Raw genomic sequence first — 72,089 nt, 5'->3', positions numbered from 1 at the left:
GTTTCATGCGCTTTCACATTAGATATCGCAGTTTCCGACTTGTAATGAATAAAACACTGCGTCTGAATAGCTGACATTTTTCAATGCGGTTTTATGACGCTTTATAACTTAACCTAACCTAGCATTCGCACTTGCTTCTAAAAACGCTCTGTTACACTGTTTCCTTCACAATTACGACATTTGCATGACCTCACAGTTTTTCACCAACTTAGTACAGTACTAAACACTGTATCTCGCTAAACGAAATCGTTATTTAAGGTTTCACGATGCTTGCATGCGCTTTCACGAGAATATCACAATATAGCAGTTTCGCACATGTAACTGTACAAGGCGCAGTATCTGGCTAGTTCACGCCGTTTTGTTTGCTTTCACAATATTACACATATCGCAGTTTTGTACTCGCAATAAAACAACACTATCTGGTTATATGACGTTGTTTTTGGTGGTTTCACTACGCTACCTAGCTTAAACTAATATAACTCAACCTAACCTTACCTTCGCACTTCTATCCTTAGAAAACGTTTTACTCGCTACTTCACAATGCTTTCTACAACATTACGACGGTTCCATGCGCTTTCACATTAGATATCGCAGTTTCCGACTTGTAATGAATAAAACACTGCGTCTGAATAGCTGACATTTTTCAATGCGGTTTTATGACGCTTTATAACTTAACCTAACCTAACACTCGCACTTGTTTCTAAAAACGCTCTGTTACACTGTTTTGTTCACAATTACGATATTTTCATGACCTCACAGTTTTTCACCAACTTAGTACAGTACAGAGCGCTGTGTCTCGCTAAATTACATCGTTCTTTAAGGTTTCACGATGCTTGCATGCGCTTTCACGTGAATATGACAATATAGCAGCTTCGCACTTGTAACGGTACAAGACGCAGTATCTGGCTAGCTCATGCCGTTTTGTGGGCTTTCGCAATATTTCACCTATCGCAGTTTCGTACTCGCAACAAAACAACACTATCTCGTTAGATGACGTCGTTTTTGGTGGTTTCACGACGCTACCTAGCTTAAACCTCAACCTAACCTAACTTTCGCACTTCTATCGTTAGAAAACGTTTTACTCGCTACTTTACAGAGCTTTCTGCAACATTAGGACGGTTTCATGCGCTTTAACATTAGATATCGCAGTTCCCGACTTGTAAATGTGAAAAACACTGCATCTCATTAGCTGACATTCTTTAAGGCGGTTTTATGACGCTTCATAACTTAACCTAACCTGACCTTCGAACTTGTATCTAAAAACGCTCTGTTACACCGTTTCGTTCACAATTATGATATTTGCATGACCTCACAGCTTTTCACCAACTTTGTACAGTACAGAACGCGTTATCTCGCTAAATGACATCGTTCTTTAAGGTTTCACGGTGCATGTATGCGCTTTCACGAGAATATCACAATATAGCAGCTTCGCACTTGTAACGGTACAAGACGCAGTATCTGGCTAGTTCATGACGTTTTGTGTGCTTTCACAATATTTCACCTAACCCAGTTTCGTACTCGCAACAAAACAACACTATCTCGCTAGATGACGTCGTTTTTGGTGGTTTCACGACGCTACCTAGCTTAAACCTCAACCTAACCTAACCTTCGCGCTTCTATCGTTAGCAAACGTTTTACTCGCTACTTTGCAATGCTCTCTGCAACATTACGATGGTTTCATGCGCTTTCACATTAGATATAGCAGTTTCCGACTTGTAATGGTGAAAAACACTGCATCTCAGTAGCTGACATTGTTTAAAGCGGTTTTAAGACGCTTCATACCTTAACCTAACTCAACCTTCGCACTTGTATCTAAAAACGTTCTGTTACACTGTCTCGTTCACAATTACGGTATTTGCATGACTTCACAGTTTTTCACCAACTTAGTACTGTACTAAACACTGTATCTCGCTAAACGACATCGTTATTTAAGGTTTCACGATGCTTGCATGCGCTTTCACGAGAATATCACAATATAGCAGTTTCGCACATGTAACTGTACAAGGCGCAGTATCTGGCTAGTTCACGCCGTTTTGTTTGCTTTCACAATATTTCACATATCGCAGTTTTGTACTCGCAACAAAACAACACTATCTAGTTATATGACGTTGTTTTTGGTGGTTTCATGACGCTACCTAGCTTAAACTAACATAACTCAACCTAACCTAACCTTCGCACTTCTATCGCTAGAAAACATTACACTCGCTACTTCACAATGCTTTCTGCAACATTACAACGGTTTGATGCGCTTTCACATTAGATATCGCAGTACCCCACTTGTAATGTTGAAAAACACGGCATCTCAATAGCTGACTTTGTTTAATGCGGTTTTATGACGCTTTATAACTTAACCTAACCTAACATTCGCACTTGCTTCTAAAAACGCTCTGTTACACTGTTTCGTTCACAATTACGACATTTGCATGACCTCACAGTTTTTCACCAACTTAGTACAGTACTAAACACTGTATCTCGCTAAACGACATCGTTATTTAAGGTTTCACCATGCTTGCATGCGCTTTCACGAGAATATCACAATGTAGCAGTTTCGCACATGTAACTGTACAAGGCGCAGTATCTGGCTAGTTCACGCCGTTTTGTTTGCTTTCACAATATTTCACATATCGCAGTTTTGTACTCGCAACAAAACAACACCATCTCGTTAGATGACGTCGTTTTTGGTGGTTTCACTACGCTACCTAGCTTAAACTAATATAACTCAACCTAACCTTACCTTCGCACTTCTATCCTTAGAAAACGTTTTACTCGCTACTTCACAATGCTTTCTACAACATTACGACGGTTTCATGCGCTTTCACATTAGATATCGCAGTTTCCGACTTGTAATGAATAAAACACTGCGTCTGAATAGCTGACATTTTTCAATGCGGTTTTATGACGCTTTATAACTTAACCTAACCTAGCATTCGCACTTGCTTCTAAAAACGCTCTGTTACACTGTTTCCTTCACAATTACGACATTTGCATGACCTCACAGTTTTTCACCAACTTAGTACAGTACTAAACACTGTATCTCGCTAAACGAAATCGTTATTTAAGGTTTCACGATGCTTGCATGCGCTTTCACGAGAATATCACAATATAGCAGTTTCGCACATGTAACTGTACAAGGCGCAGTATCTGGCTAGTTCACGCCGTTTTGTTTGCTTTCACAATATTACACATATCGCAGTTTTGTACTCGCAATAAAACAACACTATCTGGTTATATGACGTTGTTTTTGGTGGTTTCACTACGCTACCTAGCTTAAACTAATATAACTCAACCTAACCTTACCTTCGCACTTCTATCCTTAGAAAACGTTTTACTCGCTACTTCACAATGCTTTCTACAACATTACGACGGTTTCATGCGCTTTCACATTAGATATCGCAGTTTCCGACTTGTAATGAATAAAACACTGCGTCTGAATAGCTGACATTTTTCAATGCGGTTTTATGACGCTTTATAACTTAACCTAACCTAACACTCGCACTTGTTTCTAAAAACGCTCTGTTACACTGTTTTGTTCACAATTACGATATTTTCATGACCTCACAGTTTTTCACCAACTTAGTACAGTACAGAGCGCTGTGTCTCGCTAAATTACATCGTTCTTTAAGGTTTCACGATGCTTGCATGCGCTTTCACGTGAATATGACAATATAGCAGCTTCGCACTTGTAACGGTACAAGACGCAGTATCTGGCTAGTTCATGCCGTTTTGTGGGCTTTCGCAATATTTCACCTATCGCAGTTTCGTACTCGCAACAAAACAACACTATCTCGTTAGATGACATCGTTTTTGGTGGTTTCACGACGCTACCTAGCTTAAACCTCAACCTAACCTAACTTTCGCACTTCTATCGTTAAAAACGTTTTACTCGCTGCTTTACAGAGCTTTCTGCAACATTAGGACGGTTTCATGCGCTTTAACATTAGATATCGCAGTTCCCGACTTGTAAATGTGAAAAACACTGCATCTCATTAGCTGACATTCTTTAAAGCGGTTTTATGACGCTTCATAACTTACCCTAACCTGACCTTCGAACTTGTATCTAAAAACGCTCTGTTACACTGTTTCGTTCACAATTACGATATTTGCATAACCTCACAGTTTTTCACCAACTTTGTACAGTACAGAATGCTGTATCTCACTAAATGACATCTTTCTTTAAGGTTTCAGGATGATTGCATGCGCTTTCACGAGAATATCACAATATGGAAGTTTCGCTCTTGTAACGGTACAACACGCAGTATCTGGCTAGTTCTAGCCGTTTTGTGTGCTTTCACAATATTTCACATATCGCACTTTTGCGCTCGCAACAAAACAACACTATCTAGATATATGGCGTCGTTTTTGGTGGTTTCATGACGCTACCTAGCTTAAACTAACATAACTCAACCTAACTTAACCTTCGCACTTCTATCGTTAGAAAACGTTTTACTCGCTACTTTACAATGCTTTCTGCAACATTACGACGGTTCCATGCGCTTTCACATTATATATCGCAGTTTCCGACTTGTAATGAACAAAACACTGCATGTCAATAGCTGACATTTTTTAAATCGGTTTTATGACGCTTTATAACTTAACCTAACCTAGCATTCGCACTTGCTTCTAAAAACGCTCTGTTACACTGTTTCCTTCACAATTACGACATTTGCATGACCTCACAGTTTTTCACCAACTTAGTACAGTACAGAGCGCTGTATCTCGCTAAACGACATCGTTCTTTAGGGTTTCACGATGCTTGCATGCGCTTTCACGAGAATATCACAATATAGCAGTTTCGCACATGTAACGGTACAAGACGCAGTATCTGGCTAGTTTATGCCGTTTTGTGTGCTTTCACAATATTACACATATCGCAGTTTTGTACTCGCAATAAAACAACACTATCTGGTTATATGACGTTGTTTTTGTGGTTTCACTACGCTACCTAGCTTAAACTAATATAACTCAACCTAACCTTACCTTCGCACTTCTATCCTTAGAAAACGTTTTACTCGCTACTTCACAATGCTTTCTACAACATTACGACGGTTTCATGCGCTTTCACATTAGATATCGCAGTTTCCGACTTGTAATGAATAAAACACTGCGTCTGAATAGCTGACATTTTTCAATGCGGTTTTATGACGCTTTATAACTTAACCTAACCTAACACTCGCACTTGTTTCTAAAAACGCTCTGTTACACTGTTTTGTTCACAATTACGATATTTTCATGACCTCACAGTTTTTCACCAACTTAGTACAGTACAGAGCGCTGTGTCTCGCTAAATTACATCGTTCTTTAAGGTTTCACGATGCTTGCATGCGCTTTCACGAGAATATGACAATATAGCAGCTTCGCACTTGTAACGGTACAAGACGCAGTATCTGGCTAGTTCATGCCGTTTTGTGGGCTTTCGCAATATTTCACCTATCGCAGTTTCGTACTCGCAACAAAACAACACTATCTCGTTAGATGACGTCGTTTTTGGTGGTTTCACGACGCTACCTAGCTTAAACCTCAACCTAACCTAACTTTCGCACTTCTATCGTTAGAAAACGTTTTACTCGCTACTTTACAGAGCTTTCTGCAACATTAGGACGGTTTCATGCGCTTTAACATTAGATATCGCAGTTCCCGACTTGTAAATGTGAAAAACACTGCATCTCATTAGCTGACATTCTTTAAGGCGGTTTTATGACGCTTCATAACTTAACCTAACCTGACCTTCGAACTTGTATCTAAAAACGCTCTGTTACACCGTTTCGTTCACAATTATGATATTTGCATGACCTCACAGCTTTTCACCAACTTTGTACAGTACAGAACGCGTTATCTCGCTAAATGACATCGTTCTTTAAGGTTTCACGGTGCATGTATGCGCTTTCACGAGAATATCACAATATAGCAGCTTCGCACTTGTAACGGTACAAGACGCAGTATCTGGCTAGTTCATGACGTTTTGTGTGCTTTCACAATATTTCACCTAACCCAGTTTCGTACTCGCAACAAAACAACACTATCTCGCTAGATGACGTCGTTTTTGGTGGTTTCACGACGCTACCTAGCTTAAACCTCAACCTAACCTAACCTTCGCGCTTCTATCGTTAGCAAACGTTTTACTCGCTACTTTGCAATGCTCTCTGCAACATTACGATGGTTTCATGCGCTTTCACATTAGATATAGCAGTTTCCGACTTGTAATGGTGAAAAACACTGCATCTCAGTAGCTGACATTGTTTAAAGCGGTTTTAAGACGCTTCATACCTTAACCTAACTCAACCTTCGCACTTGTATCTAAAAACGTTCTGTTACACTGTCTCGTTCACAATTACGGTATTTGCATGACTTCACAGTTTTTCACCAACTTAGTACTGTACTAAACACTGTATCTCGCTAAACGACATCGTTATTTAAGGTTTCACGATGCTTGCATGCGCTTTCACGAGAATATCACAATATAGCAGTTTCGCACATGTAACTGTACAAGGCGCAGTATCTGGCTAGTTCACGCCGTTTTGTTTGCTTTCACAATATTTCACATATCGCAGTTTTGTACTCGCAACAAAACAACACTATCTAGTTATATGACGTTGTTTTTGGTGGTTTCATGACGCTACCTAGCTTAAACTAACATAACTCAACCTAACCTAACCTTCGCACTTCTATCGCTAGAAAACATTACACTCGCTACTTCACAATGCTTTCTGCAACATTACAACGGTTTGATGCGCTTTCACATTAGATATCGCAGTACCCCACTTGTAATGTTGAAAAACACGGCATCTCAATAGCTGACTTTGTTTAATGCGGTTTTATGACGCTTTATAACTTAACCTAACCTAACATTCGCACTTGCTTCTAAAAACGCTCTGTTACACTGTTTCGTTCACAATTACGACATTTGCATGACCTCACAGTTTTTCACCAACTTAGTACAGTACTAAACACTGTATCTCGCTAAACGACATCGTTATTTAAGGTTTCACCATGCTTGCATGCGCTTTCACGAGAATATCACAATGTAGCAGTTTCGCACATGTAACTGTACAAGGCGCAGTATCTGGCTAGTTCACGCCGTTTTGTTTGCTTTCACAATATTTCACATATCGCAGTTTTGTACTCGCAACAAAACAACACCATCTCGTTAGATGACGTCGTTTTTGGTGGTTTCACTACGCTACCTAGCTTAAACTAATATAACTCAACCTAACCTTACCTTCGCACTTCTATCCTTAGAAAACGTTTTACTCGCTACTTCACAATGCTTTCTACAACATTACGACGGTTTCATGCGCTTTCACATTAGATATCGCAGTTTCCGACTTGTAATGAATAAAACACTGCGTCTGAATAGCTGACATTTTTCAATGCGGTTTTATGACGCTTTATAACTTAACCTAACCTAGCATTCGCACTTGCTTCTAAAAACGCTCTGTTACACTGTTTCCTTCACAATTACGACATTTGCATGACCTCACAGTTTTTCACCAACTTAGTACAGTACTAAACACTGTATCTCGCTAAACGAAATCGTTATTTAAGGTTTCACGATGCTTGCATGCGCTTTCACGAGAATATCACAATATAGCAGTTTCGCACATGTAACTGTACAAGGCGCAGTATCTGGCTAGTTCACGCCGTTTTGTTTGCTTTCACAATATTACACATATCGCAGTTTTGTACTCGCAATAAAACAACACTATCTGGTTATATGACGTTGTTTTTGGTGGTTTCACTACGCTACCTAGCTTAAACTAATATAACTCAACCTAACCTTACCTTCGCACTTCTATCCTTAGAAAACGTTTTACTCGCTACTTCACAATGCTTTCTACAACATTACGACGGTTTCATGCGCTTTCACATTAGATATCGCAGTTTCCGACTTGTAATGAATAAAACACTGCGTCTGAATAGCTGACATTTTTCAATGCGGTTTTATGACGCTTTATAACTTAACCTAACCTAACACTCGCACTTGTTTCTAAAAACGCTCTGTTACACTGTTTTGTTCACAATTACGATATTTTCATGACCTCACAGTTTTTCACCAACTTAGTACAGTACAGAGCGCTGTGTCTCGCTAAATTACATCGTTCTTTAAGGTTTCACGATGCTTGCATGCGCTTTCACGTGAATATGACAATATAGCAGCTTCGCACTTGTAACGGTACAAGACGCAGTATCTGGCTAGTTCATGCCGTTTTGTGGGCTTTCGCAATATTTCACCTATCGCAGTTTCGTACTCGCAACAAAACAACACTATCTCGTTAGATGACGTCGTTTTTGGTGGTTTCACGACGCTACCTAGCTTAAACCTCAACCTAACCTAACTTTCGCACTTCTATCGTTAAAAACGTTTTACTCGCTGCTTTACAGAGCTTTCTGCAACATTAGGACGGTTTCATGCGCTTTAACATTAGATATCGCAGTTCCCGACTTGTAAATGTGAAAAACACTGCATCTCATTAGCTGACATTCTTTAAAGCGGTTTTATGACGCTTCATAACTTACCCTAACCTGACCTTCGAACTTGTATCTAAAAACGCTCTGTTACACTGTTTCGTTCACAATTACGATATTTGCATAACCTCACAGTTTTTCACCAACTTTGTACAGTACAGAATGCTGTATCTCACTAAATGACATCTTTCTTTAAGGTTTCAGGATGATTGCATGCGCTTTCACGAGAATATCACAATATGGAAGTTTCGCTCTTGTAACGGTACAACACGCAGTATCTGGCTAGTTCTAGCCGTTTTGTGTGCTTTCACAATATTTCACATATCGCACTTTTGCGCTCGCAACAAAACAACACTATCTAGATATATGGCGTCGTTTTTGGTGGTTTCATGACGCTACCTAGCTTAAACTAACATAACTCAACCTAACTTAACCTTCGCACTTCTATCGTTAGAAAACGTTTTACTCGCTACTTTACAATGCTTTCTGCAACATTACGACGGTTCCATGCGCTTTCACATTATATATCGCAGTTTCCGACTTGTAATGAACAAAACACTGCATGTCAATAGCTGACATTTTTTAAATCGGTTTTATGACGCTTTATAACTTAACCTAACCTAGCATTCGCACTTGCTTCTAAAAACGCTCTGTTACACTGTTTCCTTCACAATTACGACATTTGCATGACCTCACAGTTTTTCACCAACTTAGTACAGTACAGAGCGCTGTATCTCGCTAAACGACATCGTTCTTTAGGGTTTCACGATGCTTGCATGCGCTTTCACAAGAATATCACAATATAGCAGTTTCGCACATGTAACGGTACAAGACGCAGTATCTGGCTAGTTTATGCCGTTTTGTGTGCTTTCACAATATTACACATATCGCAGTTTTGTACTCGCAATAAAACAACACTATCTGGTTATATGACGTTGTTTTTGTGGTTTCACTACGCTACCTAGCTTAAACTAATATAACTCAACCTAACCTTACCTTCGCACTTCTATCCTTAGAAAACGTTTTACTCGCTACTTCACAATGCTTTCTACAACATTACGACGGTTTCATGCGCTTTCACATTAGATATCGCAGTTTCCGACTTGTAATGAATAAAACACTGCGTCTGAATAGCTGACATTTTTCAATGCGGTTTTATGACGCTTTATAACTTAACCTAACCTAACACTCGCACTTGTTTCTAAAAACACTCTGTTACACTGTTTTGTTCACAATTACGATATTTTCATGACCTCACAGTTTTTCAACAACTTAGTACAGTACAGAGCGCTGTGTCTCGCTAAATTACATCGTTCTTTAAGGTTTCACGATGCTTGCATGCGCTTTCACGAGAATATGACAATATAGCAGCTTCGCACTTGTAACGGTACAAGACGCAGTATCTGGCTAGTTCATGCCGTTTTGTGGGCTTTCGCAATATTTCACCTATCGCAGTTTCGTACTCGCAACAAAACAACACCATCTCGTTAGATGACGTCGTTTTTGGTGGTTTCACGACGCTACCTAGCTTAAACCTCAACCTAACCTAACCTTCGCGCTTCTATCGTTAGCAAACGTTTTACTCGCTACTTTGCAATGCTCTCGGCAACATTACGATGGTTTCATGCGCTTTCACATTAGATATAGCAGTTTCCGACTTGTAATGGTGAAAAACACTGCATCTCAGTAGCTGACATTGTTTAAAGCGGTTTTATGACGCTTCATACCTTAACCTAACTCAACCTTCGCACTTGTATCTAAAAACGTTCTGTTACACTGTCTCGTTCACAATTACGGTATTTGCATGACTTCACAGTTTTTCACCAACTTAGTACTGTACTAAACACTGTATCTCGCTAAACGACATCGTTATTTAAGGTTTCACGATGCTTGCATGCGCTTTCACGAGAATATCACAATATAGCAGTTTCGCACATGTAACTGTACAAGGCGCAGTATCTGGCTAGTTCACGCCGTTTTGTTTGCTTTCACAATATTTCACATATCGCAGTTTTGTACTCGCAACAAAACAACACTATCTAGTTATATGACGTTGTTTTTGGTGGTTTCACTACGCTACCTAGCTTAAACTAAAATAACTCAACCTAACCTAACCTTCGCACTTCTATCCTTAGAAAACGTTTTACTCGCTACTTCACAATGCTTTCTGCAACATTACGACGGTTTCATGCGCTTTCACATTAGATATCGCAGTTTCCGACTTGTAATGGTGAAAAACACTGCATCTCAGTAGCTGACATTGTTTAAAGCGGTTTTATGACGCTTCATACCTTAACCTAACTCAACCTTCGCACTTGTATCTAAAAACGTTCTGTTACACTGTCTCGTTCACAATTACGGTATTTGCATGACTTCACAGTTTTTCACCAACTTAGTACTGTACTAAACACTGTATCTCGCTAAACGACATCGTTATTTAAGGTTTCACGATGCTTGCATGCGCTTTCACGAGAATATCACAATATAGCAGTTTCGCACATGTAACTGTACAAGGCGCAGTATCTGGCTAGTTCACGCCGTTTTGTTTGCTTTCACAATATTTCACATATCGCAGTTTTGTACTCGCAACAAAACAACACTATCTAGTTATATGACGTTGTTTTTGGTGGTTTCATGACGCTACCTAGCTTAAACTAACATAACTCAACCTAACCTAACCTTCGCACTTCTATCGTTAGAAAACATTACACTCGCTACTTCACAATGCTTTCTGCAACATTACAACGGTTTGATGCGCTTTCACATTAGATATCGCAGTACCCCACTTGTAATGTTGAAAAACACGGCATCTCAATAGCTGACTTTGTTTAATGCGGTTTTATGACGCTTTATAACTTAACCTAACCTAACATTCGCACTTGCTTCTAAAAACGCTCTGTTACACTGTTTCGTTCACAATTACGACATTTGCATGACCTCACAGTTTTTCACCAACTTAGTACAGTACTAAACACTGTATCTCGCTAAACGACATCGTTATTTAAGGTTTCACGATGCTTGCATGCGCTTTCACGAGAATATCACAATATAGCAGTTTCGCACATGTAACTGTACAAGGCGCAGTATCTGGCTAGTTCACGCCGTTTTGTTTGCTTTCACAATATTTCACATATCGCAGTTTTGTACTCGCAACAAAACAACACCATCTCGTTAGATGACGTCGTTTTTGGTGGTTTCACGACGCTACCTAGCTTAAACCTCAACCTAACCTAACCTTCGCGCTTCTATCGTTAGAAAACGTTTTACTCGCTACTTTGCAATGCTCTCTGCAACATTACGATGGTTTCATGCGCTTTCACATTAGATATAGCAGTTTCCGACTTGTAATGGTGAAAAACACTGCATCTCAGTAGCTGACATTGTTTAAAGCGGTTTTATGACGCTTCATACCTTAACCTAACTCAACCTTCGCACTTGTATCTAAAAACGTTCTGTTACACTGTCTCGTTCACAATTACGGTATTTGCATGACTTCACAGTTTTTCACCAACTTAGTACTGTACTAAACACTGTATCTCGCTAAACGACATCGTTATTTAAGGTTTCACGATGCTTGCATGCGCTTTCACGAGAATATCACAATATAGCAGTTTCGCACATGTAACTGTACAAGGCGCAGTATCTGGCTAGTTCACGCCGTTTTGTTTGCTTTCACAATATTTCACATATCGCAGTTTTGTACTCGCAACAAAACAACACTATCTAGTTATATGACGTTGTTTTTGGTGGTTTCACTACGCTACCTAGCTTAAACTAAAATAACTCAACCTAACCTAACCTTCGCACTTCTATCCTTAGAAAACGTTTTACTCGCTACTTCACAATGCTTTCTGCAACATTACGACGGTTTCATGCGCTTTCACATTAGATATCGCAGTTTCCGACTTGTAATGAATAAAACACTGTGTCTGAATAGCTGACATTTTTCAATGCGGTTTTATGACGCTTTATAACTTAACCTAACCTAACACTCGCACTTGTTTCTAAAAACGTTCTGTTACACTGTTTTGTTCACAATTACGATATTTTCATGACCTCACAGTTTTTCACCAACTTAGTACAGTACAGAGCGCTGTGTCTCGCTAAATTACATCGTTCTTTAAGGTTTCACGATGCTTGCATGCGCTTTCACGAGAATATGACAATATAGCAGCTTCGCACTTGTAACGGTACAAGACGCAGTATCTGGCTAGTTCACGCCGTTTTGTGTGCTTTCACGATATTTCACATATCGCAGTTTCGTACTCGCAACAAAACAACACTATCTAGTTATATGACGTCGTTTTTGGTGGTTTCACGACGCTACCTAGCTTAAACTAACATAACTCAACCTAACCTAACCTTCGCACTTCTATCGTTAGAAAACGTTTTACTCGCTACTTTACAATGCTTTCTGCAACATTACGACGGTTTCATGCGCTTTCACATTAGGTATCGCAGTTTCTGACTTGTAATGTTGAAAAACACTGCATCTCAATAACTGACATTCTTTAAGGCGGTTTTATGACACTTCATTACTTAACCTAACCCAACCTTCGCACTTGTATCTAAAAACGCTCTGTTACACTGTTTCGTTCACAATTACGATATTTGCATGACCTCACAGTTTTTCACCAACAATGTACAGTACAGAACGCTGTATCTCGCTAAACGACATCTTTCTTTAAGGGTTCAAGATGATTGCATGCGCTTTCACGAGAATATCACAATATAGCAGTTTCGCACATGTAACGGTACAAGACGCAGTATCTGGCTAGTTTATGCCGTTTTGTGTGCTTTCACTATATTTCACCTATCTCAGTTTCGTACTCGCAACAAAACAACACCATCTCGTTAGATGACGTCGTTTTTGGTGGTTTCACGACGCTACCTAGCTTAAACCTCAACCTAACCTAACCTTCGCGCTTCTATCGTTAGCAAACGTTTTACTCGCTACTTTGCAATGCTCTCGGCAACATTACGATGGTTTCATGCGCTTTCACATTAGATATAGCAGTTTCCGACTTGTAATGGTGAAAAACACTGCATCTCAGTAGCTGACATTGTTTAAAGCGGTTTTATGACGCTTCATACCTTAACCTAACTCAACCTTCGCACTTGTATCTAAAAACGTTCTGTTACACTGTCTCGTTCACAATTACGGTATTTGCATGACTTCACAGTTTTTCACCAACTTAGTACTGTACTAAACACTGTATCTCGCTAAACGACATCGTTATTTAAGGTTTCACGATGCTTGCATGCGCTTTCACGAGAATATCACAATATAGCAGTTTCGCACATGTAACTGTACAAGGCGCAGTATCTGGCTAGTTCACGCCGTTTTGTTTGCTTTCACAATATTTCACATATCGCAGTTTTGTACTCGCAACAAAACAACACTATCTAGTTATATGACGTTGTTTTTGGTGGTTTCACTACGCTACCTAGCTTAAACTAAAATAACTCAACCTAACCTAACCTTCGCACTTCTATCCTTAGAAAACGTTTTACTCGCTACTTCACAATGCTTTCTGCAACATTACGACGGTTTCATGCGCTTTCACATTAGATATCGCAGTTTCCGACTTGTAATGAATAAAACACTGTGTCTGAATAGCTGACATTTTTCAATGCGGTTTTATGACGCTTTATAACTTAACCTAACCTAACACTCGCACTTGTTTCTAAAAACGTTCTGTTACACTGTTTTGTTCACAATTACGATATTTTCATGACCTCACAGTTTTTCACCAACTTAGTACAGTACAGAGCGCTGTGTCTCGCTAAATTACATCGTTCTTTAAGGTTTCACGATGCTTGCATGCGCTTTCACGAGAATATGACAATATAGCAGCTTCGCACTTGTAACGGTACAAGACGCAGTATCTGGCTAGTTCACGCCGTTTTGTGTGCTTTCACGATATTTCACATATCGCAGTTTCGTACTCGCAACAAAACAACACTATCTAGTTATATGACGTCGTTTTTGGTGGTTTCACGACGCTACCTAGCTTAAACTAACATAACTCAACCTAACCTAACCTTCGCACTTCTATCGTTAGAAAACGTTTTACTCGCTACTTTACAATGCTTTCTGCAACATTACGACGGTTTCATGCGCTTTCACATGAGGTATCGCAGTTTCTGACTTGTAATGTTGAAAAACACTGCATCTCAATAACTGACATTCTTTAAGGTGGTTTTATGACACTTCATTACTTAACCTAACCCAACCTTCGCACTTGTATCTAAAAACGCTCTGTTACACTGTTTCGTTCACAATTACGATATTTGCATGACCTCACAGTTTTTCACCAACAATGTACAGTACAGAACGCTGTATCTCGCTAAATGACATCTTTCTTTAAGGGTTCAAGATGATTGCATGCGCTTTCACGAGAATATCACAATATAGCAGTTTCGCACATGTAACGGTACAAGACGCAGTATCTGGCTAGTTTATGCCGTTTTGTGTGCTGTCACTATATTTCACCTATCTCAGTTTCGTGCTCGCAACAAAACAACACCATCTCGTTAGATGACGTCGTTTTTGGTGGTTTCACGAGGCTACCTAGCTTAACCCTCAACCTAACTTATCTTTCCCACTTCTATCGTCAGCAAACGTTTCACTCGCTACTTTACAACGATTTCTGCAACATTACGACGGTTTCATGCGCTTTCACATCAGATATCGCAGTTTTAGACTTGTAATGAACAAAACACTGCATGTCAATAGCTGACATTTTTTAAATCGGTTTTATGACGCTTTATAACTTAACCTAACCTAGCATTCGCACTTGCTTCTAAAAACGCTCTGTTACACTGTTTCCTTCACAATTACGACATTTGCATGACCTCACAGTTTTTCACCAACTTAGTACAGTACAGAGCGCTGTATCTCGCTAAACGACATCGTTCTTTAGGGTTTCACGATGCTTGCATGCGCTTTCACGAGAATATCACAATATAGCAGTTTCGCACATGTAACGGTACAAGACGCAGTATCTGGCTAGTTTATGCCCTTTTGTGTGCTTTCACAATATTACACATATCGCAGTTTTGTACTCGCAATAAAACAACACTATCTGGTTATATGACGTTGTTTTTGTGGTTTCACTACGCTACCTAGCTTAAACTAATATAACTCAACCTAACCTTACCTTCGCACTTCTATCCTTAGAAAACGTTTTACTCGCTACTTCACAATGCTTTCTACAACATTACGACGGTTTCATGCGCTTTCACATTAGATATCGCAGTTTCCGACTTGTAATGAATAAAACACTGCGTCTGAATAGCTGACATTTTTCAATGCGGTTTTATGACGCTTTATAACTTAACCTAACCTAACACTCGCACTTGTTTCTAAAAACGCTCTGTTACACTGTTTTGTTCACAATTACGATATTTTCATGACCTCACAGTTTTTCACCAACTTAGTACAGTACAGAGCGCTGTGTCTCGCTAAATTACATCGTTCTTTAAGGTTTCACGATGCTTGCATGCGCTTTCACGAGAATATGACAATATAGCAGCTTCGCACTTGTAACGGTACAAGACGCAGTATCTGGCTAGTTCATGCCGTTTTGTGGGCTTTCGCAATATTTCACCTATCGCAGTTTCTTACTCGCAACAAAACAACACTATCTCGTTAGATGACGTCGTTTTTGGTGGTTTCACGACGCTACCTAGCTTAAACCTCAACCTAACCTAACTTTCGCACTTCTATCGTTAGAAAACGTTTTACTCGCTACTTTACAGAGCTTTCTGCAACATTAGGACGGTTTCATGCGCTTTAACATTAGATATCGCAGTTCCCGACTTGTAAATGTGAAAAACACTGCATCTCATTAGCTGACATTCTTTAAGGCGGTTTTATGACGCTTCATAACTTAACCTAACCTGACCTTCGAACTTGTATCTAAAAACGCTCTGTTACACCGTTTCGTTCACAATTATGATATTTGCATGACCTCACAGCTTTTCACCAACTTTGTACAGTACAGAACGCGTTATCTCGCTAAATGACATCGTTCTTTAAGGTTTCACGGTGCATGTATGCGCTTTCACGAGAATATCACAATATAGCAGCTTCGCACTTGTAACGGTACAAGACGCAGTATCTGGCTAGTTCATGACGTTTTGTGTGCTTTCACAATATTTCACCTAACCCAGTTTCGTACTCGCAACAAAACAACACTATCTCGCTAGATGACGTCGTTTTTGGTGGTTTCACGACGCTACCTAGCTTAAACCTCAACCTAACCTAACCTTCGCGCTTCTATCGTTAGCAAACGTTTTACTCGCTACTTTGCAATGCTCTCTGCAACATTACGATGGTTTCATGCGCTTTCACATTAGATATAGCAGTTTCCGACTTGTAATGGTGAAAAACACTGCATCTCAGTAGCTGACATTGTTTAAAGCGGTTTTATGACGCTTCATACCTTAACCTAACTCAACCTTCGCACTTGTATCTAAAAACGTTCTGTTACACTGTCTCGTTCACAATTACGGTATTTGCATGACTTCACAGTTTTTCACCAACTTAGTACTGTACTAAACACTGTATCTCGCTAAACGACATCGTTATTTAAGGTTTCACGATGCTTGCATGCGCTTTCACGAGAATATCATAATATAGCAGTTTCGCACATGTAACTGTACAAGGCGCAGTATCTGGCTAGTTCACGCCGTTTTGTTTGCTTTCACAATATTTCACATATCGCAGTTTTGTACTCGCAACAAAACAACACTATCTAGTTATATGACGTTGTTTTTGGTGGTTTCACTACGCTACCTAGCTTAAACTAATATAACTCAACCTAACCTAACCTTCGCACTTCTATCCTTAGAAAACGTTTTACTCGCTACTTCACAATGCTTTCTGCAACATTACGACGGTTTCATGCGCTTTCACATTAGATATCGCAGTTTCCGACTTGTAATGAATAAAACACTGCGTCTGAATAGCTGACATTTTTCAATGCGGTTTTATGACGCTTTATAACTTAACCTAACCTAACACTCGCACTTGTTTCTAAAAACGCTCTGTTACACTGTTTTGTTCACAATTACGATATTTTCATGACCTCACAGTTTTTCACCAACTTAGTACAATACAGAGCGCTGTGTCTCGCTAAATTACATCGTTCTTTACGGTTTCACGTTGCTTGCATGCGCTTTCACGAGAATATGACAATATAGCAGCTTCGCACTTGTAACGGTACAAGACGCAGTATCTGGCTAGTTCATGCCGTTTTGTGGGCTTTCGCAATATTTCACCTATCGCAGTTTCGTACTCGCAACAAAACAACACTATCTCGTTAGATGACGTCGTTTTTGGTGGTTTCACGACGCTACCTAGCTTAACCCTCAACCTAACCTAACTTTCCCACTTCTATCGTTAGCAAACGGTTTACTCGCTACTTTGCAATGCTCTCTGCAACATTACGATGGTTTCATGCGCTTTCGCATTAGATATCGCAGTTTCCGACTTGTAATGGTGAAAAACACTGCATCTCAGTAGCTGACATTGTTTAAAGCGGTTTTATGACGCTTCATACCTTAACCTAACTCAACCTTCGCACTTGTATTTAAAAACGCTCTGTTACACTGTTTCGTTCACAATTATGATATTTGCATGACCTCACAGCTTTTCACCAACTTTGTACAGTACAGAACGCTGTATCTCGCTAAATGACATCGTTCTTTAAGGTTTCAGGATGCATGTATGCGCTTTCACGAGAATATCACAATATAGCAGCTTCGCACTTGTAACGGTACACGACGTAGTATCTGGCTAGTTCATGACGTTTTGTGTGCTTTCACAATATTTCACCTAACCCAGTTTCGTACTCGCAACAAAACAACACTATCTCGCTAGATGACGTCGTTTTTGGTGGTTTCATGACGCTACCTAGCTTAAACTAACATAACTCAACCTAACCTAACCTTCGCACTTCTATCGTTAGAAAACGTTTTACTCGCTACTTCCCAATGCTTTCTGCAACATTAGGACGGTTTTATGCGCTTTCACATTAGATATCGCAGTTTCCGACTTGTAATGAATAAAACACTGCGTCTCAATAGCTGACATTTTTTATTGCGGTTTTATGACGCTTTATAACTAAACCTAACCTAACCTTCGCACTTGTATCTAAAAACGCTCTGTTACACTGTTTCGTTCACAATTCCGACATTTGCATGACCTCACAGTTTTTCACCAGCTTTGTACAGTACAGAACGCTGTATCTCGCTAAATGACATCTTTCTTTAAGGTTTCAGGATGATTGCATGCGCTTTCACGAGAATATCACAACATAGGAGTTTCGCACTTGTAACGCTACAAGACGCAGTATCTGGCTATTTCACGCCGTTTTGTGTGCTTTCACAATATTTCACATATCGCTGTTTCGTACTCGCAACAAAACAACACTATCTCGTTAGATGACGTCGTTTGTGGTGGTTTCACGATGCTACCTAGCTTAAACTGACATAACTCAATCTAACATAACTTTCGCACTTCTATCGTTAGAAAACGTTTTACTCGCTACCTTACAATGCTTTCTGCAACATTACAACGGTTTGATGCGCTTTCACATTAGATATCGCAGTACCCCACTTGTAATGTTGAAAAACACGGCATCTCAATAGCTGACTTTGTTTATTGCGGTTTTATGACGCTTTATAACTTAACCTAACCTAACATTCGCACTTGCTTCTAAAAACGCTCCGTTACACTGTTTCGTTCACAATTACGACATTTGCATGACCTCACAGTTTTTCACCAATTTAGTACAGTACAGAGCGCTGTATCTCGCTAAATGACATCGTTCTTTAGGGTTTCACGATGCTTGCATGCGCTTCCACGAGAATATCACAATATAGCAGTTTCGCACATGCAACGGTACAAGACGCAGTATCTGGCTAGTTTATGCCGTTTTGTGTGCTTTCACTATATTTCACCTATCTCAGTTTCGTACTCGCAACAAAACAACACCATCTCGTTAGATGACGTCGTTTTTGGTGGTTTCACGAGGCTACCTAGCTTAACCCTCAAACTAACCTATCTTTCCCACTTCTATCGTAAGCAAACGTTTCACTCGCTACTTTACAACGATTTCTGCAACATTACGACGGTTTCATGCGCTTTCACATTAGATATCGCAGTTTTAGACTTGTAATGAATAAAACACTGGGTCTGAATGGCTGACATTTTTCAATGCGGTTTTATGACGCTTTAAACTTAACCTAACTTAACACTCGCACTTGTTTCTAAAAACGCTCTGTTACACTGTTTTGTTCACAATTACGATATTTTCATGACCTCACAGTTTTTCACCAACTTAGTACAGTACAGAGCGCTGTGTATCGCTAAATTACATCGTTCTTTAAGGTTTCACGATGCTTGCATGCACTTTCACGAGAATATGACAATATAGCAGCTTCGCACTTGTAACGGTACAAGACGCAGTATCTGGCTAGTTCATGCCGTTTTGTGTGCTTTCGCAATATTTCACCTATCGCAGTTTCGTACTCGCAGCAAAACAACACTATCTCGTTACATGACGTCGTTTTTGGTGGTTTCACGACGCTACCTAGCTTAAACCTCAACCTAACCTAACCTTCGCGCTTCTATCGTTAGCAAACGTTTTACTCGCTACTTTGCAATGCTCTCTGCAACATTACGATGGTTTCATGCGCTTTCACATTAGATATAGCAGTTTCCGACTTGTAATGGTGAAAAACACTGCATCTCAGTAGCTGACATTGTTTAAAGCGGTTTTATGACGCTTCATACCTTAACCTAACTCAACCTTCGCACTTGTATCTAAAAACGCTCTGTTACACTGTCTCGTTCACAATTACGGTATTTGAATGACTTCACAGTTTTTCACCAGCTTAGTACTGTACTAAACACTGTATCTCGCTAAAGGACATCGTTATTTAAGGTTTCACGATGCTAGCATGCGCTTTCACGAGAATATCACAATATAGCAGTTTCGCACATGTAACTGTACAAGGCGCAGTATCTGGCTAGTTCACGCCGTTTTGTTTGCTTTCACAATATTTCACATATCGCAGTTTTGTACTCGCAACAAAACAACGCTATCTAGTTATATGACGTTGTTTTTGGTGGTTTCACTACGCTACCTAGCTTAAACTAATATAACTCAACCTAACCTAACCTTCGCACTTCTATCCTTAGAAAACGTTTTATTCGCTACTTAACAATGCTTTCTGCAACATTACGACGGTTTCATGCGCTTTCACATTAGATATCGCAGTTTCCGACTTGTAATGAATAAAACACTGTGTCTGAATAGCTGACATTTTTCAATGCGGTTTTATGACGCTTTATATTTTAACCTAACCTAACACTCGCACTTGTTTCTAAAAACGTTCTGTTACACTGTTTTGTTCACAATTACGATATTTTCATGACCTCACAGTTTTTCACAAACAATGTACAGTACAGAACGCTGTATCTCGCTAAATGACATATTTCTTTAAGGTTTCAAGATGATTGCATGCGCTTTCACGAGAATATCACAATATAGAAGTTTCGCACTTGTAACGGTACAAGACGCAGTATCTGGCTAGTTCACGCCGTTTTGTGTGCTTTAACAATATTTCACATATCGCAGTTTTGTACTCGCAACAAAACAACACTATTTAGTTATATGACGTCGTTTTTGGTGGTTTCACGACGCTACCTAGCTTAAACTAACATAACTCAACCTAACCTAACCTTCGCACTTCTATCGTTAGAAAACGTTTTACTCGCTACTTTACAATGCTTTCTGCAACATTACGACGGTTTCATGCGCTTTCACATTAGATATCTTAGTTTCCGACTTGTAATGAATAAAACACTGCATCTCAGTAGCTGACATTGTTTAAAGCGGTTTTATGACGCTTCATACCTTAACCTAACTCAACCTTCGCACTTGTATTTAAAAACGCTCTGTTACACTGTTTCGTTCACAATTATGATATTTGCATGACCTCACAGCTTTTCACCAACTTTGTACAGTACAGAACGCTGTATCTCGCTAAATGACATCGTTCTTTAAGGTTTCACGATGCATGTATGCGCTTTCACGAGAATATCACAATATAGCAGCTTCGCACTTGTAACGGTACAAGACGCAGTATCTGGCCAGTTCATGACGTTTTGTGTGCTTTCACAATATTTCACCTAACCCAGTTTCGTACTCGCAACAAAACAACACTATCTCGCTAGATGACGTCGTTTTTGGTGGTTTCATGACGCTACCTAGCTTAAACTAACATAACTCAACCTAACCTAACCTTCGCACTTCTATCGTTAGAAAACGTTTTACTCGCTACTTCCCAATGCTTTCTGCAACATTAGGACGGTTTTATGCGCTTTCACATTAGATATCGCAGTTTCCGACTTGTAATGAATAAAACACTGCGTCTCAAAAGCTGACATTTTTTATTGCGGTTTTATGACGATTTATAACTTAACCTAACCTAACCTTCGCACTTGTATCTAAAAACGCTCTGTTACACTGTTTCGTTCACAATTCCGATATTTGCATGACCTCACAGTTTTTCACCAGCTTTGTACAGTACAGAACGCTGTATCTTGCTAAATGACATCTTTCTTTAAGGTTTCAGGATGATTGCATGCGCTTTCACGATAATATCACAACATAGGAGATTCGCACTTGTAACGCTACAAGACGCAGTATCTGGCTAGTTTATGCCGTTTTGTGTGCTTTCACTATATTTCACCTATCTCAGTTTCGTACTCGCAACAAAACAACACCATCTCGTTAGATGACGTCGTTTTTGGTGGTTTCACGAGGCTACCTAGCTTAACCCTCAACCTAACCTATCTTTCCCACTTCTATCGTCAGCAAACGTTTCACTCGCTACTTTACAACGATTTCTGCAACATTACGACGGTTTCATGCGCTTTCACATTAGATATCGCAGTTTTAGACTTGTAATGAATAAAACACTGGGTCTGAATAGCTGACATTTTTCAATGCGGTTTTATGACGCTTTATAACTTAACCTAACTTAACACTCGCACTTGTTTCTAAAAACGCTCTGTTACACTGTTTTGTTCACAATTACGATATTTTCATGACCTCACAGTTTTTCACCAACTTAGTACAGTACAGAGCGCTGTGTATCGCTAAATTACATCGTTCTTAAAGGTTTCACGATGCTTGCATGCGCTTTCACGAGAATATGACAATATAGCAGCTTCGCACTTGTAACGGTACAAGACGCAGTATCTGGCTAGTTCATGCCGTTTTGTGTGCTTTCGCAATATTTCACCTATCGCAGTTTCGTACTCGCAGCAAAAAAACACTATCTCGTTAGATGACGTCGTTTTTGGTGGTTTCACGACGCTACCTAGCTTAAACCTCAACCTAACCTAACCTTCGCGCTTCTATCGTTAGCAAACGTTTTACTCGCTACTTTGCAATGCTCTCTGCAACATTACGATGGTTTCATGCGCTTTCACATTAGATATAGCAGTTTCCGACTTGTAATGGTGAAAAACACTGCATCTCAGTAGCTGACATTGTTTAAAGCGGTTTTTTGACGCTTCATACCTTAACCTAACTCAACCTTCGCACTTGTATCTAAAAACGCTCTGTTACACTGTCTCGTTCACAATTACGGTATTTGCATGACTTCACAGTTTTTCAGCAACTTAGTACTGTACTAAACACTGTATCTCGCTAAACGACATCGTTATTTAAGGTTTCACGATGCTTGCATGCGCTTTCACGAGAATATCACAATATAGCAGTTTCGCACATGTAACTGTACAAGGCGCAGTATCTGGCTAGTTCACGCCGTTTTGTTTGCTTTCACAATAATTCACATATCGCAGTTTTGTACTCGCAACAAAACAACACTATCTAGTTATATGACGTTGTTTTTGGTGGTTTCACTACGCTACCTAGCTTAAACTAACATAACTCAACCTAACCTAACCTTCGCACTTCTATCGTTAGAAAACGTTTTACTCGCTACTTTACAATGCTTTCTGCAACATTACGACGGTTTCATGCACTTTCACATTAGGTATCGCAGTTTCTGACTTGTAATGTTGAAAAACACTGCATCTCAATAACTGACATTCTTTAAGGCGGTTTTATGACACTTCATTACTTAACCTAACCCAACCTTCGCACTTGTATCTAAAAACGCTCTGTTACACTGTTTCGTTCACAATTACGATATTTGCATGACCTCACAGTTTTTCACCAACAATGTACAGTACAGAACGCTGTATCTCGCTAAATGACATCTTTCTTTAAGGTTTCAAGATGATTGCATGCGCTTTCACGAGAATATCACAATATAGAAGTTTCGCACTTGTAACGGTACAAGACGCAGTATCTGGCTAGTTCACGCCGTTTTGTGTGCTTTAACAATATTTCACATATCGCAGTTTTGTACTCGCAACAAAACAACACTATCTAGTTATATGACGTCGTTTTTGGTGGTTTCACGACGCTACCTAGCTTAAACTAACATAACTCAACCTAACCTAACCTTCGCACTTCTATCGTTAGAAAACGTTTTACTCGCTACTTTACAATGCTTTCTGCAACGTTACGACGGTTTCATGCGCTTTCACATTAGATATCTTAGTTTCCGACTTGTAATGAATAAAACACTGCATCTCAGTAGCTGACATTGTTTAAAGCGGTTTTATGACGCTTCATACCTTAACCTAACTCAACCTTCGCACTTGTATTTAAAAACGCTCTGTTACACTGTTTCGTTCACAATTATGATATTTGCATGACCTCACAGCTTTTCACCAACTTTGTACAGTACAGAACGCTGTATCTCGCTAAATGACATCGTTCTTTAAGGTTTCACGATGCATGTATGCGCTTTCACGAGAATATCACAATATAGCAGCTTCGCACTTGTAACGGTACAAGACGCAGTATCTGGCCAGTTCATGACGTTTTGTGTGCTTTCACAATATTTCACCTAACCCAGTTTCGTACTCGCAACAAAACAACACTATCTCGCTAGATGACGTCGTTTTTGGTGGTTTCATGACGCTACCTAGCTTAAACTAACATAACTCAACCTAACCTAACCTTCGCACTTCTATCGTTAGAAAACGTTTTACTCGCTACTTCCCAATGCTTTCTGCAACATTAGGACGGTTTTATGCGCTTTCACATTAGATATCGCAGTTTCCGACTTGTAATGAATAAAACACTGCGTCTCAAAAGCTGACATTTTTTATTGCGGTTTTATGACGATTTATAACTTAACCTAACCTAACCTTCGCACTTGTATCTAAAAACGCTCTGTTACACTGTTTCGTTCACAATTCCGATATTTGCATGACCTCACAGTTTTTCACCAGCTTTGTACAGTACAGAACGCTGTATCTTGCTAAATGACATCTTTCTTTAAGGTTTCAGGATGATTGCATGCGCTTTCACGATAATATCACAACATAGGAGATTCGCACTTGTAACGCTACAAGACGCAGTATCTGGCTAGTTTATGCCGTTTTGTGTGCTTTCACTATATTTCACCTATCTCAGTTTCGTACTCGCAACAAAACAACACCATCTCGTTAGATGACGTCGTTTTTGGTGGTTTCACGAGGCTACCTAGCTTAACCCTCAACCTAACCTATCTTTCCCACTTCTATCGTCAGCAAACGTTTCACTCGCTACTTTACAACGATTTCTGCAACATTACGACGGTTTCATGCGCTTTCACATTAGATATCGCAGTTTTAGACTTGTAATGAATAAAACACTGGGTCTGAATAGCTGACATTTTTCAATGCGGTTTTATGACGCTTTATAACTTAACCTAACTTAACACTCGCACTTGTTTCTAAAAACGCTCTGTTACACTGTTTTGTTCACAATTACGATATTTTCATGACCTCACAGTTTTTCACCAACTTAGTACAGTACAGAGCGCTGTGTATCGCTAAATTACATCGTTCTTAAAGGTTTCACGATGCTTGCATGCGCTTTCACGAGAATATGACAATATAGCAGGCTTCGCACTTGTAACGGTACAAGACGCAGTATCTGGCTAGTTCATGCCGTTTTGTGTGCTTTCGCAATATTTCACCTATCGCAGTTTCGTACTCGCAGCAAAAAAACACTATCTCGTTAGATGACGTCGTTTTTGGTGGTTTCACGACGCTACCTAGCTTAAACCTCAACCTAACCTAACCTTCGCGCTTCTATCGTTAGCAAACGTTTTACTCGCTACTTTGCAATGCTCTCTGCAACATTACGATGGTTTCATGCGCTTTCACATTAGATATAGCAGTTTCCGACTTGTAATGGTGAAAAACACTGCATCTCAGTAGCTGACATTGTTTAAAGCGGTTTTTTGACGCTTCATACCTTAACCTAACTCAACCTTCGCACTTGTATCTAAAAACGCTCTGTTACACTGTCTCGTTCACAATTACGGTATTTGCATGACTTCACAGTTTTTCAGCAACTTAGTACTGTACTAAACACTGTATCTCGCTAAACGACATCGTTATTTAAGGTTTCACGATGCTTGCATGCGCTTTCACGAGAATATCACAATATAGCAGTTTCGCACATGTAACTGTACAAGGCGCAGTATCTGGCTAGTTCACGCCGTTTTGTTTGCTTTCACAATATTTCACATATCGCAGTTTTGTACTCGCAACAAAACAACACTATCTAGTTATATGACGTTGTTTTTGGTGGTTTCACTACGCTACCTAGCTTAAACTAACATAACTCAACCTAACCTAACCTTCGCACTTCTATCGTTAGAAAACGTTTTACTCGCTACTTTACAATGCTTTCTGCAACATTACGACGGTTTCATGCACTTTCACATTAGGTATCGCAGTTTCTGACTTGTAATGTTGAAAAACACTGCATCTCAATAACTGACATTCTTTAAGGCGGTTTTATGACACTTCATTACTTAACCTAACCCAACCTTCGCACTTGTATCTAAAAACGCTCTGTTACACTGTTTCGTTCACAATTACGATATTTGCATGACCTCACAGTTTTTCACCAACAATGTACAGTACAGAACGCTGTATCTCGCTAAATGACATCTTTCTTTAAGGTTTCAAGATGATTGCATGCGCTTTCACGAGAATATCACAATATAGAAGTTTCGCACTTGTAACGGTACAAGACGCAGTATCTGGCTAGTTCACGCCGTTTTGTGTGCTTTAACAATATTTCACATATCGCAGTTTTGTACTCGCAACAAAACAACACTATCTAGTTATATGACGTCGTTTTTGGTGGTTTCACGACGCTACCTAGCTTAAACTAACATAACTCAACCTAACCTAACCTTCGCACTTCTATCGTTAGAAAACGTTTTACTCGCTACTTTACAATGCTTTCTGCAACGTTACGACGGTTTCATGCGCTTTCACATTAGATATCTTAGTTTCCGACTTGTAATGAATAAAACACTGCATCTCAGTAGCTGACATTGTTTAAAGCGGTTTTATGACGCTTCATACCTTAACCTAACTCAACCTTCGCACTTGTATTTAAAAACGCTCTGTTACACAGTTTCGTTCACAATTATGATATTTGCATGACCTCACAGCTTTTCACCAACTTTGTACAGTACAGAACGCTGTATCTCGCTAAATGACATCGTTCTTTAAGGTTTCACGATGCATGTATGCGCTTTCACGAGAATATCACAATATAGCAGCTTCGCACTTGTAACGGTACAAGACGCAGTATCTGGCCAGTTCATGACGTTTTGTGTGCTTTCACAATATTTCACCTAACCCAGTTTCGTACTCGCAACAAAACAACACTATCTCGCTAGATGACGTCGTTTTTGGTGGTTTCATGACGCTACCTAGCTTAAACTAACATAACTCAACCTAACCTAACCTTCGCACTTCTATCGTTAGAAAACGTTTTACTCGCTACTTCCCAATGCTTTCTGCAACATTAGGACGGTTTTATGCGCTTTCACATTAGATATCGCAGTTTCCGACTTGTAATGAATAAAACACTGCGTCTCAAAAGCTGACATTTTTTATTGCGGTTTTATGACGATTTATAACTTAACCTAACCTAACCTTCGCACTTGTATCTAAAAACGCTCTGTTACACAGTTTCGTTCACAATTCCGATATTTGCATGACCTCACAGTTTTTCACCAGCTTTGTACAGTACAGAACGCTGTATCTTGCTAAATTACATCTTTCTTTAAGGTTTCAGGATGATTGCATGCGCTTTCACGATAATATCACAACATAGGAGATTCGCACTTGTAACGCTACAAGACGCAGTATCTGGCTAGTTTATGCCGTTTTGTGTGCTTTCACTATATTTCACCTATCTCAGTTTCGTACTCGCAACAAAACAACACCATCTCGTTAGATGACGTCGTTTTTGGTGGTTTCACGAGGCTACCTAGCTTAACCCTCAACCTAACCTATCTTTCCCACTTCTATCGTCAGCAAACGTTTCACTCGCTACTTTACAACGATTTCTGCAACATTACGACGGTTTCATGCGCTTTCACATTAGATATCGCAGTTTTAGACTTGTAATGAATAAAACACTGGGTCTGAATAGCTGACATTTTTCAATGCGGTTTTATGACGCTTTATAACTTAACCTAACTTAACACTCGCACTTGTTTCTAAAAACGCTCTGTTACACTGTTTTGTTCACAATTACGATATTTTCATGACCTCACAGTTTTTCACCAACTTAGTACAGTACAGAGCGCTGTGTATCGCTAAATTACATCGTTCTTAAAGGTTTCACGATGCTTGCATGCGCTTTCACGAGAATATGACAATATAGCAGCTTCGCACTTGTAACGGTACAAGACGCAGTATCTGGCTAGTTCATGCCGTTTTGTGTGCTTTCGCAATATTTCACCTATCGCAGTTTCGTACTCGCAGCAAAAAAACACTATCTCGTTAGATGACGTCGTTTTTGGTGGTTTCACGACGCTACCTAGCTTAAACCTCAACCTAACCTAACCTTCGCGCTTCTATCGTTAGCAAACGTTTTACTCGCTACTTTGCAATGCTCTCTGCAACATTACGATGGTTTCATGCGCTTTCACATTAGATATAGCAGTTTCCGACTTGTAATGGTGAAAAACACTGCATCTCAGTAGCTGACATTGTTTAAAGCGGTTTTTTGACGCTTCATACCTTAACCTAACTCAACCTTCGCACTTGTATCTAAAAACGCTCTGTTACACTGTCTCGTTCACAATTACGGTATTTGCATGACTTCACAGTTTTTCAGCAACTTAGTACTGTACTAAACACTGTATCTCGCTAAACGACATCGTTATTTAAGGTTTCACGATGCTTGCATGCGCTTTCACGAGAATATCACAATATAGCAGTTTCGCACATGTAACTGTACAAGGCGCAGTATCTGGCTAGTTCACGCCGTTTTGTTTGCTTTCACAATATTTCACATATCGCAGTTTTGTACTCGCAACAAAACAACACTATCTAGTTATATGACGTTGTTTTTGGTGGTTTCACTACGCTACCTAGCTTAAACTAACATAACTCAACCTAACCTAACCTTCGCACTTCTATCGTTAGAAAACGTTTTACTCGCTACTTTACAATGCTTTCTGCAACATTACGACGGTTTCATGCACTTTCACATTAGGTATCGCAGTTTCTGACTTGTAATGTTGAAAAACACTGCATCTCAATAACTGACATTCTTTAAGGCGGTTTTATGACACTTCATTACTTAACCTAACCCAACCTTCGCACTTGTATCTAAAAACGCTCTGTTACACTGTTTCGTTCACAATTACGATATTTGCATGACCTCACAGTTTTTCACCAACAATGTACAGTACAGAACGCTGTATCTCGCTAAATGACATCTTTCTTTAAGGTTTCAAGATGATTGCATGCGCTTTCACGAGAATATCACAATATAGAAGTTTCGCACTTGTAACGGTACAAGACGCAGTATCTGGCTAGTTCACGCCGTTTTGTGTGCTTTAACAATATTTCACATATCGCAGTTTTGTACTCGCAACAAAACAACACTATCTAGTTATATGACGTCGTTTTTGGTGGTTTCACGACGCTACCTAGCTTAAACTAACATAACTCAACCTAACCTAACCTTCGCACTTCTATCGTTAGAAAACGTTTTACTCGCTACTTTACAATGCTTTCTGCAACGTTACGACGGTTTCATGCGCTTTCACATTAGATATCTTAGTTTCCGACTTGTAATGAATAAAACACTGCATCTCAGTAGCTGACATTGTTTAAAGCGGTTTTATGACGCTTCATACCTTAACCTAACTCAACCTTCGCACTTGTATTTAAAAACGCTCTGTTACACTGTTTCGTTCACAATTATGATATTTGCATGACCTCACAGCTTTTCACCAACTTTGTACAGTACAGAACGCTGTATCTCGCTAAATGACATCGTTCTTTAAGGTTTCACGATGCATGTATGCGCTTTCACGAGAATATCACAATATAGCAGCTTCGCACTTGTAACGGTACAAGACGCAGTATCTGGCCAGTTCATGACGTTTTGTGTGCTTTCACAATATTTCACCTAACCCAGTTTCGTACTCGCAACAAAACAACACTATTTCGCTAGATGACGTCGTTTTTGGTGGTTTCATGACGCTACCTAGCTTAAACAAACATAACTCAACTTAACCTAACCTTCGCACTTCTATCGTTAGAAAACGTTTTACTCGCTACTTCCCAATGCTTTCTGCAACATTAGGACGGTTTTATGCGCTTTCACATTAGATATCGCAGTTTCCGACTTGTAATGAATAAAACACTGCGTCTCAATAGCTGACATTATTTATTGCGGTTTTATGACGCTTTATAACTTAACCTAACCTAACCTTCGCACTTGTATCTAAAAACGCTCTGTTACACTGTTTCGTTCACAATTCCGATATTTGCATGACCTCACAGTTTTTCACCAGCTTTGTACAGTACAGAACGCTGTATCTTGCTAAATGACATCTTTCTTTAAGGTTTCAGGATGATTGCATGCGCTTTCACGATAATATCACAACATAGGAGATTCGCACTTGTAACGCTACAAGACGCAGTATCTGGCTAGTTTATGCCGTTTTGTGTGCTTTCACTATATTTCACCTATCTCAGTTTCGTACTCGCAACAAAACAACACCATCTCGTTAGATGACGTCGTTTTTGGTGGTTTCACGAGGCTACCTAGCTTAACCCTCAACCTAACCTATCTTTCCCACTTCTATCGTCAGCAAACGTTTCACTCGCTACTTTACAACGATTTCTGCAACATTACGACGGTTTCATGCGCTTTCACATTAGATATCGCAGTTTTAGACTTGTAATGAATAAAACACTGGGTCTGAATAGCTGACATTTTTCAATGCGGTTTTATGACGCTTTATAACTTAACCTAACTTAACACTCGCACTTGTTTCTAAAAACGCTCTGTTACACTGTTTTGTTCACAATTACGATATTTTCATGACCTCACAGTTTTTCACCAACTTAGTACAGTACAGAGCGCTGTGTATCGCTAAATTACATCGTTCTTAAAGGTTTCACGATGCTTGCATGCGCTTTCACGAGAATATGACAATATAGCAGCTTCGCACTTGTAACGGTACAAGACGCAGTATCTGGCTAGTTCATGCCGTTTTGTGTGCTTTCGCAATATTTCACCTATCGCAGTTTCGTACTCGCAGCAAAAAAACACTATCTCGTTAGATGACGTCGTTTTTGGTGGTTTCACGACGCTACCTAGCTTAAACCTCAACCTAACCTAACCTTCGCGCTTCTATCGTTAGCAAACGTTTTACTCGCTACTTTGCAATGCTCTCTGCAACATTACGATGGTTTCATGCGCTTTCACATTAGATATAGCAGTTTCCGACTTGTAATGGTGAAAAACACTGCATCTCAGTAGCTGACATTGTTTAAAGCGGTTTTATGACGCTTCATACCTTAACCTAACTCAACCTTCGCACTTGTATCTAAAAACGCTCTGTTACACTGTCTCGTTCACAATTACGGTATTTGCATGACTTCACAGTTTTTCAGCAACTTAGTACTGTACTAAACACTGTATCTCGCTAAACGACATCGTTATTTAAGGTTTCACGATGCTTGCATGCGCTTTCACGAGAATATCACAATATAGCAGTTTCGCACATGTAACTGTACAAGGCGCAGTATCTGGCTAGTTCACGCCGTTTTGTTTGCTTTCACAATATTTCACATATCGCAGTTTTGTACTCGCAACAAAACAACACTATCTAGTTATATGACGTTGTTTTTGGTGGTTTCACTACGCTACCTAGCTTAAACTAACATAACTCAACCTAACCTAACCTTCGCACTTCTATCGTTAGAAAACGTTTTACTCGCTACTTTACAATGCTTTCTGCAACATTACGACGGTTTCATGCACTTTCACATTAGGTATCGCAGTTTCTGACTTGTAATGTTGAAAAACACTGCATCTCAATAACTGACATTCTTTAAGGCGGTTTTATGACACTTCATTACTTAACCTAACCCAACCTTCGCACTTTGTATCTAAAAACGCTCTTTACACTGTTTCGTTCACAATTACGATATTTGCATGACCTCACAGTTTTTCACCAACAATGTACAGTACAGAACGCTGTATCTCGCTAAATGACATCTTTCTTTAAGGTTTCAAGATGATTGCATGCGCTTTCACGAGAATATCACAATATAGAAGTTTCGCACTTGTAAACGGTACAAGACGCAGTATCTGGCTAGTTCACGCCGTTTTGTGTGCTTTAAACAATATTTCACATATCGCAGTTTTGTACTCGCAACAAAACAACACTATCTAGTTATATGACGTCGTTTTTGGTGGTTTCACGACGCTACCTAGCTTAAACTAACATAACTCAACCTAACCTAACCTTCGCACTTCTATCGTTAGAAAACGTTTTACTCGCTACTTTACAATGCTTTCTGCAACGTTACGACGGTTTCATGCGCTTTCACATTAGATATCTTAGTTTCCGACTTGTAATGAATAAAACACTGCATCTCAGTAGCTGACATTGTTTTAAAGCGGTTTTATGACGCTTCATTACCTTAACCTAACTCAACCTTCGCACTTGTATTTAAAAACGCTCTGTTACAATGTCGAAGCTGCTAATTATGATATTCTGCGTGAAATCACGCATACAGCAACTTTGTAACCGTACAGAACGATGTCGATATGACATCGTTCTTTAAGGTTTCACGATGCATGTATGCGCTTTCACGAGAATATCACAATATAGCAGCTTCGCACTTGTAACGGTACAAGACGCAGTATCTGGCCAGTTCATGACGTTTTGTGTGCTTTCACAATATTTCACCTAACCCAGTTTCGTACTCGCAACAAAACAACACTATCTCGCTAGATGACGTCGTTTTTGGTGGTTTCATGACGCTACCTAGCTTAAACAAACATAACTCAACTTAACCTAACCTTCGCACTTCTATCGTTAGAAAACGTTTTACTCGCTACTTCCCAATGCTTTCTGCAACATTAGGACGGTTTTATGCGCTTTCACATTAGATATCGCAGTTTCCGACTTGTAATGAATAAAACACTGCGTCTCAATAGCTGACATTATTTATTGCGGTTTTATGACGCTTTATAACTTAACCTAACCTAACCTTCGCACTTGTATCTAAAAACGCTCTCTTACACTGTTTCGTTCACAATTCCGATATTTGCATGACCTCACAGTTTTTCACCAGCTTTGTACAGTACAGAACGCTGTATCTTGCTAAATGACATCTTTCTTTAAGGTTTCAGGATGATTGCATGCGCTTTCACGATAATATCACAACATAGGAGTTTCGCACTTGTAACGCTACAAGACGCAGTATCTGGCTAGTTTATGCCGTTTTGTGTGCTTTCACTATATTTCACCTATCTCAGTTTCGTACTCGCAACAAAACAACACCATCTCGTTAGATGACGTCGTTTTTGGTGGTTTCACGAGGCTACCTAGCTTAACCCTCAACCTAACCTATCTTTCCCACTTCTATCGTCAGCAAACGTTTCACTCGCTACTTTACAACGATTTCTGCAACATTACGACGGTTTCATGCGCTTTCACATTAGATATCGCAGTTTTAGACTTGTAATGAATAAAACACTGGGTCTGAATAGCTGACATTTTTCAATGCGGTTTTATGACGCTTTATAACTTAACCTAACTTAACACTCGCACTTGTTTCTAAAAACGCTCTGTTACACTGTTTTGTTCACAATTACGATATTTTCATGACCTCACAGTTTTTCACCAACTTAGTACAGTACAGAGCGCTGTGTATCGCTAAATTACATCGTTCTTAAAGGTTTCACGATGCTTGCATGCGCTTTCACGAGAATATGACAATATAGCAGCTTCGCACTTGTAACGGTACAAGACGCAGTATCTGGCTAGTTCATGCCGTTTTGTGTGCTTTCGCAATATTTCACCTATCGCAGTTTCGTACTCGCAGCAAAAAAACACTATCTCGTTAGATGACGTCGTTTTTGGTGGTTTCACGACGCTACCTAGCTTAAACCTCAACCTAACCTAACCTTCGCGCTTCTATCGTTAGCAAACGTTTTACTCGCTACTTTGCAATGCTCTCTGCAACATTACGATGGTTTCATGCGCTTTCACAATAGATATAGCAGTTTCCGACTTGTAATGGTGAAAAACACTGCATCTCAGTAGCTGACATTGTTTAAAGCGGTTTTATGACGCTTCATACCTTAACCTAACTCAACCTTCGCACTTGTATCTAAAAACGCTCTGTTACACTGTCTCGTTCACAATTACGGTATTTGCATGACTTCACAGTTTTTCAGCAACTTAGTACTGTACTAAACACTGTATCTCGCTAAACGACATCGTTATTTAAGGTTTCACGATGCTTGCATGCGCTTTCACGAGAATATCACAATATAGCAGTTTCGCACATGTAACTGTACAAGGCGCAGTATCTGGCTAGTTCACGCCGTTTTGTTTGCTTTCACAATATTTCACATATCGCAGTTTTGTACTCGCAACAAAACAACACTATCTAGTTATATGACGTTGTTTTTGGTGGTTTCACTACGCTACCTAGCTTAAACTAACATAACTCAACCTAACCTAACCTTCGCACTTCTATCGTTAGAAAACGTTTTACTCGCTACTTTACAATGCTTTCTGCAACATTACGACGGTTTCATGCACTTTCACATTAGGTATCGCAGTTTCTGACTTGTAATGTTGAAAAACACTGCATCTCAATAACTGACATTCTTTAAGGCGGTTTTATGACACTTCATTACTTAACCTAACCCAACCTTCGCACTTGTATCTAAAAACGCTCTGTTACACTGTTTCGTTCACAATTACGATATTTGCATGACCTCACAGTTTTTCACCAACAATGTACAGTACAGAACGCTGTATCTCGCTAAATGACATCTTTCTTTAAGGTTTCAAGATGATTGCATGCGCTTTCACGAGAATATCACAATATAGAAGTTTCGCACTTGTAACGGTACAAGACGCAGTATCTGGCTAGTTCACGCCGTTTTGTGTGCTTTAACGATATTTCACATATCTCAGTTTCGTACTCGCAACAAAACAACACCATCTCGTTAGATGACGTCGTGTTTGGTGGTTTCACGAGGCTACCTAGCTTAACCCTCAACCTAACCTATCTTTCCCACTTCTATCGTCAGCAAACGTTTTACTCGCTACTTTACAATGCTTTCTGCAACACTACGATGGTTTCTTGCGCTTTCACATTAGATATCGCAGTTTTCGACTAGTAATGGTGAAAAACACTCCATCTCAGTAGCTGACATTGTTTAAAGCGGTTGTATGATGCTTCATACCTTAACCTAACCTAACCTTCGCACTTGTACCTAAAACGCTCTGTTAAACTGTTTCGTTCACAATTACAATATTTGCATGACCTCACAGCTTTTCACCAACTTTGTACAGTGCAGAACGCTGTATCTCGCTAATTGACATCGTTCTTTAAGGTTTCACGATGATTGCATGCCCTTTCACGAGAATATCACAATATAGAAGTTTCGCACTTGTAACGGTACAAGACGCAGTATCTGGCTAGTTCACGCCGTTTTGTTTGCTTTCTCAATATTTCACATAACGCAGTCTTGTACTCGCAACAAAACAACACTATCTAGTTATATGACGTTGTTTTTGGTGGTTTCACTACGCTACCTAGCCTAATCTAACATAACTCAACCTAACATAACCTTCGCACTTCTAGCGTTATAAAACGTTTCACTCGCTACTTTACAACGATTTCTGCAACATTACGACGGTTTCATGCGCTTTCACATTAGATATCGCAGTTTTTGACTTGTAATGAATAAAACACTGCGTCTGAATAGCTGACAATTTTCAATGCGGTTTTATGACGCTTTATAACTTAACCTAACTTAACACTCGCACTTGTTTCTAAAAACGCTCTGTTACACTGTTTTGTTCACAATTACGATATTTTCATGACCTCACAGTTTTTCACCAACTTTGTACAGTACAGAACGCTCTATCTCGCTAAATGACATCGTTCTTTAAGGTTTCACGATGCATGTATGCGCTTTCACGAGAATATCACAATATAGCAGCTTCGCACTTGTAACAGTACAAGACGCAGTATCTGGCTAGTTCATGACGTTTTGTGTGCTTTCACAATATTTCACCTAACCCAGTTTCGTACTCGCAACAAAACAACACTATCTCGCTAGATGACGTCGTTTTTGGTGCTTTCATGACGCTACCTAGCTTAAACTAACATAACTCAACCTAACCTAACCTTCGCACTTCTATCGTTAGAAAACGTTTTACTCGCTACCTTACAATGCTTTCTGCAACATTACGACGGTTTCATTCGCTTTCACATTAGGTATCGCAGTTTCTGACTTGTAATGGTGAAAAACACTGCTTCTCAATAGCTGACATTTTTTAATGCGGTATTATGACGCTTTATAACTTAACCTAACTTAACCTTCGCTCTTGTTTCTGAAAACGCTCTGTTACACTGTCTCGTTCACAATTACGGTATTTGCATGATTTCACAGTTTTTCACCAACTTAGTACAGTACTAAACACTGTATCTCGCTAAACGACATCGTTATTTAAGGTTTCACGATGCTTGCATGCGCTTTCACGAGAATATCACAATATAGCAGTTTCGCACATGTAACTGTACAAGGCGCAGTATCTGGCTAGTTCACGCCGTTTTGTTTGCTTTCACAATATTTCACATATCGCAGTTTTGTACTCGCAACAAAACAACACTATCTAGTTATATGACGTTGTTTTTGGTGGTTTCATGACGCTACCTAGCTTAAACTAACTTAACTCAACCTAACTTAACCTTCGCACTTCTATCGTTAGAAAACGTTTTACTCGCTGCTTTACAATGCTTTCTGCAACATCACGACGGTTCCATGCGCTTTCACATTAGATATCGCAGTTTCCGACTTGTAATGAACAAAACACTGCATCTCAATAGCTGACATTTTTATAGCGGTTTTATGACGCTTTATAACTTAACCTAACCTAACATTCGCACTTGCTTCGAAAAACGCTCTGTTACACTGTTTCGTTCACAATTACGACATTTGCATGACCTCACAGTTTTTCACCAACTTAGTACAGTACAGAGCGCTGTATCTCGTTAAATGACATCGTTCTTTAGGGTTTCACGATGCTTGCATGCGCTTTCACGAGAATATCACAATATAGCAGTTTCGCACATGTAACGGTACAAGACGCAGTATCTGGCTAGTTTATGCCGTTTTGTGTGCTTTCACTATATTTCACCCATCTCAGTTTCGTACTCGCAACAAAACAACACCATCTCGTTAGATGACGTCGTTTTTGGTGGTTTCACGAGGCTACCTAGCTTAACCCTCAACCTAACCTATCTTTCCCACTTCTATCGTCAGCAAACGTTTTACTCAGTACTTTACAATGCTTTCTGCAACATTACGATGGTTTCTTGCGCTTTCACATTAGATATCGCAGTTTTCGACTAGTAATGGTGAAAAACACTCCATCTCAGTAGCTGACATTGTTTAAAGCGGTTGTATGATGCTTCATACCTTAACCTAACCTAACCTTCGCACTTGTATCTAAAAACGCTCTGTTAAACTGTTTCGTTCACAATTACAATATTTGCATGACCTCACAGCTTTTCACCAACTTTGTACAGTGCAGAACGCTGTATCTCGCTAATTGACATCGTTCTTTAAGGTTTCACGATGATTGCATGCGCTTTCACGAGAATATCACAATATAGCAGTTTCGCACATGTAACTGTACAAGGCGCAGTATCTGGCTAGTTCACGCCGTTTTGTTTGCTTTCACAAAATTTCACATATCGGAGTTTTGTACTCGCAACAAAACAACACTATCTAGTTATATGACGTTGTTTTTGGTGGTTTCACTACGCTACCTAGCTTAAACTAATATAACTCAACCTAACCTAACCTTCGCACTTCTATCCTTAGAAAACGTTTTACTCGCTACTTCACAATGCTTTCTGCAACATTACGACGGTTTCATGCGCTTTCACATTAGATATCGCAGTTTCCGACTTGTAATGAATAAAACACTGCGTCTGAATAGCTGACATTTTTCAATGCGGTTTTATGACGCTTGATAACTTAACCTAACCTAACACTCGCACTTGTTTCTAAAAACGTTCTGTTACACTGTTTTGTTCACAATTACGATATTTTCACGACCTCACAGTTTTTCACCAACTTAGTACAGTACAGAGCGCTGTGTCTCGCTAAATTACATCGTTCTTTAAGGTTTCACGATGCTTGCATGCGCTTTCACGAGAATATGACAATATAGCAGCTTCGCACTTGTAACGGTACTAGACGCAGTATCTGGCTAGTTCACGCCGTTTTGTGTGCTTTCACGATATTTCACATAACGCAGTCTTGTACTCGCAACAAAACAACACTATCTAGTTATATGACGTTGTTTTTGGTGGTTTCACTACGCTACCTAGCCTAATCTAACATAACTCAACCTAACATAACCTTCGCACTTCTAGCGTTATAAAACGTTTCACTCGCTACTTTACAACGATTTCTGCAACATTACGACGGTTTCATGCGCTTTCACATTAGATATCGCAGTTTCTGACTTGTAATGAATAAAACACTGCGTCTGAATAGCTGACAATTTTCAATGCGGTTTTATGACGCTTTATAACTTAACCTAACTTAACACTCGCACTTGTTTCTAAAAACGCTCTGTTACACTGTTTTGTTCACAATTACGATATTTTCATGACCTCACAGTTTTTCACCAACTTTGTACAGTACAGAACGCTCTATCTCGCTAAATGACATCGTTCTTTAAGGTTTCACGATGCATGTATGCGCTTTCACGAGAATATCACAATATAGCAGCTTCGCACTTGTAACAGTACAAGACGCAGTATCTGGCTAGTTCATGACGTTTTGTGTGCTTTCACAATATTTCACCTAACCCAGTTTCGTACTCGCAACAAAACAACACTATCTCGCTAGATGACGTCGTTTTTGGTGCTTTCATGACGCTACCTAGCTTAAACTAACATAACTCAACCTAACCTAACCTTCGCACTTCTATCGTTAGAAAACGTTTTACTCGCTACCTTACAATGCTTTCTGCAACATTACGACGGTTTCATTCGCTTTCACATTAGGTATCGCAGTTTCTGACTTGTAATGGTGAAAAACACTGCTTCTCAATAGCTGACATTTTTTAATGCGGTATTATGACGCTTTATAACTTAACCTAACTTAACCTTCGCTCTTGTTTCTGAAAACGCTCTGTTACACTGTCTCGTTCACAATTACGGTATTTGCATGATTTCACAGTTTTTCACCAACTTAGTACAGTACTAAACACTGTATCTCGCTAAACGACATCGTTATTTAAGGTTTCACGATGCTTGCATGCGCTTTCACGAGAATATCACAATATAGCAGTTTCGCACATGTAACTGTACAAGGCGCAGTATCTGGCTAGTTCACGCCGTTTTGTTTGCTTTCACAATATTTCACATATCGCAGTTTTGTACTCGCAACAAAACAACACTATCTAGTTATATGACGTTGTTTTTGGTGGTTTCATGACGCTACCTAGCTTAAACTAACATAACTCAACCTAACTTAACCTTCGCACTTCTATCGTTAGAAAACGTTTTACTCGCTGCTTTACAATGCTTTCTGCAACATCACGACGGTTCCATGCGCTTTCACATTAGATATCGCAGTTTCCGACTTGTAATGAACAAAACACTGCATCTCAATAGCTGACATTTTTATAGCGGTTTTATGACGCTTTATAACTTAACCTAACCTAACATTCGCACTTGCTTCTAAAAACGCTCTGTTACACTGTTTCGTTCACAATTACGACATTTGCATGACCTCACAGTTTTTCACCAACTTAGTACAGTACAGAGCGCTGTATCTCGTTAAATGACATCGTTCTTTAGGGTTTCACGATGCTTGCATGCGCTTTCACGAGAATATCACAATATAGCAGTTTCGCACATGTAACGGTACAAGACGCAGTATCTGGCTAGTTTATGCCGTTTTGTGTGCTTTCACTATATTTCACCCATCTCAGTTTCGTACTCGCAACAAAACAACACCATCTCGTTAGATGACGTCGTTTTTGGTGGTTTCACGAGGCTACCTAGCTTAACCCTCAACCTAACCTATCTTTCCCACTTCTATCGTCAGCAAACGTTTTACTCAGTACTTTACAATGCTTTCTGCAACATTACGATGGTTTCTTGCGCTTTCACATTAGATATCGCAGTTTTCGACTAGTAATGGTGAAAAACACTCCATCTCAGTAGCTGACATTGTTTAAAGCGGTTGTATGATGCTTCATACCTTAACCTAACCTAACCTTCGCACTTGTATCTAAAAACGCTCTGTTAAACTGTTTCGTTCACAATTACAATATTTGCATGACCTCACAGCTTTTCACCAACTTTGTACAGTGCAGAACGCTGTATCTCGCTAATTGACATCGTCCTTTAAGGTTTCACGATGATTGCATGCGCTTTCACGAGAATATCACAATATAGCAGTTTCGCACATGTAACTGTACAAGGCGCAGTATCTGGCTAGTTCACGCCGTTTTGTTTGCTTTCACAAAATTTCACATATCGGAGTTTTGTACTCGCAACAAAACAACACTATCTAGTTATATGACGTTGTTTTTGGTGGTTTCACTACGCTACCTAGCTTAAACTAATATAACTCAACCTAACCTAACCTTCGCACTTCTATCCTTAGAAAACGTTTTACTCGCTACTTCACAATGCTTTCTGCAACATTACGACGGTTTCATGCGCTTTCACATTAGATATCGCAGTTTCCGACTTGTAATGAATAAAACACTGCGTCTGAATAGCTGACATTTTTCAATGCGGTTTTATGACGCTTGATAACTTAACCTAACCTAACACTCGCACTTGTTTCTAAAAACGTTCTGTTACACTGTTTTGTTCACAATTACGATATTTTCACGACCTCACAGTTTTTCACCAACTTAGTACAGTACAGAGCGCTGTGTCTCGCTAAATTACATCGTTCTTTAAGGTTTCACGATGCTTGCATGCGCTTTCACGAGAATATGACAATATAGCAGCTTCGCACTTGTAACGGTACTAGACGCAGTATCTGGCTAGTTCACGCCGTTTTGTGTGCTTTCACGATATTTCACATATCGCAGTTTCGTACTCGCAACAAAACAACACTATCTAGTTATATGACGTCGTTTTTGGTGGTTTCACGACGCTACCTGGCTTAAACTAACATAACTCAACCTAACCTAACCTTCGCACTTCTATCGTTAGAAAACGTTTTACTCGCTACTTTACAATGCTTTCTGCAACATTACGACGGTTTCATGCGCTTTCACATTAGGTATCGCAGTTTCTGACTTGTAATGTTGAAAAACACTGCATCTCAATAACTGACATTCTTTAAGGCGGTTTTATGACACTTCATTACTTAACCTAACCCAACCTTCGCACTTGTATCTAAAAACGCTCTGTTACACTGTTTCGTTCACAATTACGATATTTGCATGACCTCAGTTTTTCACCAACAATGTACAGTACAGAACGCTGTATCTCGCTAAATGACATCTTTCTTTAAGGTTTCAAGATGATTGCATGCGCTTTCACGAGAATATCACAATATAGAAGTTTCGCACTTGTAACGGTACAAGACGCAGTATCTGGCTAGTTCACGCCGTTTTGTGTGCTTTAACGATATTTCACATATCGCAGTTTTGTACTCGCAACAAAACAACACTATCTAGTTATATGACGTCGTTTTTGGTGGTTTCACGACGCTACGTAGCTTAAACTAACATAACTCAACCTAACCTAACCTTCGCACTTCTATCGTTAGAAAACGTTTTACTCGCTACTTTACAATGCTTTCTGCAACATTACGACGGTTTCATGCGCTTTCACATTAGATATCTTAGTTTCCGACTTGTAATGAATAAAACACTGCATCTCAATAGCTGACATTTTTTAATGCGGTTTTATGACGCTTTATAACTTAACCTAACCTATGATTCGCACTTATTTCTAAAAACCCTCTGTTACACTGTTTTGTTCACAATTACGATATTTTCATGACCTCACAGTTTTTCACCAACTTAGTACAGTACAGAGCGCTGTATCTCGCTAAATTACATCGTTCTTTAAGGTTTCACGATGCTTGCATGTGCTTTCACGAGAATATGACAATATAGCAGCTTCGCACTTGTAACGGTACAAGACGCAGTATCTGGCTAGTTCATGCCGTTTTGTGTGCTTTCACAATATTTCACCTATCGCAGTTTCGTACTCGCAACAAAACAACACTATCTCGTTAGATGACGTCGTTTTTGGTGATTTCACGACGCTACCTAGCTTAAACCTCAACCTAACCTAACCTTCGCAGTTCTATCGTTAAAAAACGTCTTACTCCCTACTTTACAATGCTTTCTGCGACATTACGACGGTTTAATGCGCTTTCACAATAGATATCACAGTTTCCGACTTGTAATGGTGAAAAACACTGCATCTCAATAGCTGACATTCTTTAACGCGGTTTTATGACGCTTCATAACTTAACCTAACCTAACCTTCGCACTTGTATCTAAAAACGATCTGTTACACTGTTTCGTTCACAATTACGATATTTGCATGACCTCACAGTTTTTCACCAGCTTTGTACAGTACAGAACGCTTTATCTCGCTAACTGACATCTTTCTTTAAGGTTTCAGGATGATTGCATTCGCTTTAACGAGAATATCACAACATAGCTGTTTCGCACTTGTAACGCTAAAAGACGCAGTATCTGGCTAGTTCACGCCGTTTTGTGTGCTTTCACAATATTTCACAAATCGCACTTTCGTACTCGCAACGAAACAACACCTTCTCGTTAGATGACGTCGTCTTTGGTGGTTTCACGACGCTACCTAGCTTAACCCTCAACCTAACCTAACTTTCCCACTTCTATCGTTAGCGAACGTTTTACTCGCTACTTTGCAATGCTCTCTGCAACATTACGATGGTTTCATGCGCTTTCACATTAGATATCGCAGTTTCCGACTTTTAATGGTGAAAAACACTGCATCTCAGTAGCTGACATTGTTTAAAGCGGTTTTATGACGCTTCATACCTTAACCTAACTCAACCTTCGCACTTGTATTTAAAAACGCTCTGTTACACTGTTTCGTTCACAATTATGATATTTGCATGACCTCACAGCTTTTCACCAACTTTGTACAGTACAGAACGCTGTATCTCGCTAAATGACATCTTTCTTTAAAGTTTCAGGATGATTGCATGCGCTTTCACGAGAATATCACAACATAGGAGTTTCGCACTTGTAACGCTACAAGACGCAGTATCTGGCTAGTTCACGCCGTTTTGTGTGCTTTCACAGTATGTCACATATCACTGTTTCGTACTCGCAACAAAACAACACTATCCCGTTAGATGACGTTGTTTTTGGTGGTTTCACGATGCTACCTAGCTTAAACTGACATAACTCAATCTAACCTAACTTTCGCACTTCTATCGTTAGAAAACGTTTTACTCGCTACCTTACAATGCTTTCTGCAACATTACGACGGTTTCATTCGCTTTCACATTAGGTATCGCAGTTTCTGACTTGTAATGGTGAAAAACACTGCTTCTCAATAGCTGACATTTTTTAATGCGGTATTATGACGCTTTAAACTTAACCTAACTTAACCTTCGCTCTTGTTTCTAAAAACGCTCTGTTACACTGTCTCGTTCACAATTGCGGTATTTGCATGACTTCACAGTTTTTCACCAACTTAGTAGAGTACTAAACACTGTATCTCGCTAAACGACATCGTTATTTAAGGTTTCACGATGCTTGCATGCGCTTTAACCAGAATATCACAATATAGCAGTTTCGCACATGTAACTGTACAAGGCGCAGTATCTGGCTAGTTCACGCCGTTTTGTTTGCTTTCACAATATTTCACTTATCGCAGTTTTGTACTCGCAACAAAACAACACTATCTAGTTATATGACGTTGTTTTTGGTGGTTTCACTACGCTACCTAGCTTAAACTTATATAACTCAACCTAACCTAACCTTCGCACTTCTATCGTTAGAAGACGTTTTACTCGCTACTTTACAATGCTTTCTGCAACATTACGACGGTTTCATGCGCTTTCACACTAGGTATCGCAGTTTCTGACTTGTAATGTTGAAAAACACTGCATCTCAATAACTGACATTCTTTAAGGCGGTTTTATGACACTTCATTACTTAACCTAACCCAACCTTCGCACTTGTATCTAAAAACGCTCTGTTACACTGTTTCGTTCACAATTACGATATTTGCATGACCTCACAGTTTTTCACCAACATTGTACAGTACAGAACGCTGTATCTCGCTAAATGACATCTTTCTTTGAGGTTTCAAGATGATTGCATGCGCTTTCACGAGAATATCACAATATAGAAGTTTCGCACTTGTAACGGTGCAAGACGCAGTATCTGGCTAGTTCACGCCGTTTTGTGTGCTTTAACGATATTTCACATATCGCAGTTTTGTTCTCGCAACAAAACAACACTATCTAGTTATATGACGTCGTTTTGGTGGTTTCACGACGAAACCTAGCTTAAACTAACATAACTCAACCTAACCTAACCTTCGCACTTCTATCGTTAGAAAACGTTTTACTCGCTACTTTACAATGCTTTCTGCAACATTACGACGGTTTCATGCGCTTTCACATTAGATATCGCAGTTTCCGACTTGTAATGAATAAAACACTGCATCTCAATAGCTGACATTTTTTAATGCGGTTTTATGACGCTTTATAAGTTAACCTAACCTATGATTCGCACTTATTTCTAAAAACCCTCTGTTACACTGTTTTGTTCACAATTACGATATTTTCATGACCTCACAATTTTTCACCAACTTAGTACAGTACAGAGCACTGTATCTCGCTAAATTACATCGTTCTTTAAGGTTTCACGATGCCTGCATGCGCTTATACGAGAATATGACAATATAGCAGCTTCGCACTTGTAACGGTAAAAGACGCAGTATCTGGCTAGTTCATGCCGTTTTGTGTGCTTTCACAATATTTCACCTATCGCAGTTTCGTACTCGCAACAAAACAACACTATCTCGCTAGATGACGTCGTTTTTGGTGGTTTCATGACGCTACCTAGCTTAAACTAACATAACTCAACCTAACCTAACCTTCGCACTTCTATCGTTAGAAAACGTTTTACTCGCTACTTCCCAATGCTTTCTGCAACATTAGGACGGTTTTATGCGCTTTCACATTAGATATCGCAGTTTCCGACTTGTAATGAATAAAACACTGCGTCTCAATAGCTGACATTTTTCAATGCGGTTTTATGACGCTTTATAACTTAACCTAACCAAACCTTCGCACTTGTATGTAAAAACGCTCTGTTACACTGTTTCGTTCACAATTCCGATAGTTGCATGACCTCACAGTTTTCACCAGCTTTGTACAGTACAGAACGCTGTATCTCGCTAAATGACATCTTTCTTTAAGGTTTCAGGATGATTGCATGCGCTTTCACGAGAATATCACAACATAGCAGTTTCGCACTTGTAACGCTACAAGACGCAGTATCTGGCTAGTTCACGCCGTTTTGTGTGCTTTCACAATATGTCACATATCGCTGTTTCGTACTCGCAACAAAACAACACTATCTCGTTAGATGACGTCGTTTTTGGTGGTTTCACGATGCTACCTAGCTTAAACTGACATAACTCAATCTAACCTAACTTTCGCACTTCTATCGTTAGAAAGCGTTTTACTCGCTACCTTACAATGCTTTCTACAACATTACGACGGTTTCATTCGCTTTCACATTAGGTATCGCAGTTTCTGACTTGTAATGGTGAAAAACACTGCTTCTCAATAGCTGACATTTTTTAATGTGGTATTATGACGCTTTATAACTTAACCTAACTTAACCTTCGCTCTTGTTTCTAAAAACGCTCGGTTACACTGTCTCGTTCACAATTACGGTATTTGCATGACTTCACAGTTTTTCACCAACTTAGTACAGTACTAAACACTGTATCTCGCTAAACGACATCGTTATTTAAGGTTTCACGATGCTTGCATGCGCTTTCACGAGAATATCACAATATAGCAGTTTCGCACATGTAACTGTACAAGGCGCAGTATCTGGCTAGTTCACGCCGTTTTGTTTGCTTTCACAATATTTCACATATCGCAGTTTTGTACTCGCAACAAAACAACACTATCTAGGTATATGACGTTGTTTTTGGTGGTTTCACTACGCTACCTAGCTTAAACTAATATAACTCAACCTAACCTAACCTTCGCACTTCTGTTGCTATAAAACGTTTTACTCGCTACTTTACAATGCTTTCTGCAACATTACGACGGTTTCATGTACTTTCACATTAGGTATCGCAGTTTCTGACTTGTAATGTTGAAAAACACTGCATCTCAATAACTTACATTCTTTAAGGCGGTTTTATGACGCTTCATAACTTAACCTAACCCAACCTTCGCACTTGTATCTAAAAACGCTCGGTTACACTGTTTCGTTCACAATTACGATATTTGCATGACCTCACAGTTTTTCACCAACATTGTACAGTACAAAACGCTGTATCTCGCTAATTGACATCTTTCTTTAAGGTTTCAAGATGATTGAATGCGCTTTCACGAGAATATCACAATATAGAAGTTTCGCACTTGTAACGCTAAAAGATGCAGTATCTGGCTAGTTCACGCCGTTTTGTGTGCTTTCACAATATTTCACATATCGCACTTTCGTACTCGCAACAAAACAGCACCATCTCGTTAGATGACGTCGTCTTTGGTGGTTTCACGACGATACCTAGCTTAACCCTCAACCTAACCTAACTTTCCCACTTCTATCGTTAGCAAATGTTTTACTCGCTACTTTGCAATGCCCGCTGCAACATTACGATGGTTTCATGCGCTTTCACATTAGATATCGCAGTTTCCGACTTGTAATGGTGAAAAACACTGCATCTCAGTAGCTGACATTGTTTAAAGCGGTTTTATGACGCTTCATACCTTAACCTAACTCAACCTTCGCACTTGTATTTAAAAACGCTCTGTTACACTGTTTCGTTCACAATTATGATATTTGCATGACCTCACAGCTTTTTACGAACATTGTACAGTACAGAACGCTGTATCTCGCTAAATGACATCGTTCTTTAAGGTTTCACGATGCATGTATGCGCTTTCACGAGAATATCACAATATAGCAGCTTCGCACTTGTAACGGTACAAGACGCAGTATCTGGCTAGTTCATGACGTTTTGTGTGCTTTCACAATATTTCACCTAACGCAGTTTCGTACTCGCAACAAAACAACACTATCTCGCTAGATGACGTCGTTTTTGGTGGTTTCATGACGCTACCTAGCTTAAACTAACATAACTCAACCTAACCTAACCTTCGCACTTCTATCGTTAGAAAACGTTTTACTCGCTACTTCCCAATGCTTTCTGCAACATTAGGACGGTTTTATGCGCTTTCACATTAGATATCCCAGTTTCCGACTTGTAATGAATAAAACACTGCATCTCAATAACTGACATTCTTTAAGGCGGTTGTATGACGCTTCATAACTTAACCTGACCCAACCTTCGCACTTGTATCTAAAAACGCTCTGTTACACTGTTTCGCTCACAATTACGATATTTGCATGACGTCACAGTTTTTCACCAACATTGTACAGTACAGAACGCTGTATCTCGCTAAATGACATCTTTCTTTAAGGTTTCAAGATGATTGCATTCGCTTTCACGAGAATATGACAATATAGCAGTTTCGCACATTTAACGGTACAAGACGCAGTATCTGGCTAGTTCACGCCGTTTTGTGTGCTTTCACAATATTTCACACACGCAGTTTCGTACTCGCAACAAAACAACACTATCTAGTTATATGACGTCGTTTTTGGTGGTTTCACGATGCTACCTACCTTAAACTAACATAACTCAACCTAACCTAACCGTCGCACTTCTATCGTTAGAAAACGTTTTACTCGCTACTTTACAATGCCCTCTGCAACATTACGACGGTTTCATGCGCTTTCACATTAGATATCGCAGTTCCCGACTTGTAATGAATAAAACACTACATCTCAATAGCTGACATTTTTTAATGCGGTTTTATGACGCTTTATAACTTAACCTAGCCTATCAATCGCACTTGTTTCTAAAAAACGCTCTGTTACACTGTTTTGTTCACAATTACAATATTTTCATGACCTCACAGTTTTTCACCAAATTAGTACAGTACATAGCGCTGTATCTCGCTAATTTACATCGTTATTTAAGGTTTCACGATGCTTGCATGCGCTTTCACGAGAATATGACAATATAGCAGCTTCGCACTTGTAACGGTACAAGACGCAGTATCTGGCTAGTTCATGCCGTTTTGTGTGCTTTCATAATATTTCACCTATCGCAGTTTCGTACTTGCAACAAAACAACACTATCTCGTTAGATGACGTCGTTTTTGGTGATTTCACGACGCTACCTAGCTTAAACCTCAACCTAACCTAACCTTCACAGTTCTATCGTTAGAAAACGTTTTACTCCCTACTTTACAATGCTTTCTGCGACATTATGACGGTTTCATGCGCTTTCACATTAGATATCGCAGTTTCCGACTTGTGATGGTGAAAAACACTGCATCTCATTAGCTGAAATTGTTTATTGCGATTTTATGACGCTTTATAACTTAACCTAACCTAACGTTCGCACTTGTTTATAAAAACGCTCTGTTACACTGTTTCGTTCACAATTACCACATGTGCATGACCTCACAGTTTTTCACCAACGTAGTACAGTACTGAACGCTGTACCTCGCTAAATGACATCGTTCTTTCAGGTTTCACGATGCCTGCATGCGCTTTCACGAGAATATCACAATATAGCAGTTTCACACTTGTAACGGTACAAGACGCAGTATCTGGCTAGTTCACGTCGTTTTGTGTGCTTTCACAATATTTCGCCTATCGCATTTTTGTACTCGCAACAAAACAACACTATCTCGCTAGATGACATTGTTTTGTGGTTTCATGACGCTACCTAGCTCAAAATAAGATAACTCAACCTAACCTAACCTTCGCACTTCTATCGTTAGAAAACGTTGTACTCGCTACTTCACAAGGCTTTCTGCAACATTACGACGGTTTCATGCGCTTTCAAATTAAATATCGCAGTTCCTGACTTGTAATGAATAAAACACTGCATCTCAACAGCTGACATTTTTTATGCGGTTTTATGACGCTTTATAACCTAACCTAACCGAACGTTCGCAATTGTTCATAAAAACGCTCTGTTACACTGTTTCGTTCACAATTACGATATGTGCATGACCTCACAGTTTTTCACCAACGTAGTACAGTACAAAACGCTGTACCTCCCTAAATGACATCGTTCTTTGAGGTTTCACGATGCCTACATGCACTTTCACGTGACTATCACAATATAGCAGTTTCACACTTCTAACGGTACAAGACGCTGTATCTGGCTAGTTCATGCCGTTTTGTGTGCTTTCACAATATTTCACCTATCGCAGTTTCGTACTCGCATCAAAACAACACTATCTCGTTAGATGACGTCGTTTTTGGTGGTTTCACGACGCTACCTGGCTTAAACCTCAACCTAACCTAACCTTTGCACTTCTGTTGTTATAAAACATTTTACTCGCTACTTTACAATGCTTTCTGCAACATTACGACGGTTTCATGCACTTTCACAATAGGTATCGCAGTTTCTGACTTGTAATGTTGAAAAACACTGCCTCTCAATAACTGACATTCCTTAAGGCGGTTGTATGATGCTTCATAACTTAACCTGACCCAACCTTCGCACTTGTATCTAAAAACGCTCTGTTACACTGTTTCATTCACAATTACGATATTTGCATGACCTCACAGTTTTTCACCAACTTAGTACAGTACAGAGCGATGTATCTCGCTAAATTACATCGTTATTTGAGGTTTTATGATGCTTGCATTCGCTTTCACGAGAATATGACAATATAGCAGCTTCGCACTTGTAACGGCACAAGACGCAGTATCTGGCTAGTTCATGCCGTTTTGTGTGCTTTCACAATATTTCACCTATCGCAGTTTCGTACTCGCAACAAAACAACACTATCTTGTTAGATGACGTCGTTTTTGGTGATTTCGCGACGCTACCTAGCTTAAACCTCAACCTAACCTAACCTTCGCAGTTCTATCGTTAAAAACGTTTTACTCCCTACTTTACAATGCTTTTTGCGACACTACGACGGTTTCATGTGCTTTCACAATAGATATCACAGTGTCCGACTTGTATTGGTGAAAAACACTGCATCTCAATAGCTGACATTCTTTAACGCGGTTTTATGACGCTTCATAACTTAACCTAACCTAACCTTCGCACTTGTATCTAAAAAAGATCTGTTACACTGTTTCGTTCACGATTACGATATTTGCATGACCTCACAGTTTTTCACCAGCTTTGTACAGTACAGAACGCTGTATCTCGCTAAATGACATCTTTCTTTAGGGTTTCAGGATGATTGCATTCGCTTTCACGAGAATATCACAACATAGCTGTTTCGCACTTGTAACGCTAAAAGATGCAGTATCTGGCTAGTTCACGCCGTTTTGTGTGCTTTCACAATATTTCACATATCGCACTGTCGTACTCGCAACAAAACAGCACCATCTCGTTAGATGACGTCGTCTTTGGTGGTTTCACGACGATACCTAGCTTAACCCTCAACCTAACCTAACTTTCCCACTTCTATCGTTAGCAAACGTTTTACTCGCTACTTTGCAATGCTCGCTGCAACATTACGATGGTTTCATGCGCTTTCACATTAGATATCGCAGTTTCCGACTTGTAATGGTGAAAAACACTGCATCTCAGTAGCTGACATTGTTTAAAGCGGTTTTATGACGCTTCATACCTTAACCTAACTCAACCTTCGCACTTGTATTTAAAAACGCTCTGTTACACTGTTTCGTTCACAATTATGATATTTGCATGACCTCACAGCTTTTCACCAACATTGTACAGTACAGAACGCTGTATCTCGCTAAATGACGTCGTTCTTTAAGGTTTCACGATGCATGTATGCGCTTTCACGAGAATATCACAATATAGCAGCTTCGCACTTGTAACGGTACAAGACGCAGTATCTGGCTAGTTCATGACGTTTTGTGTGCTTTCACAATATTTCACCTAACGCAGTTTCGTACTCGCAACAAAACAACACTATCTCGCTAGATGACGTCGTTTTTGGTGGTTTCATGACGCTACCTAGCTTAAACTAACATAACTCAACCTAACCTAACCTTCGCACTTCTATCGTTAGAAAACGTTTTACTCGCTACTTCCCAATGCCCTCTGCAACATTACGACGGTTTCATGCGCTTTCACATTAGATATCGCAGTTCCCGACTTGTAATGAATAAAACACTACATCTCAATAGCTGACATTTTTTAATGCGGTTTTATGACGCTTTATAACTTAACCTAGCCTATCAATCGCACTTGTTTCTAAAAAACGCTCTGTTACACTGTTTTGTTCACAATTACAATATTTTCATGACCTCAAAGTTTTTCACCAAATTAGTACAGTACATAGCGCTGTATCTCGCTAAATTACATCGTTATTTAAGGTTTCACGATGCTTGCATGCGCTTTCACGAGAATATGACAATATAGCAGCTTCGCACTTGTAAAGGTACAAGACGCATTGTCTGGCTAGTTCATGCCGTTTTGTGTGCTTTCATAATATTTCACCTATCGCAGTTTCGTACTTGCAACAAAACAACACTATCTCGTTAGATGAAGTCGTTTTTGGTGATTTCACGACGCTACCTAGCTTAAACCTCAACCTAACCTAACCTTCACAGTTCTATCGTTAGAAAACGTTTTACTCCCTACTTTACAATGCTTTCTGCGACATTATGACGGTTTCATGCGCTTTCACATTAGATATCGCAGTTTCCGACTTGTGATGGTGAAAAACACTGCATCTCATTAGCTGAAATTGTTTATTGCGATTTTATGACGCTTTATAACTTAACCTAACCTAACGTTCGCACTTGTTTATAAAAACGCTCTGTTACACTGTTTCGTTCACAATTACGACATGTGCATGACCTCACAGTTTTTCACCAACGTAGTACAGTACTGAACGCTGTACCTCGCTAAATGACATCGTTCTTTCAGGTTTCACGATGCCTGCATGCGCTTTCACGAGAATATCACAATATAGCAGTTTCACACTTGTAACGGTACAAGACGCAGTATCTGGCTAGTTCACGTCGTTTTGTGTGCTTTCACAATATTTCGCCTATCGCAGTTTTGTACTCGCAACAAAACAACACTATCTCGCTAGATGACGTCGTTTTTGGTGGTTTCATGACGCTACCTAGCTCAAAATAAGATAACTCAACCTAACCTAACCTTCGCACTTCTATCGTTAGAAAACGTTGTACTCGCTACTTCACAAGGCTTTCTGCAACATTACGACGTTTTCATGCGCTTTCAAATTAAATATCGCAGTTCCTGACTTGTAATGAATAAAACACTGCATCTCAACAGCTGACATTTTTTATGCGGTTTTATGACGCTTTATAACCTAACCTAACCGAACGTTCGCAATTGTTTATAAAAACGCTCTGTTACACTGTTTCGTTCACAATTACGATATGTGCATGACCTCACAGTTTTTCACCAACGTAGTACAGTACAAAACGCTGTACCTCCCTAAATGACATCGTTCTTTAAGGTTTCACGATGCCTACATGCACTTTCACGTGAATATCACAATATAGCAGTTTCACACTTCTAACGGTACAAGACGCTGTATCTGGCTAGTTCATGCCGTTTTGTATGCTTTCACAATATTTCACCTATCGCAGTTTCGTACTCGCATCAAAACAACACTATCTCGTTAGATGACGTCGTTTTTGGTGGTTTCACGACGCTACCTAGCTTAAACCTCAACCTAACCTAACCTTTGCACTTCTGTTGTTAGCAAACGTTTTACTCGCTACTTTGCAATGCTCTCTGCAACATTACGATGGTTTCATGCGCTTTCACATTAGATATCGCAGTTTCCGACTTTTAATGGTGAAAAACACTGCATCTCAGTAGCTGACATTGTTTAAAGCGGTTTTATGACGCTTCATACCTTAACCTAACTCAACCTTCGCACTTGTATTTAAAAACGCTCTGTTACACTGTTTCGTTCACAATTATGATATTTGCATGACCTCACAGCTTTTCACCAACTTTGTACAGTACAGAACGCTGTATCTCGCTAAATGACATCTTTCTTTAAAGTTTCAGGATGATTGCATGCGCTTTCACGAGAATATCACAACATAGGAGTTTCGCACTTGTAACGCTACAAGACGCAGTATCTGGCTAGTTCACGCCGTTTTGTGTGCTTTCACAGTATGTCACATATCACTGTTTCGTACTCGCAACAAAACAACACTATCCCGTTAGATGACGTTGTTTTTGGTGGTTTCACGATGCTACCTAGCTTAAACTGACATAACTCAATCTAACCTAACTTTCGCACTTCTATCGTTAGAAAACGTTTTACTCGCTACCTTACAATGCTTTCTGCAACATTACGACGGTTTCATTCGCTTTCACATTAGGTATCGCAGTTTCTGACTTGTAATGGTGAAAAACACTGCTTCTCAATAGCTGACATTTTTTAATGCGGTATTATGACGCTTTAAACTTAACCTAACTTAACCTTCGCTCTTGTTTCTAAAAACGCTCTGTTACACTGTCTCGTTCACAATTGCGGTATTTGCATGACTTCACAGTTTTTCACCAACTTAGTAGAGTACTAAACACTGTATCTCGCTAAACGACATCGTTATTTAAGGTTTCACGATGCTTGCATGCGCTTTAACCAGAATATCACAATATAGCAGTTTCGCACATGTAACTGTACAAGGCGCAGTATCTGGCTAGTTCACGCCGTTTTGTTTGCTTTCACAATATTTCACTTATCGCAGTTTTGTACTCGCAACAAAACAACACTATCTAGTTATATGACGTTGTTTTTGGTGGTTTCACTACGCTACCTAGCTTAAACTTATATAACTCAACCTAACCTAACCTTCGCACTTCTATCGTTAGAAGACGTTTTACTCGCTACTTTACAATGCTTTCTGCAACATTACGACGGTTTCATGCGCTTTCACACTAGGTATCGCAGTTTCTGACTTGTAATGTTGAAAAACACTGCATCTCAATAACTGACATTCTTTAAGGCGGTTTTATGACACTTCATTACTTAACCTAACCCAACCTTCGCACTTGTATCTAAAAACGCTCTGTTACACTGTTTCGTTCACAATTACGATATTTGCATGACCTCACAGTTTTTCACCAACATTGTACAGTACAGAACGCTGTATCTCGCTAAATGACATCTTTCTTTGAGGTTTCAAGATGATTGCATGCGCTTTCACGAGAATATCACAATATAGAAGTTTCGCACTTGTAACGGTGCAAGACGCAGTATCTGGCTAGTTCACGCCGTTTTGTGTGCTTTAACGATATTTCACATATCGCAGTTTTGTTCTCGCAACAAAACAACACTATCTAGTTATATGACGTCGTTTTGGTGGTTTCACGACGAAACCTAGCTTAAACTAACATAACTCAACCTAACCTAACCTTCGCACTTCTATCGTTAGAAAACGTTTTACTCGCTACTTTACAATGCTTTCTGCAACATTACGACGGTTTCATGCGCTTTCACATTAGATATCGCAGTTTCCGACTTGTAATGAATAAAACACTGCATCTCAATAGCTGACATTTTTTAATGCGGTTTTATGACGCTTTATAAGTTAACCTAACCTATGATTCGCACTTATTTCTAAAAACCCTCTGTTACACTGTTTTGTTCACAATTACGATATTTTCATGACCTCACAATTTTTCACCAACTTAGTACAGTACAGAGCACTGTATCTCGCTAAATTACATCGTTCTTTAAGGTTTCACGATGCCTGCATGCGCTTATACGAGAATATGACAATATAGCAGCTTCGCACTTGTAACGGTAAAAGACGCAGTATCTGGCTAGTTCATGCCGTTTTGTGTGCTTTCACAATATTTCACCTATCGCAGTTTCGTACTCGCAACAAAACAACACTATCTCGCTAGATGACGTCGTTTTTGGTGGTTTCATGACGCTACCTAGCTTAAACTAACATAACTCAACCTAACCTAACCTTCGCACTTCTATCGTTAGAAAACGTTTTACTCGCTACTTCCCAATGCTTTCTGCAACATTAGGACGGTTTTATGCGCTTTCACATTAGATATCGCAGTTTCCGACTTGTAATGAATAAAACACTGCGTCTCAATAGCTGACATTTTTCAATGCGGTTTTATGACGCTTTATAACTTAACCTAACCAAACCTTCGCACTTGTATGTAAAAACGCTCTGTTACACTGTTTCGTTCACAATTCCGATAGTTGCATGACCTCACAGTTTTCACCAGCTTTGTACAGTACAGAACGCTGTATCTCGCTAAATGACATCTTTCTTTAAGGTTTCAGGATGATTGCATGCGCTTTCACGAGAATATCACAACATAGCAGTTTCGCACTTGTAACGCTACAAGACGCAGTATCTGGCTAGTTCACGCCGTTTTGTGTGCTTTCACAATATGTCACATATCGCTGTTTCGTACTCGCAACAAAACAACACTATCTCGTTAGATGACGTCGTTTTTGGTGGTTTCACGATGCTACCTAGCTTAAACTGACATAACTCAATCTAACCTAACTTTCGCACTTCTATCGTTAGAAAGCGTTTTACTCGCTACCTTACAATGCTTTCTACAACATTACGACGGTTTCATTCGCTTTCACATTAGGTATCGCAGTTTCTGACTTGTAATGGTGAAAAACACTGCTTCTCAATAGCTGACATTTTTTAATGTGGTATTATGACGCTTTATAACTTAACCTAACTTAACCTTCGCTCTTGTTTCTAAAAACGCTCGGTTACACTGTCTCGTTCACAATTACGGTATTTGCATGACTTCACAGTTTTTCACCAACTTAGTACAGTACTAAACACTGTATCTCGCTAAACGACATCGTTATTTAAGGTTTCACGATGCTTGCATGCGCTTTCACGAGAATATCACAATATAGCAGTTTCGCACATGTAACTGTACAAGGCGCAGTATCTGGCTAGTTCACGCCGTTTTGTTTGCTTTCACAATATTTCACATATCGCAGTTTTGTACTCGCAACAAAACAACACTATCTAGGTATATGACGTTGTTTTTGGTGGTTTCACTACGCTACCTAGCTTAAACTAATATAACTCAACCTAACCTAACCTTCGCACTTCTGTTGCTATAAAACGTTTTACTCGCTACTTTACAATGCTTTCTGCAACATTACGACGGTTTCATGTACTTTCACATTAGGTATCGCAGTTTCTGACTTGTAATGTTGAAAAACACTGCATCTCAATAACTTACATTCTTTAAGGCGGTTTTATGACGCTTCATAACTTAACCTAACCCAACCTTCGCACTTGTATCTAAAAACGCTCGGTTACACTGTTTCGTTCACAATTACGATATTTGCATGACCTCACAGTTTTTCACCAACATTGTACAGTACAAAACGCTGTATCTCGCTAATTGACATCTTTCTTTAAGGTTTCAAGATGATTGAATGCGCTTTCACGAGAATATCACAATATAGAAGTTTCGCACTTGTAACGCTAAAAGATGCAGTATCTGGCTAGTTCACGCCGTTTTGTGTGCTTTCACAATATTTCACATATCGCACTTTCGTACTCGCAACAAAACAGCACCATCTCGTTAGATGACGTCGTCTTTGGTGGTTTCACGACGATACCTAGCTTAACCCTCAACCTAACCTAACTTTCCCACTTCTATCGTTAGCAAATGTTTTACTCGCTACTTTGCAATGCCCGCTGCAACATTACGATGGTTTCATGCGCTTTCACATTAGATATCGCAGTTTCCGACTTGTAATGGTGAAAAACACTGCATCTCAGTAGCTGACATTGTTTAAAGCGGTTTTATGACGCTTCATACCTTAACCTAACTCAACCTTCGCACTTGTATTTAAAAACGCTCTGTTACACTGTTTCGTTCACAATTATGATATTTGCATGACCTCACAGCTTTTTACCAACATTGTACAGTACAGAACGCTGTATCTCGCTAAATGACATCGTTCTTTAAGGTTTCACGATGCATGTATGCGCTTTCACGAGAATATCACAATATAGCAGCTTCGCACTTGTAACGGTACAAGACGCAGTATCTGGCTAGTTCATGACGTTTTGTGTGCTTTCACAATATTTCACCTAACGCAGTTTCGTACTCGCAACAAAACAACACTATCTCGCTAGATGACGTCGTTTTTGGTGGTTTCATGACGCTACCTAGCTTAAACTAACATAACTCAACCTAACCTAACCTTCGCACTTCTATCGTTAGAAAACGTTTTACTCGCTACTTCCCAATGCTTTCTGCAACATTAGGACGGTTTTATGCGCTTTCACATTAGATATCCCAGTTTCCGACTTGTAATGAATAAAACACTGCATCTCAATAACTGACATTCTTTAAGGCGGTTGTATGACGCTTCATAACTTAACCTGACCCAACCTTCGCACTTGTATCTAAAAACGCTCTGTTACACTGTTTCGCTCACAATTACGATATTTGCATGACGTCACAGTTTTTCACCAACATTGTACAGTACAGAACGCTGTATCTCGCTAAATGACATCTTTCTTTAAGGTTTCAAGATGATTGCATTCGCTTTCACGAGAATATGACAATATAGCAGTTTCGCACATTTAACGGTACAAGACGCAGTATCTGGCTAGTTCACGCCGTTTTGTGTGCTTTCACAATATTTCACACACGCAGTTTCGTACTCGCAACAAAACAACACTATCTAGTTATATGACGTCGTTTTTGGTGGTTTCACGATGCTACCTACCTTAAACTAACATAACTCAACCTAACCTAACCGTCGCACTTCTATCGTTAGAAAACGTTTTACTCGCTACTTTACAATGCCCTCTGCAACATTACGACGGTTTCATGCGCTTTCACATTAGATATCGCAGTTCCCGACTTGTAATGAATAAAACACTACATCTCAATAGCTGACATTTTTTAATGCGGTTTTATGACGCTTTATAACTTAACCTAGCCTATCAATCGCACTTGTTTCTAAAAAACGCTCTGTTACACTGTTTTGTTCACAATTACAATATTTTCATGACCTCACAGTTTTTCACCAAATTAGTACAGTACATAGCGCTGTATCTCGCTAATTTACATCGTTATTTAAGGTTTCACGATGCTTGCATGCGCTTTCACGAGAATATGACAATATAGCAGCTTCGCACTTGTAACGGTACAAGACGCAGTATCTGGCTAGTTCATGCCGTTTTGTGTGCTTTCATAATATTTCACCTATCGCAGTTTCGTACTTGCAACAAAACAACACTATCTCGTTAGATGACGTCGTTTTTGGTGATTTCACGACGCTACCTAGCTTAAACCTCAACCTAACCTAACCTTCACAGTTCTATCGTTAGAAAACGTTTTACTCCCTACTTTACAATGCTTTCTGCGACATTATGACGGTTTCATGCGCTTTCACATTAGATATCGCAGTTTCCGACTTGTGATGGTGAAAAACACTGCATCTCATTAGCTGAAATTGTTTATTGCGATTTTATGACGCTTTATAACTTAACCTAACCTAACGTTCGCACTTGTTTATAAAAACGCTCTGTTACACTGTTTCGTTCACAATTACCACATGTGCATGACCTCACAGTTTTTCACCAACGTAGTACAGTACTGAACGCTGTACCTCGCTAAATGACATCGTTCTTTCAGGTTTCACGATGCCTGCATGCGCTTTCACGAGAATATCACAATATAGCAGTTTCACACTTGTAACGGTACAAGACGCAGTATCTGGCTAGTTCACGTCGTTTTGTGTGCTTTCACAATATTTCGCCTATCGCATTTTTGTACTCGCAACAAAACAACACTATCTCGCTAGATGACATTGTTTTGTGGTTTCATGACGCTACCTAGCTCAAAATAAGATAACTCAACCTAACCTAACCTTCGCACTTCTATCGTTAGAAAACGTTGTACTCGCTACTTCACAAGGCTTTCTGCAACATTACGACGGTTTCATGCGCTTTCAAATTAAATATCGCAGTTCCTGACTTGTAATGAATAAAACACTGCATCTCAACAGCTGACATTTTTTATGCGGTTTTATGACGCTTTATAACCTAACCTAACCGAACGTTCGCAATTGTTCATAAAAACGCTCTGTTACACTGTTTCGTTCACAATTACGATATGTGCATGACCTCACAGTTTTTCACCAACGTAGTACAGTACAAAACGCTGTACCTCCCTAAATGACATCGTTCTTTGAGGTTTCACGATGCCTACATGCACTTTCACGTGACTATCACAATATAGCAGTTTCACACTTCTAACGGTACAAGACGCTGTATCTGGCTAGTTCATGCCGTTTTGTGTGCTTTCACAATATTTCACCTATCGCAGTTTCGTACTCGCATCAAAACAACACTATCTCGTTAGATGACGTCGTTTTTGGTGGTTTCACGACGCTACCTGGCTTAAACCTCAACCTAACCTAACCTTTGCACTTCTGTTGTTATAAAACATTTTACTCGCTACTTTACAATGCTTTCTGCAACATTACGACGGTTTCATGCACTTTCACAATAGGTATCGCAGTTTCTGACTTGTAATGTTGAAAAACACTGCCTCTCAATAACTGACATTCCTTAAGGCGGTTGTATGATGCTTCATAACTTAACCTGACCCAACCTTCGCACTTGTATCTAAAAACGCTCTGTTACACTGTTTCATTCACAATTACGATATTTGCATGACCTCACAGTTTTTCACCAACTTAGTACAGTACAGAGCGATGTATCTCGCTAAATTACATCGTTATTTGAGGTTTTATGATGCTTGCATTCGCTTTCACGAGAATATGACAATATAGCAGCTTCGCACTTGTAACGGCACAAGACGCAGTATCTGGCTAGTTCATGCCGTTTTGTGTGCTTTCACAATATTTCACCTATCGCAGTTTCGTACTCGCAACAAAACAACACTATCTTGTTAGATGACGTCGTTTTTGGTGATTTCGCGACGCTACCTAGCTTAAACCTCAACCTAACCTAACCTTCGCAGTTCTATCGTTAAAAACGTTTTACTCCCTACTTTACAATGCTTTTTGCGACACTACGACGGTTTCATGTGCTTTCACAATAGATATCACAGTGTCCGACTTGTATTGGTGAAAAACACTGCATCTCAATAGCTGACATTCTTTAACGCGGTTTTATGACGCTTCATAACTTAACCTAACCTAACCTTCGCACTTGTATCTAAAAAAGATCTGTTACACTGTTTCGTTCACGATTACGATATTTGCATGACCTCACAGTTTTTCACCAGCTTTGTACAGTACAGAACGCTGTATCTCGCTAAATGACATCTTTCTTTAGGGTTTCAGGATGATTGCATTCGCTTTCACGAGAATATCACAACATAGCTGTTTCGCACTTGTAACGCTAAAAGATGCAGTATCTGGCTAGTTCACGCCGTTTTGTGTGCTTTCACAATATTTCACATATCGCACTGTCGTACTCGCAACAAAACAGCACCATCTCGTTAGATGACGTCGTCTTTGGTGGTTTCACGACGATACCTAGCTTAACCCTCAACCTAACCTAACTTTCCCACTTCTATCGTTAGCAAACGTTTTACTCGCTACTTTGCAATGCTCGCTGCAACATTACGATGGTTTCATGCGCTTTCACATTAGATATCGCAGTTTCCGACTTGTAATGGTGAAAAACACTGCATCTCAGTAGCTGACATTGTTTAAAGCGGTTTTATGACGCTTCATACCTTAACCTAACTCAACCTTCGCACTTGTATTTAAAAACGCTCTGTTACACTGTTTCGTTCACAATTATGATATTTGCATGACCTCACAGCTTTTCACCAACATTGTACAGTACAGAACGCTGTATCTCGCTAAATGACGTCGTTCTTTAAGGTTTCACGATGCATGTATGCGCTTTCACGAGAATATCACAATATAGCAGCTTCGCACTTGTAACGGTACAAGACGCAGTATCTGGCTAGTTCATGACGTTTTGTGTGCTTTCACAATATTTCACCTAACGCAGTTTCGTACTCGCAACAAAACAACACTATCTCGCTAGATGACGTCGTTTTTGGTGGTTTCATGACGCTACCTAGCTTAAACTAACATAACTCAACCTAACCTAACCTTCGCACTTCTATCGTTAGAAAACGTTTTACTCGCTACTTCCCAATGCCCTCTGCAACATTACGACGGTTTCATGCGCTTTCACATTAGATATCGCAGTTCCCGACTTGTAATGAATAAAACACTACATCTCAATAGCTGACATTTTTTAATGCGGTTTTATGACGCTTTATAACTTAACCTAGCCTATCAATCGCACTTGTTTCTAAAAAACGCTCTGTTACACTGTTTTGTTCACAATTACAATATTTTCATGACCTCAAAGTTTTTCACCAAATTAGTACAGTACATAGCGCTGTATCTCGCTAAATTACATCGTTATTTAAGGTTTCACGATGCTTGCATGCGCTTTCACGAGAATATGACAATATAGCAGCTTCGCACTTGTAAAGGTACAAGACGCATTGTCTGGCTAGTTCATGCCGTTTTGTGTGCTTTCATAATATTTCACCTATCGCAGTTTCGTACTTGCAACAAAACAACACTATCTCGTTAGATGAAGTCGTTTTTGGTGATTTCACGACGCTACCTAGCTTAAACCTCAACCTAACCTAACCTTCACAGTTCTATCGTTAGAAAACGTTTTACTCCCTACTTTACAATGCTTTCTGCGACATTATGACGGTTTCATGCGCTTTCACATTAGATATCGCAGTTTCCGACTTGTGATGGTGAAAAACACTGCATCTCATTAGCTGAAATTGTTTATTGCGATTTTATGACGCTTTATAACTTAACCTAACCTAACGTTCGCACTTGTTTATAAAAACGCTCTGTTACACTGTTTCGTTCACAATTACGACATGTGCATGACCTCACAGTTTTTCACCAACGTAGTACAGTACTGAACGCTGTACCTCGCTAAATGACATCGTTCTTTCAGGTTTCACGATGCCTGCATGCGCTTTCACGAGAATATCACAATATAGCAGTTTCACACTTGTAACGGTACAAGACGCAGTATCTGGCTAGTTCACGTCGTTTTGTGTGCTTTCACAATATTTCGCCTATCGCAGTTTTGTACTCGCAACAAAACAACACTATCTCGCTAGATGACGTCGTTTTTGGTGGTTTCATGACGCTACCTAGCTCAAAATAAGATAACTCAACCTAACCTAACCTTCGCACTTCTATCGTTAGAAAACGTTGTACTCGCTACTTCACAAGGCTTTCTGCAACATTACGACGTTTTCATGCGCTTTCAAATTAAATATCGCAGTTCCTGACTTGTAATGAATAAAACACTGCATCTCAACAGCTGACATTTTTTATGCGGTTTTATGACGCTTTATAACCTAACCTAACCGAACGTTCGCAATTGTTTATAAAAACGCTCTGTTACACTGTTTCGTTCACAATTACGATATGTGCATGACCTCACAGTTTTTCACCAACGTAGTACAGTACAAAACGCTGTACCTCCCTAAATGACATCGTTCTTTAAGGTTTCACGATGCCTACATGCACTTTCACGTGAATATCACAATATAGCAGTTTCACACTTCTAACGGTACAAGACGCTGTATCTGGCTAGTTCATGCCGTTTTGTATGCTTTCACAATATTTCACCTATCGCAGTTTCGTACTCGCATCAAAACAACACTATCTCGTTAGATGACGTCGTTTTTGGTGGTTTCACGACGCTACCTAGCTTAAACCTCAACCTAACCTAACCTTTGCACTTCTGTTGTTATAAAACATTTTACTCGCTACTTTACAATGCTGTCTGCAACATTACGACGGTTTCATGCACTTTCACAATAGGTATCGCAGTTTCTGACTTGTAATGTTGAAAAACACTGCCTCTCAATAACTGACATTCCTTAAGGCGGTTGTATGATGCTTCATAACTTAACCTGACCCAACCTTCGCACTTGTATCTAAAAACGCTCTGTTACACTGTTTCATTCACAATTACGATATTTGCATGACCTCACAGTTTTTCACCAACATTGTACAGTACAGAACGCTGTATCTCGCTGAATGACATCTTTCTTTAAGGTTTCAAGATGATTGCATGCGCTTTCACGAGAATATCACAATATAGAAGTTTCGCACTTGTAACGGTACAAGACGCAGTATCTGGCTAGTTCACGCCGTTATGTGTGCTTTCACAATATTTCACATATCGCAGTTTCGTACTCGCAACAAAACAACACTATCTAGTTATATGACGTCGTTTTTGGTGGTTTCACGACGCTACCTAGCTTAAACTAACATAACTCAACCTAACCTAACCTTCGCACTTCTATCGTTAGAAAACGTTTTACTCGCTACTTTACAATGCTTTCTGCAACATTACGACGGTTTCATGCGCTTTCACATTAGATATCGCAGTTTCCGACTTGTAATGAATAAAACACTGCATCTCAATAGCTGACATTTTTAATGCAGTTTTATGACGCTTTATAACTTAACCTAACCTATGATTCGCACTTATTTCTAAAAACGCTCTGTCACACTGTTTTGTTCACAATTACGATATTTTCATGACCTCACAGTTTTTCACCAACTTAGTACAGTACAGAATATCTCGCTAAATTACATCGTTCTTTAGGGTTTCACGATGCTTGCATGCGCTTTCACGAGAATATGACAATATAGCAGTTTCGCACATGTAACGGTAGCAGACGCAGTATCTGGCTAGTTTATGCCATTTTGTGTGCTTTCACTATATTTCACCTATCTCAGTTTCGTACTCGCAACAAAACAACACCATCTCGTTAGATGACGTCGTTTTGGGTGGTTTCATGACGCTACCTAGCTTAACCCTCAACCTAACCTAACTTTCCCACTTCGATCGTTAGCAAACGTTTTACTCGCTACTTTACAATGCTTTCTGCAACATTACGATGGTTTCATGCGCTTTCACATTAGATATCGCAGTTTTCGACTTGTAATGGTGAAAAACACTCCATCTCAGTAGCTGACATTGTTTAAAGCGGTTTTATGACGCTTCATACCTTAACCTAACCTAACCTTCGCACTTGTATTTAAAAACGCTCTGTTAAACTTTTCGTTCACAATTACATTATTTTCATGACCTCACAGTTTTTCACCAAATTAGTACAGTACATAGCGCTGTATCTCGCTAAATTACATCGTTATTTAAGGTTTCACGATGCTTGCATGCGCTTTCAAGAGAATATGACAATATGGCAGCTTCGCACTTGTAACGGTACAAGACGCAGTATCTGGCTAGTTCATGCCGTTTTGTGTGCTTTCACAATATTTCAACTATCGCAGTTTCGTACTTGCAACAAAACAACACTATCTCGTTAGATGACGTCGTTTTTGGTGATTTCACGACGCTACCTAGCTTAAACCTCAACCTAACCTAACCTTCACAGTTCTATCGTTAGAAAACGTTTTACTCCCTACTTTACAATGCTTTCTGCGACATTACGACGGTTTCATGCGCTTTCACATTAGATATCGCAGTTTCCGACTTGTGATGGTGAAAAACACTGCATCTCATTAGCTGATATTGTTTATTGCGATTTTATGACGCTTTATAACTTAACCTAACCTAACGCTCGCACTTGTTTATAAAAACGCTCTGTTACACTGTTTCGTTCACAATTACGACATGTGCATGACCTCACAGTTTTTCACCAACGTAGTACAGTACTGAACGCTGTACCTCGCTAAATGACATCGTTCTTTCAGGTTTCACGATGCCTGCATGCGCTTTCACGAGAATATCACAATATAGCAGTTTCACACTTGTAACGATACAAGACGCAGTATCTGGCTAGTTCACGTCGTTTTGTGTGCTTTCACAATATTTCGCCTATCGCAGTTTTGTACTCGCAACAAAACAACACTATCTCGCTAGATGACGTGGTTTTTGGTGGTTTCATGACGCTACCTAGCTTAAACTAACATAACTCAACCTAACCTAACTTTCGCACTTCTATCGTTAGAAAACGTTTTACTCGCTAATTTACAATGCTTTCTTCAACATTAGGACGGTTTCATGCGCTTTCTCATTAGATATCGCAGTTCTCGACTTGTAAAGGTGAAAAACACTGCATCTCATTAGCTGACATTCTTTAAGGCGGTTTTATGACGCTTCATAACTTAACCTAACCTGACCTTCGAACTTGTATCTAAAAACGCTCTGTTACACTGTTTCGTTCACAATTACGATATTTGCATGACCTCACAGTTTTTCACCAACATTGTACAGTACAGAACGCTGTATCTCGCTAAATGACATCTTTCTTTAAGGTTTCAAGATGATTGCATTCGCTTTCACGAGAATATCACAACATAGCTGTTTCGCACTTGTAACGCTAAAAGATGCAGTATCTGGCTAGTTCACGCCGTTTTGTGTGCTTTCACAATATTTCACATATCGCAGTTTCATACTCGCAACCAAACAACACTATCTAGTTATATGACGTCGTTTTTGGTGGTTTCACGACGCTACCTAGCTTAAACTAACATAACTCAACCTAACCTAACCTTCGCACTTCTATCGTTAGAAAACGTTTCACTCGCTACTTTACAATGCTTTCTGCAACATTACGACGGTTTCATGCGCTTTCACATTAGATATCGTAGTTTCCGACTTGTAATGAATAAAACACTGCATCTCAATAGCTGACAATTTTAATGCGGTTTTATGACGCTTTGTAACTTAACCTAACCTAAGATTCGCACTTATTTCTAAAAACGCTCTGTTACGCTGTTTTGTTCACAATTACGATATTTTCATGACCTCTCAGTTTTTCACCAACTTAGTACAGTACAGAGCGCTGTATCTCGCTAAATTACATCGTTCTTTAAGGTTTCACGATGCTTGCATGCGCTTTCACGAGAATATGACAATATAGCAGTTTCGCACATTTAACGGTACAAGACGCAGTATCTGGCTAGTTTATGCCATTTTGTGTGCTTTCACTATATTTCACCTATCTCAGTTTCGTACTCGCAACAAAACAACACCATCTCGTTAGATGACATCGTTTTTGGTGGTTTCATGACGCTACCTAGCTTAACCCTCAACATAACCTAACTTTCCCACTTCTATCGTTAGCAAACGTTTTACTCGCTACTTTACAATGCTTTCTGCAACATTACGATGGTTTTATGCGCTTTCACATTAGATATCGCAGTTTCCGACTTGTAATGGTGAAAAACACTGCATCTCAGTAGCTGACATTGTTTAAAGCGGTTTTATGACGCTTCATACCTTAACCTAACCCAACCTTCGCACTTGTATTTAAAAACGCTCTGTTACACTGTTTCGTTCACAATTACGATATTTGTATGACCTCACAGTTTTTCACCAGCTTTGTACAGTACAGAACGCTGTATCTCGCTAAATAACATCTTTCTTTAAGGTTTCAGGATGATTGCATGCGCTTTCACGAGAATATCACAAAATAAAATTTTCGAACTTGTAACGGTACAAGACGCAGTATGTGGCTAGTTCACGCCGTTTTGTGTGCTTTCACAATATTTCACACACGCAGTTTCGTACTCGCAACAAAACAACACTATCTAGTTATATGACGTCGTTTTTGGTGGTTTCACGATGCTACCAACCTGAAACTAACATAACTCAACCTAACCTAACCGTCGCACTTCTATCGTTAGAAAACGTTTTACTCGCTACTTTACAATGCCCTCTGCAACATTACGACGGTTTCATGCGCTTTCACATTAGATATCGCAGTTTCCGACTTGTAATGAATAAAACACTACATCTCAATAGCTGACATTTTTTAATGCGGTTTTATGACGCTTTATAACTTAACCTAGCCTATCAATCGCACTTGTTTCTAAAAACGCTCTGTTACACTGTTTTGTTCACAATTACAATATTTTCATGACCTCACAGTTTTTCACCAAATTAGTACAGTACATAGCGCTGTATCTCGCTAAATTACATCGTTATTTAAGGTTTCACGATGCTTGCATGCGCTTTCACGAGAATATGACAATATAGCAGCTTCGCACTTGTAACGGTACAAGACGCCGTATCTGGCTAGTTCATGCCGTTTTGTGTGCATTCATAATATTTCACCTATCGCAGTTTCGTACTTGCAACAAAACAACACTATCTCGTTAGATCACGTCGTTTTTGGTGATTTCACGACGCTACCTAGCTTAAACCTCAACCTAACCTAACCTTCACAGTTCTATCGTTAGAAAACGTTTTACTCCCTACTTTACAATGCTTTCTGCGACATTATGACGGTTTTATGCGCTTTCACATTAGATATCGCAGTTTCCGACTTGTGATGGTGAAAAACACTGCATCTCATTAGCTGAAATTGTTTATTGCGATTTTATGACGCTTTATAACTTAACCTAACCTAACGTTCGCACTTGTTTATAAAAACGCTCTGTTACACTGTTTCGTTCACAATTACGACATGTGCATGACCTCACAGTTTTTCACCAACGTAGTACAGTACTGAACGCTGTACCTCGCTAAATGACATCGTTCTTTCAGGTTTCACGATGCCTGCATGCGCTTTCACGAGAATATCACAATATAGCAGTTTCACACTTGTAACGGTACAAGACGCAGTATCTGGCTAGTTCACGTCGTTTTGTGTGCTTTCACAATAATTTGCCTAGCGCAGTTTTGTACTCGCAACAAAACAACACTATCTCGCTAGATGACGTCGTTTTTGGTGGTTTCATGACGCTACCTAGCTCAAAATAAGATAACTCAACCTAACCTAACCTTCGCACTTCTATCGTTAGAAAACGTTTTACTCGCTACTTCACAAGGCTTTCTGCAACATTACGACGGTTTCATGCGCTTTCAAATTAAATATCGCAGTTCCTGACTTGTAATGAATAAAACACTGCATCTCAACAGCTGACATTTTTTATGCGGTTTTATGACGCTTTATAACCTAACCTAACCGAACGTTCGCAATTGTTTATAAAAACGCTCTGTTGCACTGTTTCGTTCACATTTACGATATGTGCATGACCTCACAGTTTTTCACCAACGTAGTACAGTACAAAACGCTGTACCTCCCTAAATGACATCGTTCTTTAAGGTTTCACGATGCCTGCATGCGCTTTCACGTGAATATCACAATATAGCAGTTTCACACTTCTAACGGTACAAGACGCTGTATCTGGCTAGTTCATGCCGTTTTGTGTGCTTTCACAATATTTCACCTATCGCAGTTTCGTACTCGCATCAAAACAACACTATCTCGTTAGATCACGTCGTTTTTGGTGGTTTCACGACGCTACCTAGCTTAAACCTCAACCTAACCTAACCTTTGCACTTCTGTTGTTATAAAACATTTTACTCGCTACTTTACAATGCTTTCTGCAACATTACGACGGTTTCATGCACTTTCGCAATAGGTATCGCAGTTTCTGACTTGTAATGTTGAAAAACACTGCCTCTCATTAACTGACATTCTTTAAGGCGGTTGTATGACGCTTCATAACTTAACCTAACCCAACCTTCGCACTTGTATCTAAAAACGCTCTGTTACACTGTTTCATTCACAATTACGATATTTGCATGACCTCACAGTTTTTCACCAACATTGTACAGTACAGAACGCTGTATCTCACTAAATGACATCTTTCTTTAAGGTTTCAAGATGATTGCATGCGCTTTCACGAGAATATCACAATATAGAAGTTTCGCACTTGTAACGGTACAAGACGCAGTATCTGGCTAGTTCACGCCGTTTTGTGTGCTTTCACAATATTTCACATATCGCAGTTTCGTACTCGCAACAAAACAACACTATCTAGTTATATGACGTCGTTTTTGGTGGTTTCACGACGCTACCTAGCTTAAACTAACATAATTCAACCTAACCTAACCTTCGCACTTCTATCGTTAGAAAACGATTTACTCGCTACTTTACAATGCTTTCTGCTACATTACGACGATTTCATGCGCTTTCACATTAGATATCGCAGTTTCCGTCTAGTAATGAATAAAACACTGCATCTCAATAGCTGACATTCTTTAACGCGGTTTTATGACGCTTCAAAACTTAACCTAACCTAACCTTCGCACTTGTATCTAAAAACGATCTATTACACTGTTTCGTTCACAATTACGATATTTGCATGACCTCACAGTCTTTCACCAGCTTTGTACAGTACAGAACGCTGTATCTCGCTAAATGACATCTTTCTTGAAGGTTTCAGAATGATTGCATTCGCTTTCACGACAATATCACAACATAGCTGTTTCACACTGGTAACACTAAAAGACGCAGTATCTGGCTAGTTCACGCCGTTTTGTGTGCTTTCACAATATTTCACATATCGCACTTTCGTACTCGCAACAAAACAACACCATCTCGTTAGATGACGTCGTTTTTGGTGGTTTCACGACGCTACCTAGCTTAAACTAACATAACTCAACCTAACCTAACCTTCGCACTTCTATCGTTAGAAAACGTTTTACTCGCTACTTCCCAATGCTTTCTGCAACATTAGGACGGTTTTATGCGCTTTCACATTAGATGTCGCAGTTTCCGACTTGTAATGAATAAAACACTGCGTCTCAATAGCTGACATTTTTCAATGCGGTTTTATGACGCTTTATAACTTAACCTAACCTAACCTTCGCACTTGTATCTAAAAACGCTCTGTTACACTGTTTTGTTCACAATTACAATATGTGCATGACCTCAACTTGCTAAATGACATCGTTCTTTTAGGTTTCACGATGCCTGCATGCGCTTTCACGAGAATATCACAATATAGCAGTTTCACACTTGTAACAGTACAAGACGCTGTATCTGGCTAGTTCATGCCGTTTTGTGTGCTTTCACAATATTTCACCTATCGCAGTTTCGTACTCGCAACAAAACAACACTATCTCGTTAGATGACGTCGTTTTTGGTTGTTTAACGACGCTACCTAGCTTAAACCTCAACCTAACCTAGCCTTCCCAATTATATCGTTAGAAAATGTTTTACTCGCTACTTTACAATGCTTTCTGCAACATTACGACGGTTTTATGCGCTTTCATATAAATATCGCAGTTCCTGACTTGTAATGAATAAAACACTGCATCTCAATAGCTGACATTTTTTATGCGGGTTTATGACGCTTTATAATCTAACCTAACCTAACGTTCGCAAATGTTTATAAAAACGCTCTGTTACATTGTTTCGTTCACAATTACGATATGTGCATGACCTCACAGTTTTTCACCAACGTAGTACAGTACAGAACGCTGTACCTCGCTAAATGACATCGTTCTTTAAGGTTTCACGATGCCTGCATGCGCTTTTACGAGAATGTCACAATATAGCAGTTTCACACTTGCAACGGTACAGGACGCAGTATCTGGCTAGTTCATGCCGTTTTGTGTGCTTTCACAATATTTCACCTATCGCAGTTTCGTAATCACAACAAAACAACACTATCTCACTAGATGACGTCGTTTTTGGTGGTTTCATGACGCTACCTAGCTAAAAATAACATAACTCAACCTAACCTAACTTTCCCACTTCTATCGTTAGCAAACATTTTACTCGCTACTTTGCAATGCTCTCTGCAACATTACGATAGTTTCATGCGCTTTCAGATTAGATATCAAAGTTTTCGACTTGTAATGTTGAAAAACACTGCATCTCAGTAGCTGACGTTGTTTAAAGCGGTTTTATGACGCTTCATACCTTAACCTAACTTAACCTTCGCACTTGTATTTAAAAACGCTCCGTTACACTGTTTCGTTCACAATTATGATATTTGCATGACCTCACAGCTTTTCACCAGCTTTGTACAGTACAGAACGCTGTATCTCGCTAAATGACTTCGTTCTTTAAGGTTTCACGATGCATGCATGCGCTTTCACGAGAATATCACAATATAGCAGCTTCGCACTTGTAACGGTACAAGACGCAGTATCTGGCTAGTTCATGACGTTTTGTGTGCTTTCACAATATTTCACCTAACGCAGTTTCGTACTCGCAACAAAACAACACTATCTCGCTAGATGACGTCGTTTTTGGTGGTTTCATGACGCTACCTAGCTTAAACTAACATAACTCAACCTAACCTAACCTTCGCACTTCTATCGTTAGAAAACGTTTTACTCGCTACTTCCCAATGCTTTCTGCAACATTAGGACGGTTTTATGCGCTTTCACATTAGATATCGCAGTTTCCGACTTGTAATGAATAAAACACTGCGTCTCAATAGCTGACATTTTTCAATGCGGTTTTATGACGCTTTATAACCTAACCTAACCTAACGTTCGCAATTGTTTATAAAAACGCTCTGTTACACTGTTTCGTTCACAATTACGATATGTGCATGACCTCACAGTTTTTCACCAACGTAGTAGAGTGCAGAAAGCTGTACCTCGCTAAATGACATCGTTCTTTAAGGTTTCACGATGCCTGCATGCGCTTTTACGAGAATGTCACAATATAGCAGTTTCACACTTTCAACGGTACAAGACGCAGTATCTGGCTAGTTCATGCCGTTTTGTGTGCTTTCACAGTATTTCACCTATCGCAGTTTCGTAATCACAACAAAACAACACTATCTCGTTAGATGACG

This window comes from Rhipicephalus microplus, unplaced genomic scaffold (genome assembly GCF_043290135.1).
Source record: "Rhipicephalus microplus isolate Deutch F79 unplaced genomic scaffold, USDA_Rmic scaffold_13, whole genome shotgun sequence".
Lineage (NCBI taxonomy): Eukaryota > Metazoa > Arthropoda > Arachnida > Ixodida > Ixodidae > Rhipicephalus > Rhipicephalus microplus.
The sequence above is the reverse complement of the archived record's forward strand: the minus strand, read 5'-3'. Positions refer to the sequence as shown.